Here is a 72089-nt window from a genome sequence, read left to right as displayed (position 1 = left end):
GACATTTGAACAACATTCTTGCAGTTTGTGTTGCGTATTGGTTTCCTCTGATGGCATTTGTGTGGCACTTAGGAAAACATGCAAAACTGGCAGGACAGCATGAATATAGAGAACAGGTTATATAGAGACTATAGAGACTGTCACGCAGCAGTCGAACTGGGGAATATTCATATGGTGGTAGTACTGCTGTGTAACTGCTAAGCTGAACTGCAGTCAAAATGGCATATGAACTGGTATCCAAAATGGCAACCCACCAGCATTTAAAGAAGTCTGATCTCATTGGCAAGTCCCAATTGTGCCCCTGATGAGCTGGACTCCCCCACCTCCTGCATCCTGTTCAGTGCAAGAAGGAAATATTGTAATGTGCAAAAGTCGCAAACATCATGTGCACTAGACGTGTACATTGCACAATCACACCAAATGCACTTTGTGTTACAGCTTTTCTTTTTTCTTTTGTTTTTTTCATGTGTCACAATGAGCCAGCGGTCTCCATGATGCTTTGATGAGCACTGCGGCCATTTGGCCAGGGGCTAACAGCTATGATGACATGGAAATTCAGATGAATCCTGTAACACATGAGGTGGACTGATGATGGATGTGTGATTACATGCATAATCTGGACATTCTACCACAACCACAGGTGCTGTGTGCATCAGTGTGTCTCTGTGACATGTTGATGTGCACTGCGGTCATGTGCATGGGGTCTAACAGCCATGATGACATGGAAATTCAGATGAATCCTCTGACACATGAGGTATACTGACGATGGATGTTTGATTACATGCCCAATCTGGATGTTATACCCCAGTCACAGGCACTGCCTCAGCGTCAGTGCATCTCAAAGCCGTGCGAGTTGCCGCGCGCCTCTGAGATGCACAGATCTCTCGCCCCCCCGACTGTTTTTATTTTTATGCATCCTTATTATTTGATTTCTCGAAAACAAAAAAGAAAAGTGAAAACAGGCCGGTCAGATGGGCGTGTCTGTGCATCTCAGAGCCGCACCTCACTGTACTCAGATGATTTCCAGAGAGGGGGAGAGAGGGAGAGAGCCGAGAGAGGTTTTTATTTTTTGTTCTGTGTAACACGTGCTTTAACAATGAGAATATATGTTTCCCATGTAAATAAAGCTCCAATGGAAACAATATTGAGAGAGAACAAGAGAATGAGTAACACACAGCAGAGCACAGTGATCGAATGCCACACCGACCCAAACGGCTGATTTCCAGCGAGAGAGAGAGAGAAAGAGAGAGAGAGAGAGCATTCAGCATATGTTGCATACTGCCAACATTGTAGGGTTTCCTGCTGACTTCATTATTTTATTTTATTATGTTGTCATGTTTTGTCTTTTGTGTTGTGCCGCGTGCGACCTGCATGAATCATTGGGGTCTGCTCCGAACCACATTCTGGCTAATTGAACGGCATTCGTACACGGCTGTACTACTGCAGTTTGAATTGCTTTAATTGTCTGTCCCATACAAATGCAGCTCGGCTTTTGTTTTTGCTAACTGATGTGATTCGTACAACATTCATGGTCTAGTGTGACGGGGCCCTCACACATTATAATCATAGACAGTTTTCTTCTCTCTACTCTGTCGTTTTTTTATACACATAGTGTGCAAAGATCTGCCTGAACTGACAATAGCACTCATTCTCAATAAGTTTTGAAGGTGGGCAGTGTGAAATTAATTGTTTTATCGATGGCTGGTTTTGCATCATAAAAGCAGAAATGACTGTATCGAGAGTTAAGCTACTTAATGCTGCAGCTCTGAAGCATTTCCTGCTGTGACCGAGGAGCTGCTTCACAGGAGGAAAACAGCTCTGCAGGTCATTGTGGAAGAATCACTGTCAACATGTGCAGCTCTTGAATATGAACAGCTCTTTACTGCTCAGTCTGATTATGGTCATTACCGACTTGGCCTAGTTGAAAATAAAATATCCATTCATCAGTCACATGAAAGCATCAGTGATCTGCACAGAAATGTTGATAGACAGTGGGCATAAACAAACAAACACCATGCCGATTGTACTGGTGAAATTCTAAACGGACTGGCTATACGCCCAACCGTTGGTTCAATAAAGTAAATACGCAAGCATATACGCCCAACCACAACCGACCAATGAGCATGCTTGTAAGTTCACTTCCAGTTTCAATGTGGGGGAAAAAGGGTGGATATTTCCTCGCCGGCTGTGGGAGGGTTCGCAGCCCGCGGAGGGGCAGTGATCTAATGCGGTTCTGTCTGGCTCATCACACCCAGGGAAACGTGTCAAACCAACACCATCTTACAGGCAACAAGCAGCATTTTGTTCAAAAACTGTTTCGTCGTCATTAACAGGCTTCTGTTCAAAATGCTTGTTCAAAATGAAGTTTGTCTGCTTTCATCCATTGCGGTGTTTTTTTCACAGTAATTAAAGATGGTGCCGTTAAATGTGTCAAACATATACCGCTTTTCACATCGCAACAGAGCCTTAAAAAAGTGTAAAAAAAATGGAGTTTAGATGCACTAAATGTGTCAAATACACGATCATGGTTGGGTGAATAAGGTAGGACATTATATTTATCTGCCCAACAGTTGGGTGAAAAGCCTTTGTCAATTCTAAAACATCATGTCATATTCCCCCCATAAAATGTGTTCATGTCCATGCAAGACCCTCATCTGGCTTTATCGAAACAAGATTAAACAAACTGCATATTGTTCACCAAATAAATATCTCAGCAGTACTGGAAAAACACACCCAGATTGAAAGCTTACCAGTACCAGCTAATAACTGGGCCATCTGTTAGCAAGTTCTTCATGGAAGTGAATTGAACAGGTCTGACTCTCGTAGTCAGACCTGTTCATCAGCAGCTTTTATATTCGGGCAATCGTGTAAGTTTGTGTGTTTATATACACAGTAGCATATAATAGATGATTATTAACCTCGCTTGCTCACTTAATAATCCTATGCATTTCCTGAAAGTGACCTATGACAGTTGTGATCACAAACTTTTAAAAATAATTCATTTATATGGTGCTTTATTGTTATATTTGCATTTGATTTTGAAATGTCCAAAAATGTATATTTTGTTCAAAAAATATTTATCTTTGGAAAACCAATCAATTCCAATATCTAAGGAAGGGAGCTGGTAACATCTCTGTAGACCCCTCACACCCTTGGCACACAGTGTTTAAACTCCTCCCCTCTGGTTGACGTTACAGAGCTCTGTATGTCAAAACAACCAGACACAGGAACAGTTTCTTTCCACAGGCCATCACACTGATGAACAACTCGACCTGCCAAAAAACCCACTAATTCATAGACCTCACAAATTATTCAGTGTTTAGTCTATAGTTATAACTGTTTGTACAGAGAGAGTACAGTTCAAACCAGTGTCGGTAACCCTAACCCTGCATGTGTCATTTCGGACCACAGCAGGATGTCTGAATCTCTACACCCAAAGCAATCAAAAGGAATAATGTGATTATTAACCATCAGATGACAAAGTTAATAGCATTTTAAAAAGGAATATTTTGCACCATCTGTCATGCTGAGTTATCATGTTACGGGGTAACATATGTGACCTTTACTTTGGAGACCAAGCATTTAACACAGTCAAAACTATTCCATTTATTAATCCTTTTATTTCAACCAATAATTTGCATCACTTTTTACCAAAATTGGAGCAACTTTAACTTTTGACCCCTGTACAAACTGAAACTGATCTTTGTCAACATTTTTGCCATTTTTACCACATAACTCCAGAACATTCAGTCATAGATAGTCCAAACTATACCTTTTTGGAATTATTATGATCAGACAAATTATGTGCTATAGTTTTCAATATGATAAACGTTGGCCCCTGTGTAATTGTTTATTGACCCCTGTAGCTCATTAGAGGTCAGCTCCAGGATGGCTCCATATCTGAAAATAAACATTACTTAATTTAGAATATGTGTGCCAAATTCCATGCTTTTATCACAAAATGAACAATTGTTTTGCTATGCCACCCCACTAAAAAGCCTCAGATATGTGTCGCTGAGATAGATGATGACTGAAGTGCAGTTTTAAGCAGGTGGTAATGAGGTGATAATCAGTGAATTGATGCTGATACTCAGAAATTATGCTGCTGACACTCTGAAATGATGCATGCGCAGTGAAGGCAGGGCAGACCGATTTTTAGGGGGAGACCGTTTGGTCGGCGACACCAGAGTCAAATTCCTTGTATTCCTGTACATACTTGGCAAATAAAAGCTGTTTTGATTCTGGTTCTAAATGTAACATCACCTACGACAATCAAACATTTTTGTACATTTGAGTAATATTCATCACTCAATTTGAACTTCTGTACATATACAGTTCATTGGCTTATGTTCATTCCTGTTTGGATTATTGCCCATATGTTTGCAACAGCTGAACAATGCAGATACTTTCTATGGGAACTCATACTTGCCAATAAATCCTGATTCCGATGATTCACAGCACAAACATATGCTGCATAAGTGTTTTCACTTTCTTGTGTCATCCATGTATTTTAAACATATTTACAATTATATTATGTACTTGCATTTGAACTTACTAAATAAAATCACGCATGCATGCATGCTTTTAATATATATATAGATGATTTACCCTGCTGTAATGGAGTGTGAGTCCAGAATGTAATTATCAATGTCTACTTTTAAGTGTTGTTAAATAATATCAGTAGTTTCTCCAAAAATATTAGTCCTATCAGCGTTCCATTTTGGCGGTGTTCATCCTTAGCCCCAAATACAATAGCACACCAAACGGCAAATATCAGCTCTAACCAGTTTGTCCATGATCGATGTTAAACACATGCATGCATACATGTACACAGGAGCCTCTTCTCTTTTAATATGTTGTGGTGAGCTGTGCAGAACAGCAAAAACTGAGTCAGAGCTTTTTGACTCAAGTCATTGTGTTCATTCAAAGACATGCAGGTGAGGTGTCTAAAATGCCTCTCTCTGCATATTTAACTCCAAATCCATCAGATCCACAGGATGACGTGAATGAAGCCCTCTCAGATCTGGAAAAAACTCTGTAAGCATTTCAGGAGAATTAAGATCAGGGGAAAGCGGGTAAGAAAAGTGCCTGTGCTTCTGACCCCAAATATGCACTGATCACTGGCTATATTGGTCAACAAATGCGAGGAGCGTGGGGTTCCTCAAGGAAATGCCTACTTATTTGTAAGACCATCAGCATTTGCAAATGCCTGTGGAGTAAAAAGTTCAGAATGTCTTACATTGACAAAATTAAGGAAGCAAACAGGATGAACACAGAGCTTGAACAACTTGCTGATTTTCTTGGCCATGATATGCAAGTTCATTGGCAGGTTTATAGACTTCCTGAAGGCAGCCTACAACTGACTAAAATTAGCAAAGTTTTGATGGCTATGGAGCACAGACGCCTGGCAGAATTCAAAAACAAGACCTTAGGTGAAATCAAATCAAATCAATTTTATTTATATAGCGCCAAATCACAACAAACAGTTGCCCCAAGGCGCTTTATATTGTAAGGCAAAGCCATACAATAATTACGGAAAAACCCCAACGGTCAAAACGACCCCCTGTGAGCAAGCACTTGGCAACAGTGGGAAGGAAAAACTCCCTTTTAACAGGAAGAAACCTCCAGCAGAACCAGGCTCAGGGAGGGGCAGTCTTCTGCTGGGACTGGTTGGGGCTGAGGGAGAGAACCGGGAAAAAGACATGCTGTGGAGGGGAGCAGAGATCAATCACTAATGATTAAATGCAGAGTGGTGCATACAGAGCAAAAAGAGAAAGAAACACTCAATGCATTATGGGAACCCCCCAGCAGTCTAAGTCTATAGCAGCATAACTAAGGGATGGTTCAGGGTCACCCGATCCAGCCCTAACTATAAGCTTTAGCAAAAAGGAAAGTTTTAAGCCTAATCTTAAAAGTAGAGAGGGTGTCTGTCTCCCTGATCTGAATTGGGAGCTGGTTCCACAGGAGAGGAGCCTGAAAGCTGAAGGCTCTGCCTCCCATTCTACTCTTACAAACCCTAGGAACTACAAGTAAGCCTGCAGTCTGAGAGCGAAGCGCTCTATTGGGGTGATATGGTACTATGAGGTCCCTAAGATAAGAAGGGACCTGATTATTCAAAACCTTATAAGTAAGAAGAAGAATTTTAAATTCTATTCTAGAATTAACAGGAAGCCAATGAAGAGAGGCCAATATGGGTGAGATATGCTCTCTCCTTCTAGTCCCCGTCAGTACTCTAGCTGCAGCATTTTGAATTAACTGAAGGCTTTTCAGGGAACTTTTAGGACAACCTGATAATAATGAATTACAATAGTCCAGCCTAGAGGAAATAAATGCATGAATTAGTTTTTCAGCATCACTCTGAGACAAGACCTTTCTAATTTTAGAGATATTGCGTAAATGCAAAAAAGCAGTCTTACATATTTGTTTAATATGTGCTTTGAATGACATATCCTGATCAAAAATGACTCCAAGATTTCTCACAGTATTACTAGAGGTCAGGGTAATGCCATCCAGAGTAAGGATCTGGTTAGACACCATGTTTCTAAGATTTGTGGGGCCAAGTACAATAACTTCAGTTTTATCTGAGTTTAAAAGCAGGAAATTAGAGGTCATCCATGTCCTTATGTCTGTAAGACAATCCTGCAGTTTAGCTAATTGGTGTGTGTCCTCTGGCTTCATGGATAGATAAAGCTGGGTATCATCTGCGTAACAATGAAAATTTAAGCAATGCCGTCTAATAATACTGCCTAAGGGAAGCATGTATAAAGTGAATAAAATTGGTCCTAGCACAGAACCTTGTGGAACTCCATAATTAACCTTAGTCTGTGAAGAAGATTCCCCATTTACATGAACAAATTGTAATCTATTAGATAAATATGATTCAAACCACCGCAGCGCAGTGCCTTTAATACCTATGGCATGCTCTAATCTCTGTAATAAAATTTTATGGTCAACAGTATCAAAAGCAGCACTGAGGTCTAACAGAACAAGCACAGAGATGAGTCCACTGTCTGAGGCCATAAGATCATTTGTAACCTTCACTAATGCTGTTTCTGTACTATGATGAATTCTAAAACCTGACTGAAACTTTTCAAATAGATCATTCCTCTGCAGATGATCAGTTAGCTGTTTAACAACTACCCTTTCCAGAATTTTTGAGAGAAAAGGAAGGTTGGAGATTGGCCTATAATTAGCTAAGATAGCTGGGTCAAGTGACGGCTTTTTAAGTAATGGTTTAATTACTGCCACCTTAAAGGCCTGTGGTACATAGCCAACTAATAAAGATAGATTGATCATATTTAAGATCGAAGCATTAAATAATGGTAGGGCTTCCTTGAGCAGCCTGGTAGGAATGGGGTCTAATAGACATGTTGATGGTTTGGATGAAGTAACTAATGAAAATAACTCAGACAGAACAATCTGAGAGAAAGAGTCTAACCAAATACCGGCATCACTGAAAGCAGCCAAAGATAACAATACGTCTTTGGGATGGTTATGAGTAATTTTTTCTCTAATAGTTAAAATTTTATTAGCAAAGAAAGTCATGAAGTTATTACTAGTTAAAGTTAAAGGAATACTCGGCTCAATAGAGCTCTGACTCTTTGTCAGCCTGGCTACAGTGCTGAAAAGAAACCTGGGGTTGTTCTTATTTTCTTCAATTAGTGATGAGTAGTAAGATGTCCTAGCTTTACGGAGGGCTTTTTTATAGAGCAACAGACTCTTTTTCCAGGCTAAGTGAAGATCTTCTAAATTAGTGAGACGCCATTTCCTCTCCAACTTACGGGTTATCTGCTTTAAGCTGCGAGCTTTTGAGTTATACCACGGAGTCAGGCACTTCTGATTTAAAGCTCTCTTTTTCAGAGGAGCTACAGCATCCAAAGTTGTCTTTAATGAGGATGTAAAACTATTGACGAGATACCCTATCTCACTTACAGAGTTTAGGTAGCTACTCTGCACTGTGTTGGTATATGGCATTAGGGAACATAAAGAAGGAAACATATCCTTAAACCTAGTTACAGCGCTTTCTGAAAGACTTCTAGTGTAATGAAACTTATTCCCCACTGCTGGGTAGTCCATCAGAGTAAATGTAAATGTTATTAAGAAATGATCAGACAGAAGGGAGTTTTCAGGGAATACTGTTAAGTCTTCAATTTCCATACCATAAGTCAGAACAAGATCTAAGATATGATTAAAATGGTGGGTGGACTCATTTACATCTTGAGCAAAGCCAATTGAGTCTAGTAATAGATTAAATGCAGTGTTGAGGCTGTCATTCTCAGCATCTGTGTGGATGTTAAAATCGCCTACTATAATTATCTTATCTGAGCTAAGCACTAAGTCAGACAAAAGTTCTGAAAATTCACAGAGAAACTCATAGTAACGACCAGGAGGACAATAGATAACAACAAATAAAACTGGTTTTTGGGACTTCCAATTTGGATGGACAAGACTAAGAGTCAAGCTTTCAAATGAATTAAAGCTCTGTCTGGGTTTTTGATTAATTAATAAGCTGGAATGGAAGATTGCTGCTAATCCTCCGCCTCGGCCCGTGCTACGAGCATTCTGGCACTTAGTGTGACTCGGGGGTGTTGACTCATTTAAACTAACATATTCATCCTGCTGTAACCAGGTTTCTGTTAGGCAGAATAAATCAATATGTTGATCAATTATTATATCATTTACTAACAGGGACTTAGAAGAGAGAGACCTAATGTTTAATAGACCACATTTAACTGTTTTAGTCTGTGGTGCAGTTGAAGGTGCTATATTATTTTTTCTTTTTGAATTTTTATGCTTAAATAGATTTTTGCTGGTTATTGGTGGTCTGGGAGCAGGCACCGTCTCTACGGGGATGGGGTAATGAGGGGATGGCAGGGGGAGAGAAGCTGCAGAGAGGTGTGTAAGACTACAACTCTGCTTCCTGGTCCCAACCCTGGATAGTCACGGTTTGGAGGATTTAAGAAAATTGGCCAGATTTCTAGAAATGAGAGCTGCTCCATCCAAAGTGGGATGGATGCCGTCTCTCCTAACAAGACCAGGTTTTCCCCAGAAGCTTTGCCAATTATCTATGAAGCCCACCTCATTTTTTGGACACCACTCAGACAGCCAGCAATTCAAGGAGAACATGCGGCTAAACATGTCACTCCCGGTCCGATTGGGGAGGGGCCCAGAGAAATCACCATTGATCCTGAGGGTACTAACTGTTATGTTGTCTTCTTTAGATAATGCCAATTATTTAATTAATAGATATTGTAAAATATCTGTTGGACATTTTAAATGTCATATTTCTAAGCATGACAATATGAAAATGAACGGAAGAATGTTTACACTCTGAGCATATATTTCCTGTCTTTCTCCTCGTCTCCACCCTCCCCTTCAACCTTTCACTTTTACATTATTACCTCAGAGAATGTCTACACGGAAAGCGACACTGAGGAGCTACAAGACTCAGTATCGCTGAGTGAGTAGTTTCACAATCTCAATTTATTACCTCTACCAGCAAAGTTGGAGGAGGTTATGTTATTGTCCCTGTTTGTTTGTTAGTCTTGTCAAAGTCATTCAACACAACTGCATCACATCGCATTCGCCCACAATTTTTCATATATTGTTATGAAATCTTTACTGACGATCCATATCCTGATAGGCAAGAAGTGATTAAGTTTTCTAGGTCAAAAGAGCAAAGTCAAGAAAAATCTTGGAATACTGAAAAAAAATCTCTATCTTTAAAATTGAAGGAATTTTCAAAAATTCATAACTCTATCAAAAACGATCAAATTTCTTTCATATTTGACAGCTTTATGTAGTATGATATCCTTTGTCAAGTGTCACAGTTTGATCCAAATCTGATCCAGATTACAGATTTTGTGGCCATTTAAAATAAAATTATAAACCCAATTTAATGTATATTTTTCATTACATCTTAATCAAACTGTGCCCCAATAGCCCATATTTGAAAGCGAGGTGGAGACTGGCACTTACTATTACCTGATAAGGTTTGATCTGGATTGTGGATTTTGTGGACATTTGAAGTTAATTTTGAAAAGCCCATTTTGCATTATATCTCAATCAAAAGTTCCTGTTGTGAAAGTGTAAGTACACGGACCCACAACAGGGGGCGCAAATGAACGGACAATGGAATAGGTCAAATAACACACTTTACTGTTGTGAATATGCACAACAAGTACAACAGATAACAATAATGGACAAAGTCAAATTCACACAGGTGTCGTGTGGGCAGGCTCGAAGATAGGAGACGCCTCTCCAAAGTAGAACCGGAACCACACGGTTTCCTCCGCCACCAGACCCCGGGAATACTGGAGCCGCCAAGTCCCGAATTCCCAGGTGGCCACTGCCTCCGCGTGTTGGACCTGGTACTGCTGGCGAGGAATAAAGAACAATTAAAGGAGGGCGCGTTCGCACCCAGGAATCCGAACGGCAGGTAAGCTGCCTCCACCTCTCGTTGGAAAGTTCTGCAATCACTCACAAAAATCACAAAAGTTACTGTCAAGCAGTCAGCTGAGATTATTACCTTCTCGGTAGAAACGATATCTCGGCAAAGAGGTGGAGACGTCGTCCTGCTGATATACTCCTGCTGATCAGATGATTGGTAACAGCTGTTGCAGGTGATGCGTGACAGCTGTCACCCTGGCTGCTCCTGTGAGGCGGCTGCGCCCTCTGGTGCCTGGAGCCCGCACTCCAGACAGGGCGCCCTCTGGTGGTGGGCCAGCAGTACCTCCTCTTCTGGCGGCCCACACAACAGGACCCCCCCCCTCAACGGGCGCCTCCTGGCGCCCGACCAGGTTTGTCCGGGTGGCGGCGGTAGAAATGGGCCAGGAGGGCCGGGTCCAGGATGAAGCTCCTCTTCACCCAGGAGCGTTCTTCAGGTCCGTACCCCTCCCAGTCCACCAAAATACTGGAAGCCCCGGCCCATCCTACGGACATCCAAGAGCCGACGCACAGTCCAAGCCGGCTCGCCATCGATGATCCGGGCAGGAGGTGGTGCCGGACCGGGAGTACAGAGGGGTGAGGTGTGATGGGGCTTAATCCGGGACACGTGGAAAACGGGATAGATCCGCAGTGAGGCCGGAAGCTGAAGCCTCACTGCGGCTGGACTGAGTACCTTGATGATCTTGAACGGACCGATGTACCGGTCCTGCAGTTTGGGGGAGTCCACTTGAAGGGGTATGTCCTTTGTAGACAACCACACTGCCTGCCCTGGCCGGTACGTAGGGGCCGGGGTCCGCCGACGGTCTGCATGGGCCTTCGTCCTCATCCGGGCCTTCAGCAAGGCAAAACGGGCGGCACGCCACACCCGACGGCACTTCCGTAGGTGGGCCTGGACCGAGGGCACACCGACCTCTCCCTCAACCACCGGAAACAAAGGAGGTTGGTACCCCAGACACACCTCGAAAGGGGAGAGGCCGGTGGCTGCCGACACCTGGCTGTTACGGGCGTACTCGATCCAGGCCAGATGGGTACTCCAGGCCGCCGGGTGCGCGGCTGTCACGCAACGCAGGGCCTGCTCCACCTCCTGATTGGTCCGTTCTGCTTGCCCGTTGGTCTGGGGATGATACCCGGATGAGAGACTCACCGTGGCCCCCAGTTCCCGGCAGAAGCTCCTCCAGACTTGCGAGGAGAACTGGGGACCACGATCCGAAACGATGTCCGATGGTATCCCATGCAGCCGGACGACGTGGTGGACCAGGAGGTCCGCTGTCTCCTGGGCCGTCGGGAGCTTCGGGAGGGCCACGAAGTGGGCCGCCTTGGAGAATCGGTCCACTATCGTGAGGATGGTGGTGTTGCCCTGGGACGGCGGGAGGCCCGTGACAAAATCCAGGCCGATGTGGGACCAGGGGCGATGGGGCACGGGCAGCGGCTGGAGCAGTCCCGAAGCCCTGCGATGGTCAGCCTTGCCCCTGGCGCAGGTGGTGCAGGCCTGGATATAATCCCGGACGTCGGCCTCTAGGGACGCCCACCAGAAGCGCTGCCGGACAACTGCCACGGTTCTTCGCACCCCTGGATGACAGGAGAGCTTAGAACCGTGACAGAAGTCCAGGACTGCAGCCCTAGCTTCTGGTGGGACGTAGAGTTTGTTCTTCGGCCCAGTCTCGGGGTCCGGGCTTCGTGCCAGGGCCTCCCGGACGGTTCTCTCTACGTCCCAGGTGAGGGTGGCCACGATAGTGGACTCCGGGATGATGGGTTCCGGTGGATCCGACAACTCCGTTTTGACTTCATCTTCATGTACCCGGGACAAGGCATCCAATTTCTGGTTCTTGGTCCCGGGACGGTAGGTGATCCGGAAGTCAAAACGGCCGAAGAACAGTGACCAGTGGGCTTGCCTGGGGTTCAGCCGCTTGGCGGTCCTGATATACTCCAGGTTCCGGTGGTCAGTGAAAACCGTGAATGGCACGGACGTTCCCTCCAACAGATGTCTCCACTCTTCAAGAGCCTCTTTCACCGCAAGGAGTTCTCGATTGCCGACGTCATAGTTCCATTCGGCTGGGGTCAACCTGCGGGAAAAATAGGCACACGGGTGAAGGACCTTATCGGTCCTCCCGCTCTGGGAAAGCACAGCTCCTATCCCTGAGTCCGAGGCGTCCACTTCAACCACTAACTGGCGACTAGGATCGGGCTGCACCAGAACGGGTTGAACGCGGCATCGCAACGATCCGACCAGGTGAAGGGGACTTTTGGTGAGGTCAGGGCTGTCAGGGGGCTAACTACCTGACTATACCCCTTAATGAACCTCCTGTAAAAATTTGCAAAGCCGAGGAACTGTTGCAGCTTCCTACGGCTAGTGGGTTGGGGCCAGTCTCTCACCGCCGCAACCTTGGCCGGATCAGGAGCGACGGAGTTGGGGGAGATGATGAACCCCAGGAAGGACAAAGAAGTGCGGTGAAACTCGCACTTCTCGCCCTTCACAAACAGCCGGTTCTCCAACAACCGCTGCAGGACCTGACGTACATGCCGGACATGAGTCCCAGGATCCGGACAAAAGATGAGGATATCGTCTAGATATACGAAGACGAATCGGTGCAGGAAATCCCGCAAGACATCATTAACCAATGCTTGGAACGTCGCGGGGACGTTTGTGAGGCCGAATGGCATGACCAGGTACTCAAAGTGACCTAACGGGGTGTTAAATGCCGTCTTCCATTCGTCTCCCTTCCGGATCCGAACCAGGTGATACGCATTTCTAAGATCCAGCTTAGTAAAGATTTTGGCTCCATGCAGGGGGTGAACACGGAATCTAATAATGGCAACGGGTATCGGTTGCGAACCGTAATCTCATTCAGCCCCCTGTAATCAATACATGGACGAAGTCCGCCATCTTTCTTGCCCACAAAAAAGAAACCTGCCCCCATCGGGGAGGTGGAGTTCCGGATCAGCCCGGCAGCTAATGAGTCCCGGATGTAGGTCTCCATTGATTCGCGCTCAGGTCGTGAGAGGTTGTACAGCCTGCTGGACGGGAACTCAGCGCCTGGAACCAAATCAATGGCACAATCGTACGGACGGTGCGGGGGAAGGGTGAGTGCCAGATCCTTGCTGAAGACGTCAGCAAGGTCGTGGTACTCAACCGGCACTGACGTCAAATTGGGAGGGACTTTGACCTCCTCCTTAGCCTGGGAACCGGGAGGAACCGAGGATCCTAAACACACCCGATGGCAGGTTTCGCTCCACTGAACCACCACCCCAGACGGCCAATCGATCCGGGGATTGTGCTTTAACATCCATGGGATGCCCAAAATCACGCGGGAGGTAGAAGGAGTTACAAAAAACTCAATCTCCACCCGGTGGTTTCCAGACACCACCAGATTTACTGGTGGTGTCTTGTGTGTGAGTAAAGGGAGGAGGGTGCCATCTAGTGCCCGCACCTGCAATGGCGTAGGAAGCGCCACCAGAGGGAGCCCTACCTCCTTTGCCCATCTGCTGTCTAGCAGATTCCCTTCTGATCCCGTGTCCACCAGTGCTCGGGCTTGAAGGGTTAAATCCCCGCTCAGGATTGTGACTGGGAGTCGTGTGGCAATTTGTGTGTGTCTCACTTGAATGTCTTGACCCCCCCTTAGCCCAGTCTCTAAGGGCGAGTGTTGACGTTTTGGCCGTTTGGGGCAGTCTCTCTGTGTGTGCTCTGTTGAGCTGCAGAGAAAACACTCTCCACGGATCAGCCTCCCCATTTTGGCCCTGTGCGTTTCCCTAACAACGTCAACAGGGGGAGCTGTTGCCCCACAAAGCGCTGCGGCTGTGGAGCGTGGGGAGGGCGGCCCCTTTTCGAACCCGGAAGGGAGAGGGGCGGCGCGTATCCGGTCACGTCCTTCGCCTCGCTCCCGACGGCGTTCCTCTAACCGATTGTCTAATCGTATAACGAGATCAATAAGCCCGTCTAAATCCCGCGGTTCGTCCTTGGCCACCAGGAGCTCCTTCAGGACCAACGACAGTCCGTTTACGAAGGCGGCGCTGAGGGCAGTGTTATTCCAGCCAGACCTCGCAGCCGCGATGCGGAAGTCGACTGCATAAACAGCTGCGGTCCGGCGCCCCTGTCTCATTGACAACAGCACGGCTGAAGCGGTCTCTCCTCTATTTGGATGATCGAACACTGTTCTGAACTCCCTCACAAACCCATCATATGTCAGAAGGAGCCGTGAATTTTGCTCCCAAAGCGCTGTAGCCCAAGCGCGTGCCTTGCCGCGAAGCAGATTAATTACATAAGCTATCTTACTAGCATCAGTCGCGTACATGACGGGACGTTGTGCGAAGACGAGCGAACACTGCATAAGAAAGTCCGCGCATGTCTCCACACAACCCCCGTACGGCTCTGGAGGGCTTATGTATGCTTCAGGGGAAGGTGGGAGGGGTCGTTGAACGACCTGTGGAACGTCACTGTTACGCACAGGGTCGACAGGAGGGAGAGCCGCAGCAGCGCCCTGAGGGCGTGCTTCCACCTGCGCGGCGAGAGCCTCCACCCTGCGGTTAAGGAGGACGTTCTGCTCGGTCAAATCCAACCGAGCCGTGAAAGCGGTGAGGATCCGCTGCAACTCACCGATCATTCCTCCTGCGGACGCCAGTGCGCCCTGTTCTTCCATTGGCCATTCAACAGCTGGTTGACGCCCCACGGGGTCCATGACGTTGGCCGAGATATCCTGTTGTGAAAGTGTAAGTACACGGACCCACAACAGGGGGCGCAAATGAACGGACAATGGAATAGGTCAAATAACACACTTTACTGTTGTGAATATGCACAACAAGTACAACAGATTACAATAATGGACAAAGTCAAATTCACACAGGTGTCGTGTGGGCAGGCTCGAAGATAGGAGACGCCTCTCCAAAGTAGAACCGGAACCACACGGTTTCCTCCGCCACCAGACCCCGGGAATACTGGAGCCGCCAAGTCCCGAATTCCCAGGTGGCCACTGCCTCCGCGTGTCGGACCTGGTACTGCTGGCGAGGAATAAAGAACAATTAAAGGAGGGCGCGTTCGCACCCAGGAATCCGAACGTCAGGTAAGCTGCCTCCACCTCTCGTTGGAAAGTTCTGCAATCACTCACAAAAATCACAAAAGTTACTGTCAAGCAGTCAGCTGAGATTATTACCTTCTCGGTAGAAACGATATCTCGGCAAAGAGGTGGAGACGTCGTCCTGCTGATATACTCCTGCCGATCAGATGATTGGTAACAGCTGTTGCAGGTGATGCGTGACAGCTGTCACCCTGGCTGCTCCTGTGAGGCGGCTGCGCCCTCTGGTGCCTGGACCCGCACTCCAGACAGGGCGCCCTCTGGTGGTGGGCCAGCAGTACCTCCTCTTCTGGCGGCCCACACAACAGTTCCTCAGTCACTTTAATTTGTGACAATGAAGTGCAAACTGGCACTCTCAAGGAATATGGAGGGAGAGTGAATTACAGAAATTTAAACAATGGTTCGATTCAAACAAATTATCGCTCCATTTTGATACAACTAAGTGTATCATATTTTGGAATAAGTCCAGGAACTTAAGCAGAAACTTATTTTTACATGATATTGAAATTGTAACTGATGCAACATGGTAAATGAACTGCATTTATATAGCACTTTACAATTATGCCTCACATTCACCCCGACGTCAGGGTGCTGCCAAGGCGCTCACTACACACCGGGAGCAATAGGGAATTAAAGACCTTGCCCAAGGGCCCTTAGTGATTTTCCACTCAGGCGAGGATTTGAACTCAGGATCTTCTGGTCTCAAGCCCAACACCTTAACCACTAGACCATCTCCTCCCCTTTAATTATGTTAAATATCCCACATTAATTATGTTAAATCTAAAATGTCAAACGCCATTGCAATTCTTCATAAAGCATAAGACTTCCTCTCCCAACATTCATTAACTATTTTATATCATTCATTATTTGTTCCACATATGACATACTGTGTTGAGGTTTGTGAAAATACATATAGAACTAATACTAATCCAATATTTCTGTTGCAAAAGAAAGCTATAAGAATGATCAGTAATAAACCATATCATGAACCAACAAATCCATTATTTGTCTGTTTACAAATTTTAAAATTCTGGGACTTGGTTGATTACATCACAATATAAATTATGTATAAGTTAAAAATAAACTTTTGCCTCAACATATCCAGGATCTGTTTAAAATGATGGAGTCCAGTTATAATTTGAGAGGAATATTGTTATTTCAGAAATTAAAGATCCGAACTACTGTAAAAAGTCATTGTGTTTCCATTAAAGGTGTTAATATTTGGAATAGTTGCCCTGATAATATTGAATTACTTGGTACCTTAGTTAGCTTTAAAAGGCTTTACAAAATTAATATAATTAATTATTATAGTTTGAAGAATTGGGTTTATCAATTTTATTATTGTGCTTGCTTCGTTCAAATTTTACTGCATTGATTAAGTTATATTGTTCGTGCACTTTTTTTTTGGTATTGTTGTTATGAGTGTTTATATATTTCATTTTTCATTTAGCCTTTATTTAACCAGATAAGAAAACCCACTGAGCCCAAGACCTCTTTTGCAGGGGGGATCTGGCCAAGAAGGCAACAGCACACAGCAACAAGACAAAGCAATAATAAAACAATAAAAACAACACAACAGCCATAAAATACAAACACAAATAGCCAACCAGTGGACACAATAATTATTTTAAATAACAATGCAAGCTCTAGCACAATAAAGCTCATGGTCTAAGACAGGATTTAAGACATACACATTGTCCAAAAGGTTTCCATTGTCGGTGTTCTAATATTAATCTGAAGGTTGTCATCAAAACCAGCCCACGCAGTTTCAATTCCATTTGGAGGGCATTCCAAGAAAAGGGGGAGGCAAAACTAAAAGCTTTCTTTTCCCTTTTCTGTTCAAACATGGGGAACAGAAAAACACAGTGTCATTCGAACGTAAGGCATGGCAGCTTACAGTTCTCTGCAGATAAGTCAGAAACAGCCCAACAAGTCCCTTATATACCAAAGTCATCCAGTGTGTGAGCTGCCTTGCTTCCAAAGAGGACGTGCCAGCCTTGGCATAGAGTTCGCAGTGATGGGTAAGGCAAGGCAGCTACTACCAGTGATAAATCTGAGAGCACAATGATGCACTGGAGACAAGGGCTACAAAGACGTGCTGGAAGTACATAAATACACAACATCACCATAGTCCAATATAGGCATGAAAGTAGCATTTATCAAATGCTTCCTATCAAATGCTATGCATACATTCTTTATTTTGAAGGGTATTCATAAGGTTTGCTTCTGCCTTCACCCTTTTGGCCACATGGGTTCACTTTTACGTTGTTCTTTTTATGAGTTTTTGTTATTGTCTTTGTTATTGTTCATCTGTGTGGCGAATAAATTAATTCATTCAAATCTGCTGTGATTAAACCATGAGTTACATAAATAAATTCATTCAATAGACTATGTTTGATCTGCATCTGACCAGTATTGCGGATTTAGCGGATATTTTATTATTTTTAACACTGAAAAGCCCTTTTGATCTTTTTTTTTTTTGTATTATATTTTAGCTTAAGAAAAAATAGCAATTTCAAACAGTACTTTGACTTTGAAAATTTTTCAGAAGGTAGAAATTTGAGAAATTGACACATGCAGGTTAGGTGGATTGGAAACTTTAAGTTCTCTGTAGGTGTGTGTGCCTATGTGTGTGTGTGCAAATGTGTTTGTTTGTCTGTATCTGGCCCTGTGACTGACTGGCATCCTGTCCAGGGTCTAACCTGCTATATGACTACTGGGATAGGCTCCAGCCCACCTTGACCCTTAATTGGAGTAAGCAGTTGAAGGTGGTGAGTTGGCGGAGGTTTGTGCTCTACGAGCGCAGTGCTCTAGTTGGATATATTTTTTAGTACTGTTCTGCTGTAATTACTGAAAGCGTTTTACAATAATATGCAACTTCATTTCATAGCCAGTTCAGTTCATCATCTTGTTGTGAATAACTTCTTATCATGTTGCCCATGCTCAAATGCCATTTTGCAGTATTGGCACCTGAAAAAACTTATGGTCAGAGTTGGAAGGATTGTTCTTGGTGTCAGAATTGTCAGTGATTGTCACCCACCAATTTCTTTTATAAGTCACTTTTGAAGCAAGACTGTGAGTATAATGATAAGTGAAACATACTGAAAGAATGACTATGTGTACACCACATTAACCCTTAAAATATGTTTGATGTGGTCTTGATACTGGCTCACTAGTTTGGCTTGTGCATGTATTTATCAATCACATTTATGGCAGTATGACAAAAACTTTATGCTTATGTGGCCTACAGAGGGACTGGCGACATCCAGTCAGACAGAAGAAAGTGAAACAGCAGTGTCAGATATAAGCTATGATGTGGGCTCGGAGGTGCCACAGCAGGACAAGCTGCCTCTACAACCCTGCTGGAGCCGATCAGCAATAAAGGCAAAATTTAAGGTCACCATTTGATCATGAATGGATTTTTGCAGCTCATCACCGTTGAAGAAAATTTGATAAATATTGATACACATTCCTGTCTTCTTACGTTTGCCAATAATGTTCATAACTTTGACCTAATAGCCTAATTGTAGTAATAATGAATGATGTCTAACAGGCTCACTAAACCTAATTTTTGGGGAAAATTAATCAAAATCAAGAATAATGCTCCTTAAGGACGTTCAGGATGAGAGTTACCCCAATAAGGAATTATGCAGTATCCACATGAAGGAAAGACCTTCTGTGGTCTTGAGTTTTGGGTGGGACTTTCATTCTGTGAACTCTGATGCTTTGCCAAGCATTGGGTAGGTGGAAGACTGCACAGCTTTTTCCTCTCACACTCAGTCTTCAGAGTCAAGCTGCATTTCCTGAACATAGGTGATGTCCTCGAACCATCCATCCATTCCATCTATTTTCTTCTGCTTTATCCGGTGTTGGGTCGCGGGGGCAGCAGCTCAAGCAAAGCCGCCCAGACCTCCCGATCCACACACACCTCCCCCAGCTCCTCCGGGGGAACCCCAAGGCGTTCCCAAGCCAGCCAAGAGATGTAGTCCCTCCAGCGTGTCCTGGGTCTTCCCCGGGGCCTCCTCCCAATGGGACATGCCCGGAACACCTCTCCAGCGAGGCGTCCAGGGGGCATCCGGAAAAGATGCCCGAGCCACCTCAACTGACTCCTTTCAATGTGGAGGAGCAGCGGCTCGACTCCGAGCTCCTCCCGAGTGACTGAGCTCCCCACCCGCACCGTAAACAGTGCTGGTGGAGAGCTGCTTCCGCCTCCTGAGGCGTCAGACGGTTTGCCAGAATCTCTTCGAGACCGACTGATAGTCCTCCTCCATGGCCTCCCCGAACTCCTCCCAGACCCGTGTTTTTGCCTCTGTGAGCGCACAAGCTGCGGCACGCTTGGCCTGCCGGTACCTGTCAGCTGCCTCTGGGGTCCCACCTACCAACAAAGATAAGTAGGACTCCTTCTTCAGCTTGACGGCATCCCTTACTTCCGGTGTCCACCACCGGGTTTGGGGATTGCCGCCGCGACAGGCACCAGAGACCTTGCGACCACAGCTACAAGCGGCCGCATCGACAGTGGAGGTGGAGAACATCGTCCACTCAGACTCCATGTCTCCAACCTCCCCCGGGATCTGGGAGAAGCACTCCCGGAGGTGGGAGTTGAAGACCTTGCTGACAGAGGGTTCCGCCAGTCATTCCCAGCAGATCCTCACGATACGTTTGGGCCTGCCAGGTCTGACCAGCTTCCTCCCCTCCCAGCAGATCCAACTCACCACCAGGTGGTGATCGGTTGACAGCTCTGCCCCTCTCTTCATTCGAGTGTCCGAGACACGTGGCCGAAGGTCAGATGATACGACTACAAAGTCGATCATCGACCTCCGCCTCAGGGTGTCCTGGTGCCACTTGCACTTATGGACACCCTTGTGCTCGAACATGGTGTTCGTGATGGACAAATGCAGGGCATCATTGGTACTTTTGAGTTGCAAAATTGAATTGGGTTTTCTGGAGTCTTTTGGAAAACATCTGGGTTTTTCTAACTTGTGTTGGACTGTTGATGGACTGTTAGTGTTGATTGGTTATGATTACTCTTTGTGACAGTTGTTCATCACAAGCACTTTAAATATTAAAAATTAAGAATTAAGAGGGTGTTTTTATTGTCATGCGCAGTAAAAGCAGACAGTTATACCACAAAACAGCATTCTTACTCTGTTTATTCTCCCTTGAAAATTTGCATGTAGAAAGTTCACATCAGATCATATATATATATATATATATATATATATATATATATATATATATATATATATATATATATATATATATATATATATATATATATATATATATATACTGTGTGTGAAAGAAGTACCCACAAGGTAAGTCAAATGAGACAGTGTGCTAATGGATCCCTTCATTCTGTTTTTCCTGACTGTGTGTGAAGACCCCACATCCAAGATCCAAGTTCCTGAAAAGTCCCCAGAATGGAGGTCCTTCTCAGGTCTGGACCTCGACTTTGTCTAAATGGATTTTTGAAATGAGATTTGTGTTCACTGTCATTACATGATGCTATCTGATTTTTTTCAGAGCTCTTCAACAAGTAGAAAAGGTGGTCCCTAGAAAGCATGGTCCTGTCTTGCGTCCTCAGAATGAAACAAGGCAAGGCTCTCTCTGTGTGTGTGTGTGTGTGTGTGTGGGGGGGGGGGGGGGGGGGGGGGGGTTCAATTATATTATGTACTTACATTGAACTTTCTAAATTAAATCACATATACATGCTTTTAATATATACAGTTGTATGCAAAACTTTGGGCACCCCCAGATAATTTTCATGATTTGGATCAGAAATTTCAGTTAAATATAATATAATATTTGAGAAGTGAAATGAAGTTTTGTAGTACTTACAGAAAGTGTACAATAATAGCAGGTGTATAAATTTGGGCAATCCTTGTCATTTTATTGATCTGAATACATTTAGCAGTATTTATTGGAACACAAAATTGGTTTGGTGAGCTCATTGACCCTTGACCTCCTTACACAGATGAATCCAATCATGAGAAAGGGTATTTAAGGTGGTCATTTGCAAATGTTTCTCCTCTTTGCATATCTTCTAGTTAGTGGCAACATGGGTGCCTCTAAACAACTCTCAAATGACCTGAAAACAAAGACTGTTTAACATCACGGCTAAGGGGAAGGATACGAAAAACTATCTCAGAGATTTCAACTGTCAGTTTCCACTGTGAGGAACATAGTGAGGAAATGGAAGACCACAGGCATAGTACTAGTAAAGGCCCAAAGTGGGAGGCCAAGAAAAATCTCAGATCAGCTGAAGCGAAGGATGGTGAAAACAGTCACAGTCAACCCACAGACCTGCTCCAAAGACCTACTACATGATCTTGCTGCAGACAGTGTCTCTGTGCATCGTACTATATAACTATACAGCGCACTTTGCACAAAGAGATGCTGTATGATGCTGTAATGCAGAGGAAGCCTTTTCTACGTACATGCCACAAACAGTCACTTGAGGTATGTTAAAGCACATATGGACAAGCCAGCTTCATTTTGGAATAAGGTGCTAACACGGGGAAGTATGCATGGCTGAAAAAGAACACAGCATTCCAAGAAAAACACTTGCTACCTACAGTAAAATTTGGAGGTGGTTCCATCATGCTGTGTGGCTGTGTGGCCAGTGCAGGTACTGCCCTCACATGGATTCCAATCAATATAAGCAGATTCTTGAGAACAATGTTCATGAATCAGTGACAAAGTTGAAGTTGAGCTGGGGCTGGATCTTTCAACAAGACAACGACTCTAAACAATTCTCCAAATCTACTAAGGCATTCATCCAGAGGAACAAGTACAATGTTCTGGAATGGCCATCTCAGTCCCCAGACCTGAATATTGTTGAAAATCAGTGGTGTGATTTTAAGCGGGCTGTCCATGCTCAGAAACCAACAAACCTGAGATGTTTTGTAAAGAAAAATGGTCCAAAATACCTTCAACCAGAATCCAGACTCTCACTGGAAGCCATACGAAGTGTTCCAAGGCTGTTATTTCTGCAAAAGGAGGATCTACTAAATATTGTTGTATTTTTTTTCTGTTGAGGTGCCCAAATTTATGCACCTGCCTAATTTTGTTTAAAGAATTTGCACACTTTTTGTAAATCATATAATTTCATATCACTTCTGAAATATCACTGTGTTTGTCTGCTACTGTATATGATATATTTAACTGAGACTGCTGATCCAAACAACCAATGATTTATAAAGGAAAATCAGGGAAATCATCAGGGGTGCCCAAACTTTTATACGAGGTCTGTTAGAAAAGTATCTGACCTTTTTATTTTTTGCAAAAACCATATGGATTTGAATCACGTGTGATTGCATCAGCCAAGCTTGAACCTTCGTGTGCATGCGTGAGTTTTTGCGTCATTCGCCTGTGAGCAGGCTTTGTGTGAGCAGTGGTCCACCCCTCTCGTTTTTCCAGAAACTGTGAGAGAATTCGCGGTGGAGCCGCATGGCGCAAAACGCCATGATGAAGCCTCACAGGACATGTCCTGGCATGTCCAGCTCATGCACAATTTCTCAGATAGTCACACGACTGAAAAGCCACCGAAAGCCATCTCAAAGCCGTCCTGTGAGACCAACACGGAGGTGCTTTTGTCCCACGCCATTCGCGGTTCCGTGGCGCATCCCTCCACTTCTCTTTCCATGAAAAAAACTCCTGTAACAGTGGAATGTGCCGAAAAAGTCTTGATGTCCACGTCTTCTGCCATTTTTGTGCAAGTCAGACGACGTCCCGGATCAACAAAGCCTTCACGTTGGAAATGATCTGGTTGTTTCAGCGGGGTGTCAGCCTGTGGATCGGCGCTCGGAGTGCGCCGTGCTCTTAGACGCTGTGGACGGTCTTTAAACCAGCTGGAGCACTCCTTAATCTGTGTAATCCCCATAAAATCGTCCCTGAAAGCCATCTGAATTTTCCGAATGGTGTCCACCTGGAGGTCTCTCACAGTTTCTGGAAAAATTTGATGCAGCAAAGCTTCAAATCGTTCAGACATTTATTCGCAATAAAAATCCGATGAGAGGGGTGGACCACTGCTCACACAAAGCCTGCTCACAGGCGAATGACACAACCGACAGGCGTGAAAAAACTCACGCATGCGCACAAAGGTTCAAGCTTGGCTGATGCAATCACACGTGATTCAAATCCATATGGTTTTTGTAAAAAATAAAAAGGTCGGAACTTTTCTAACAGACCTCGTATACAACTAGACGATTTTCTGTCCCCTGCTGAAATGGCATGTGAGCCCAGAATGTAAATATTAATGTTCATTGTTCAATATTGTTCAGCTACTATATGTAGGTTCTCTGAAAATGTTAATCATATCAACGTTCAGTTTTGGTGCCGTTCATACTTGACCCAAAATATATAAACATACCAAACAGCAAATGGCATCTTTCCATAGTTTGTGCATTAATAAAAATTGCACACAGAGGCACACACACCGTTGTTGTTGTTGTTATTGTTTTTTTTTGTGTGCAATCTGCTGTAAGCAAGTCCTTTTAATGTGCAAAACAGCAACTGTGGTGGAAGACATTAAAAGCACTACACTTTTGAGTTATGGTACCAGCCATGGGACTTAAGTCACTCATGGTAACAGCAACATCAGACCAACATAACATAAACCAGTTGAAGTACAAAAACACACAATAAATCAGTAACACTAACAACGCTGTTAAAATAACATGAACGACAATAACAAAACCCCAAACTCCCATGGTGCGTTGCAGCACAACAATTGCTAATTTATCCAAAAATATTTGTCCTATCAACTTTCTGTTTTTGCAGCATGCACCCTTGACCTATAAGACATAAGCATACCAAACGGCAGGCAAATGTCAGCTCTCCCCGGTTTTGTGTGAACAAAGCCATACACACACACACACACACACACCACTTGGCTATTATAATATTGAGATGAGTGTACTCTCTCAGGCCACTTGGAGGTAACATGAAAATAATCTATAGTTCATTCATCTGATAGTTTTGTACACACTTACCTTCATTCAACCACCCAGTATGCAAAGGCTTTCATGAAGACAGAAGTGACAAATACAATCACCTTTATTAGTACTACAGTAATCATATGACACAGTTACAGATTAAAGGCAGTTAGAGTAACAACATTAAAGACAGTTCATGAATGAAAGTAAAAACAATGTCTTAGTTGATGAAAAGACAAATGATAGTAAAATAGTATTTCCAATAAAAGTAGCTAAAAAAAAAAAAATGAAAGCATGATTTACCCACATTAATGTAACAATAAGTCATGTGCAGAAAAAAATGAATTCTCAAAAAGTATTCTTAAGCATTATTGCACCTTTTCCCAGCAGGGCTTCACAATAAATAAATCCTAAAAAAGAACAATAGTTCAGCAACAATGCCAAGACCTGATAATCTCATACACACTTTCATCAAAATCCATCCTTAATTTGCTGTGGTGATGCACATCTCACATGTGTGGCAGCACACTGGGTCATCACACACGTTGAGCATCCGTGTCCATCCAGCTGTACTCCAAGTATGTTGATTCCAAGCAGCACCTAGGGGGAGAAATCAGTACAGTTACACGTGACTAATTTAAATACACTGTTAAGCTTTATTTACTATGCCCACGAAAATGTTAGCTGTCTAAAAGGTATCAGAACTAAATTTATTAGAAGCTAATTGGTCCGCTGATGGTTTTCAAAGTTATCTGAAAAGGTATTCCACTAATGAAAACATTAGCTTCGATAATTAGCGGCTCGCAGATTAGCGTAACAGTGCCCCCCACTGAATAAATTCCATAGCACTGATAATCCAACTACATTTGTGTTAATAATAAATAAATAATTATAATTAATTATTAATTTATTTATTAATTAATGAATAAAATCTAGCAATGCAAGTACTATATACACCAAACACCAAAAGGGATTTTTCACCAAACTGTACAACAGCAGACAATCACTGACAGCTGTCAGCCTTTTTGTGTTCAGTCTGGATGAACAGCTCCTGTGCTCACACGCACATGGAGTGGCTCATTCTGCCATTATCAGAGGTGTCAAGTAACGAAGTACAAATACTTCGTTACTGTACTTAAGTACACTTTTTAGGTATCTATACTTTACTTCATTACTTATTTTTCTGCCTACTTCTGACTTCTACTCATTACATTTTCACACAAGTATCTGTACTTTCTATTCCTTACATTTTTAAAACAAACAGCCTCGTTACTCTTGGCTTCAGCGCCGGTGGATGTGCGCTGCTGAGGCGTCAGCGCACATCCACCGGCGCGGCTCCACCTGAAGCCCGAGGCGCCAGCGCAGTTCCACCGGCGCAGACTTCACCGAGGCCCGAGGTGCCAGCGCAGATTTATCTGACCATGGGTCCGAAGAAGGCACTGACGGCGGAGGAGGAAGATGATATCAAGAAGTCCCTGGACTTTTTGTCTGAGGAAATCTCTGTTGTTAAAATGCAGCAGAAATCCATTATGGAGCTGGTGGAAGAAGTGAAGGCTCTCCGGATCCAGAATGCTGAGAAAGACCGGCGTCTGGTGTACCTGGAGAACCGTGTTGCGGAGTTGGAACAGTACACAAGGATGAACGACGTTATTATTACAGGAATTCATATTAAACCTCGATCCTACGCACGGGCGGTGTCAGAAGACAGCGGAGGGGAGGCCAGTGAGCAGGAGGCCAGCTCAGTGGAACAACAGGTGGCTGACTTCCTGCAATCTAAAGGTATTCAAATGGACCGTAATAACATTGAAGCGTGCCACCCCCTGCCCAGGAGAGAGGATGGAGACAAGCGAGCAGTTATAATGAGGTTTGTCAACAGAAAACATAAAATGGCATTGTTAAAACAGGGACGGAAACTCAAAGGAACAAACGTATTCATCAATGAACATCTGACCAAAAGAAACGCAGACATCGCCAGGAAAGCTCGTTTCTTAAAAAAGCAGGGAAAAATTCAACAGACATGGACATCCAACTGCAAAACATTTATCAAACTGAACGGAACACCAGAACAAGCGAAGGTTATGGTAATCAGGAACATCAAGGAACTGGACAAATACGATCAATAAGGTATGAGGACACAAACACATCACAACACCATGACACAGACCAGAGGAACCTATTCATCTACTACATCATCTACATCTGGAGACAAGAAGGATATAACTCACAGGATTGCTGATCATGGAAAACTAGAATTGAGAACATTTAAATACACAGACCACAATGTACTGGACTTGGAGCACGATATAGACCCGGACAATAATTTCTTCTCAAATATCAATGACAGTTGTTGCTATTATACAGATGAACAGTTTAATCGGATCATTAAAACAGATAACAAATTATCAATAATCCATTTCAACAGCAGAAATCTGTATGCAAACTTTAACAACATTAAAGAATATTGAAGTCAATTTAAAAAAATATTTAATATAATTGCTATATCAGAAACATGGATCAATGATGATAAAGGAATGGATTTTGAACCAATCGAAGCAGTGGTTCGCAGATTGAAGCAATGCTTCAACCTATTGTTTCATTTATTCTTTCTTTCTTTCGCTTAATTTTCCCCCGCTAAAACCCTAAAGAGCATACTTCTGTGAGTATTATTTACCTTTTCTATGTTAAACCGACCTGTTATGGTCTTCTGAAACAGTTGATAGATGTATTTTATAACTTAAAAACGGGAGCGATGCTAACGCATTAGCATGTCTATGGCATTTTCAATGTTAAAAGTTAGCATGAAGCAGTTCCAGCTGTCTTCACGTTCGGGTGCATTTGTTTTCAAATTGTAATATTTCTTAAATTTATTGAACATAAATAAATACATACAGAAATAAATACATACAGAAATAAATAAGTGTTTCCTGTGAAAACCTAGTGACTCTTCCACCTCCACTTCATCCCTGTTTTATTTAAGTTTAATGACAGTTTGTTTCGGTCAAACCATATTTTCAATGTGTTAATTTCTTTAGTTATTTCCTCCAGAACTATCTGCCAAACTAGAAAACTGCTGCATCCTAGTAAGAGCAGAATACTACTGGAATGAATCTGAATAAGTTGTTTTTTTTTTTTTTCTCACTAAATGGATGCTGCACTCACTGCAGTTTATCTTCTGGAATAGTCCCAGATTGCATTTCAGAGCTTCTAGAATTGAAACATTTTCATGCAGGTGGTGTTGGGGGGTAATTTTGGGTTTTGGGTCTTGAGCCACATGTAGAATGAATCAGTTTTTAAATTAAGCTTTCAATTCATATAGTGGCATCTACCTTTTTTTTTTTTTTTTTTTTTTTAAGGTTACTTTATACTTTAAGTAGGTTTTGGAGCACATACTTTTTCACTTTTACTTGAGTAAAGAGGTCAAGTTGATACTTCAACTTTTACCAAAGTGTTTTTAAACTGCAGTATCTATACTTCTACTTAAGTAACAAATGTGTGTACTTTTGACACCACTGGCCATTATGAATACACGTGTGGAGCTGAGTGACCATTTCAACTGGCCACACACTTGCATACTGGTTGGATCACTTGTTTGCACGTACAGTGAGGCAAATTACTATTTGATTCACTGTCAATTTTGCAAGTTTTCCCACGGTACACCTCAACTGTGAGAGACAGAATCTAAAAAAAAAAATGTGGCCCTACGACAGACTGGCCTCCTATCCAGGGTGTAGCCTGCCTCAAGCGCTATGACTGCTGGGATAGCCTCCCAGCAACCCTTGAGGTACTCCTTTTGTGACCTCAAGGAAGGAGGAACTACCTCCAGCCATCTGAAGACAGTGTGTCCTACCCACCACGTAGTCTGCAAACCAAGTGACAGCTTGTTTGGAAATACCTTTTCTTAGAAGAATTTAGCAAGAGACTGATCCACAGTGTCAAAGGCCTTTGATAGGTCAATGAACAAAGCAACACAAAACTTTCTTAAGTCCAATGCTTCAGATACATCATTAAGACATTTTAAGGCTGTAGTATCTGTTTCAATTAGCCTGGACAGAGAAAGTGGATGAGCCACAAGATTTATTACAAAAATGATGGACAAAAGCCAATATTAGGAATGCTCCAAGGTGGTTTTAGGAGAGGAGACACGTCCCGCACTGCGGTGGAATCATGGAGCCATAATCTGCTAGTCCAGATCCCAGAGCGTGGTGAGGTGCAGATTGATCCATGATCGGGGCCAGGTGGTCGTCCATGGAGCTGACGGAGTCTGGAAGAAGATGAAAGACAGGTAAGTGACTAGCAGGCGGCATGTCAGCACAGATGTGAGCGACTGAGCGCTAACAGCAATCAAATTAGCTAATGAGAGCTGCAGGAGGGTTTTGACACCCAAACCGACAGGCAGACAAAACCTGCGTAGGAACGCATAAAAACTCTATTCCGACTGATAGAGAGGCCAGGTTACCAGTTTGAGGAATCTGAGTTTCTGGCACAGGTGGATGTGTTGAACTGAGTTAAATACTATGCACAGTGAGGAGTGGCAAGTGTGACACTACCCAATCAGCTCCGTGTCCAACCACCTGGGGAGAGAGAGAGAGAAAAAAAGCAGAAACCAGGCAGGACCCAAGGCGACACACAACAGTAGCAGTGCTGTGATGCTTCTTGAAGCCTAACTGAAGGGAATTTAGAATGTTGTTTAACTCCAAGTATTCCTTCGATTGATCACAAACAAGCATTTCAAATACTTTTGCCAAAATACATAATTTTGAAATAGGCCTATAGCTGTTCACAATTGAGGGTTCACCTTTTAATAGTGGTAGAACAAATGCAGATTTACAAGGTTTAAGAAATGTGTTTGCATTAAGACTCGGATTAAAAATACATGTTAAGGGCTCAGCAATGAAACCAGCTGCCAGTTAAAAAAAATGTATCCAACCAATCAGGAATAGGTAATTTTTCCTCAATGCACTGTGAACCTCAGAGACACATATAGGTTTAAAATTACAGGAACAATCAACAAAGGGAAAATTTACAACAGCTGGTTCATCATTTAAAGCTATTCTTTTAAGATCAGTGTTAAAAGAATCAAACAAATGTCCCACTGAAATAAAATGTTCATTAAAATCATTTACCATGGCTTGCTAATCAGACAGATTTATAGAATCCTTGACCAAGAAATTGGGCAAATCATTGGAAGATGAACACCAGAAGCAGATTTCGTAACATTCCAAAATTTCTTGGGCCCATTTAAGTTTTTGGTGCGGAACGGAGCATGTTTATTCATTAGCTTCAAGAATTCTTCATGAAAAAAATTCCAGGCCAACTCAACATCAGCAAGGGTGGAGATTTGCTTCCACTCAACTGCAAAACACAATAAATCATGAACACTAACAACACTCTTATACTAACATGAACCACAATAACATTTAAAACCCCAAAACCCTGAACTCCCATGGTGCATTGCAACAGCAGCAGCATCCATTGTTCACTGTTGTTAGCTAATATCAATAGTTTCTCCAAAAATATTAGACCTATCAACTTTCCATTTTTCAGCATTCTTCCTTGACCCAAAATACATAAGCATAACAAACTGCAAATGTCAGCTGTTCCCAGTTTTTCTGTGATTGAAGCCAGACACACACATGCATACGTGCACACAGAGGCCACTTGGCTATTATACTACAGATGTACAATATACATTAAATGGGGTTTTCAATGTTACATTTAAATGGCCACAAAATGTGTAATCTAAATCAGATCCAGATCAAACTGTCAGTCAGTAAAGGATGCCATCCTAACATAAGGCTCTCAAATTTGAAAGGAATTTGATCTTTTTTGAAACTTGTGAATTTTTGAAAATTTGTTCAATGTTACAAGAAGTGATTTTTTTCCTCACTTTGACCTTTGAGCTGTTAGATAATATGTTCTTAATTCCATATTTTATTATTTTAGGTTAGTTATCAAGTATTTGCTTTTGTTATCTGTTTAGAAGTGCCTAGAACCTGGTTCAAAGTCTAAACAGAAGAGTTAAGTTTCACTTCCATCATGCATGCGCAAGTTTCAGATATAGGGAGGGCTTCCCTCTGTCTGTGGGGAGCCAGTAAGGTTAGGTTTGTGAGACTAAAACCCACCCACTGTACCACCTACATTGTCTTGTCTAACAACCCACTTGTCGGCCATGTTCGGAGTCTTTCAGAAGATGGAGTCCCTGTGTGGGGTGCATCTCTGGGGGCTCAACATGACATTCAATAAATTCAAACTGAACTGGGGCAGTACTGCAATAAGAACCAGGAGGATTAACAGAGCTATGTCCTTCGAAATTGAATCAGTTCTTGTGTATCAGGATGTGAATCTTCAATAAAATTTTCATAACTATATATGAAAAATTGTGGGCTCCAGGCTGTTCACAAACAAAGAGTATTTGACCCTGAATGACATGTGACAACCGTTACCTAGCAGATGGGATTTCATTTTGTGGAGCAGGTAGGAGTCACAGCCCAGTCAGGTGACTCACAGACAGAGAGACATATGGACAGACAGTCAGAGAGGGTGATTCATATTCATCCCTCTTCCCCAAACATTTGTTTCTGAGGGTTTAAATAGCTGCTGGGGGAAACACAGAAAGGAAAGCTATGATGTGATGTGGTACTGAGGACCAGGGTTGGGAACACTGCCTGAGTGAACACATGATGCTTCAATCATAAACTCTGAACAGTTTGCCAGAAACCTTATGAATGTTTCTAAAAAGCTTCTCTCCCTTTTAAAATGAAACACAGTTTAGAGTCTTGCAGCCATTACTATCCTCATTAGGCAAAACTTGTACATGATTTCTAAGTGCTTAACCCAAAGAACAAGATGCAAAACCAAAACCCGTAACACATGAGCCAAACAACAGTGACATATCTAAATACATTTGTTTGATGCAACAAAGGTGCCGGCAAATTAGCTCTCGCTGACAATTTGAGGAAAGAGACTCTCAGAGCCAGGGGCGTAGGTTTGCATATGGACCATAGGGACAAGTCACAACCAATATTTTGGGATGGCAAAATAGTCCCTACCAATATTTAGAATTTTTTTATATAACAAAATCATTCACTATTTTTTGCGAACTCGATACTATAATTTTAGTCGTCACGTTTTGTGTTTTCGACGTGCCAGAGTGACAGGGTTACCCATATTGCAATTTCATTGGCTCACGTTCTTCTCACATGGACGTAAACAAAGCGCATCTCGTGGCAGGCAGCGCTTAATTTGTAAAGTGGGAGGTCCCAGAGCGCAGAGGATGGGTGGCTCCGGTGCAGTGTTGCCAGATGTACAATAATTATCGTATTTGTACGATAGTTTTGCCCTCTGTACGATGTACGATCTATAATGGGAAAAAATCCAATATGTACGATAATTTCAGTTGGTTGCCCAAACACGCATCTCTCTCTGACACCCAAGAATAATTTTGCAGGCGTTGCACTCAGGCGGCATCAAAGACACACCACACACAGGGCTGCTGATGGCTTTGGGCGGCCGGGACAAAGTAATTTGAAAGCCCGCCCCCTCCCCATACAAAGTAATGAGTTCCCATCCAATCTCTGCAGGACAGGACAGGAAGATTCCCCAACCAACATCTTTTTTTTTTTTTTTTTGAAACTTTATTTCAACAAATGCAATAACAAACGAACAAAACACAAGAGGAAAGAGATATACAAGAAAAATAAAAAAAGTTCAAGTTCCTTATGGAGGTGTCAACATTTTTCTGTGTTCAACAAAATCTGCACAAGTGGCATCGGATGACGACAGCGACCTCGAGGTTGAATTCGACTCTTTCTAGTCTTGTAATTAACACGTTTGTGGTGGTATTGTCCCTACCAAAGCTGAGACCAAACCTACGCCCTTGCTCAGAGCTAAGTCCATGAGTCACATGCAGACCTTTTCTCCCAGCAGGTTCACTGATTATTTCCTCCCTACTTCTTGAGCTGGTGGAGTGTTAATGTAGCCTGCAGACTGTTGACTTTCTGTGGCTCACTGAATAAAGTGTACTCTACTGTTTCAATCAAACTACGCTGTTCTTCTGATGATTTGGAGAGAGGACGCTGGCACTGACTGTTCGCCACTTCTCTGCAAAGTCCGTCCAAACTTACTGGTTTTGTTCACTGTAGCTCTCAGCCCAGCTACAGTGAAGTTTAATAACACTCTTTTGTTATATTGTGAGTGTTATTGATGCTGTTTTCGGACTTCCATTACTTACCTGGACTGATCCGGTGCAGCTCGAACGGTCTCACTCTGTGAACCGGGGACTCAACTGGATCCTTTGACCCATCGTCAGGTGTTCTGCAGTGAGACTGTGTTTTGGAGATTCTCCAGTTTTATGATCTCCCGAAGCTGTCTCTGCAAGGGGGCTAGAAAGCTTGAGGGCCCTTGGTCTGGGCATGTGGAGCTAACGCTGCAGCTATCCGCTGCTCCAGTGGCGCTGCAATGTCCTCTTCTCATCATCCAACACAAACACCATGTCACCTCGACTTCTTACTGGATGTTCACACGTTGTCTGTTATCTCTGCTGACGCTGTGGATTATCGCCCTGGCCTGTTTAGCCCTCACCGGTCGCTGCCCTCCGGGTACAGTGCTAACAACAACTAGCACTGGTGCTAACGTTGCCGCGCACAGCATGTCGGCTGACAGCTCAACGCTGTGCCTACATGAAGGCAAATCATCGCCACCATCGCCTCTGGATTTGCCACACAGACCTCGGTATATCGACTGGGGATCGGGCCGCCGGTTTATTTCTCTGAAACACAGCGGCGAGAGCTCCATCACGTCCCTCTGGTCTGCTGCATGTCCGGTCGTACAACATCTGCGTCATCAATCGCGACGTCATCAGAGCACTGTCAGACTGCCTACTGATAGTGCAGAGGAACGCGGGAGAGCCGGAAAACCAATAAATAAACTGGACTCACAAAAATTCATCACACTTGAACAATTAAATGTTCAGTCACTTTCAAATAAAGCAGGACTCATCCATGACCATATTGTAGAAAAGGGGTTGGACATTTTGTGCCTCAGTGAGACCTGGCACCAAATGAGGTTTTCTCTTCACTTAATGAGACCTGCCCCCCTGGGTATTTATACCTAGAAAAGATTGATTCATGGGGTTAGGTAGTTGAGCTTAAAATCAAGAGCTTTTTCAACATAAAAGAATAAGCTTGTTACACTGACTTATTTTAAAAAGTTGTTAACTTATTTTAAGAAGCTGGTCCAGCTGAAAATATGGGGTTAGCTCATTGAGCTTAAAATCAAGAGCTTTTTCAACATAAAAGAACAAGCTTGTTACATAGACTTACTTTAACAAATTGATAACTTATTTTAAGAAGCTGGTCCAGCTGAAAATATGGAAAACTATGAACTTCAATATGTATACATTGCCAACAAATTTTGTCTGGCCTTTGGCTCCACTTCCTTCATTGTCTAAGCTGAATCAGGGACTGGCATTTTGCTACATACTGAGTCTTCCAGTCAGTTAGTGGCTCTTTGCCCCAAACACAGCCGGTGAACATAGGCAGCTAGCAGATGATAAATAATTGAAAAATATAAAATATGTAAGTCAAAAGAAACAAAGGTTATCCTAAATGTTTTAGGGCTGAGTTTATGTAACATTTTCAAATCATGTTTAAATAGAGATGTATGTTTCTCTTTCATAAGTCAAAGAAGTTAGGTTATTGTCTGTGACGTTGTTTTTGAAGACGTTCGAGTTTGCAGCAAGTGAGATAATGTACGACCGACCCATTAAACATTCTGTTTCAAAACAAAACACCGTTCATGTTCTTAGTATTATGAGCTTTTATTTTGAAAAACTGAGGCTGTTCTGTCGTACAGGTAGCTTGAGCAAACATTGTTACAGTCATCTCTGAATTATCCAAACCAAATATTTCTCTGCAGCATTTTCTGGATGAAGTTTACACATATTGGAAAGCTACAGGGTCACATTCTCGCTAAAACTTGATAAAGTGATATATTCAACAGCTTTCAGAGGATGTTCTACTCCTGCTTCTGTTTTTGACCTGCTATCAAGTACAGAGAGGAGCCAGACTGCGGCTGTTATTAAAAAAATCAGAAGAAGGAAAAAGAAAAATGTCTAGAGTGTCACTGGGTAAGTAACTGTTTTTTCTTTATTTTGTTCATAACCGCTACTAATTGTATTAACAAATAGTGCAAGAATTTGTTTTAAAGAAAATAATTCGTCACACAATTTTGAACTTTCCTTTTGCCCGCGCTCTCTGTTGAAGAGCCGTCCCTCGACCGTTTATTTCTTATTAGGTGACTGTCAGACTTGGACATTTTCTGCTGCAAGGTTCATGTTTTTTGCTGTGGCTGCCGAACGAATTAAATTAGTATTATACGTTAGTTGTATCACTGCCATCGCAAAGGTAAGAGAGATATTAAGTGTTTTATTTTGTCCAAGTTTAAAGTTTGGTGAAGGTTTTGCTAGCTACAGGTGCATGGTGATAGATCGATTGTCTGTCGTAACTAAACTTGTTACAAATTATTTTAGGAGAGAAATTTCTGTTTCAACTTTATACGTGTTGGTCTGTGTCTATGTGCAATACGTTAAGGCACTGACATTATTTGTAGAAATGCCATAGAAAAGGTTTCCTTTTAGTGAGGCTGCAGTAGGCCTGTGTATCTTTGTTTTGCTCTTGAGACACGTTGAATTTTCTGAAGTTAGGAATCATCAAAATGTATGTGTAGTCACCACAACTTCTGTTTAACACATCCCCTTGTTCTTTTAATTCACTTTTTAAAGAAAGAAATTTCAACATATTGAGACAATGACAGTCCAAACGTATTTAAAATATTTTATGTCCTAAGACAAAGGATAATTTTTGTGCAGTTGGTTGCAAGCAAATTTTTGGTTTTCCCACCTTCAATTTAGAAACACATCATAGGCAACAAGTTTTTCTAAAAGTGATACTGCATAGGCTTTATGCATTATAGCTGTGGATCTCTAAACATTTCAAGCAGTTTAAACAGAGCTTTGCTAAGTTTTAAACATGAATTGGTCCTGTAAAATTGCACCGCTGCGACGCACGAAGCCTCCACTCCTCTTTCCATGAGAAAAACTCCTGTAACAGTGGAATGTGCCGTTCATTTCCAAACTGGACGCTGTGTTTTATCCGGGACATCGTCTGACTAGCACAGGAATTGTGAAAAGACGTGGACATCAGCACTTTTCGGCACATTGAGACAGACGTCCGGAGGAATTCTGCGAGTCGCGGCGGTGCCGCATGGCGCAAAGCAACGCCATGATGAAGCCTCACAGGACATGTTCTGGCATGTCCAGGCACATCCACAATTTCTCGGATAATCACTCGATGGAAAAACCACCGACAGTTGTCTGAACGCCATCTCAAAACGTCCTGTGAGACCAAAACGGAGGTGGTTTTGTCTCGCTCCAGTAGCGAATCCATCGTGACGCGCAAAGCCTCCGCTCAGCTTTCCATGACAAAATCTCTTGTTAAAAGTGAAATGTGCCGGAAAATGGTTGATGTCCAGCTCTTGTGATAACCAGAGAAATGGCACATGATGATCACAGATCCAGACAGCCATCCGTTTAGAAATGAAATGGTCGTTCAGCCTGTCGATGGCGGCTTCGGAGCGCGGCGCCCCACAGCCGCTGGGGGCCATCCTTAAAGCGACAGTAACACTCCTTATTCTCTACCAAGCCCATAACATTTTCACCGAAAGCCAGATAAATTTTTCTAATGGTTTACAGCTGCCAGTCTCTAACAGTTTCTGAAAAAATTCTGATGGAAAAAAAGCACAAATCATTCCACCATTTCCTGGCAATGAAACAACGATGAGGGGGCTGGACCACTCCTCACTCAAAGCCTGCTCACAGGTGAATGACGCAACCGACAGGCGTGAAAAAACTCACGCATGCGCACGAAGGTTCAAGCTTGTCTGACGCAATCACACGTGATTCAAATCCATATGGTTTTTGAAAAAAATAATAAGGTCGGATACTTTTCTAATAGACCTTGTATATCATAAATTAAGTCCTTTGCTGATGGCTGTCTGTTCCTTGTATGACCGGAGTCTGGTTCGCATTGCCGGCAGTAAGTTGGACCTGTTCCCAGTGCACGTTGGCCTCCGCCAGGGCTGCCCTTTGTCACCAGTTCTGTTTATTATTTTTATGGACAGTATTTCTAGGCACAGCCAGGGGGCGGAGGGAGTCCAGTTTGGCAGCTTCAGGATCTCATCTCTGCTGTTTGTGGATAATGTGGTTCTGTTGGCTTCGTTGAACCAGGACCTTCAGCATGCACTGGGGCAGTTTGCAGCTGAGTGTGGGGCGACCAGGATGAAAATCAGCACCTCCAAAGCTGAGGCCATGGTTCTTGACTGGAAAAAGGTGGTTTGCCCTCTTCAGGTTGGTGGAGTGTCCTTGCCTCAAGTGGAGCAGTTGAAGTATCTTGGGGTCTTGTTCACGAGTGAGGGTCGGATGGAATGTGAGATTGATAGACGGATCGGTGCAGCATCTGCAGTGATGCGGTCACTGTATCGGACCGTTGTGGTGAAGATTTACCAGTCAATCTACGTTCCACATCTCACCTATGGTCATGAGATTTGTTGCATGACCGAAAGAACGATATCACAGATACAAGTGGCCGAGATGAGTTACTTTCGCAGGGTGACTGAGCTCCTCACCCTATCTCAAAGGGAGCGCCCAGCCACCCTGCGAAAGAAACTCATCTTGCCCGGTAAATCGAGAGCTTCGCCTTCCTGCTCAGTTCCCTCTTCACCACAACGGTCCGATACAGTGACCGCATCACTGCAGACGCTGCACCGATCGGTCTGTCAATTGTCTCGGGCATCTTTTCCTGACGCTTTCCTTGGGAGGCGTTCCATGCACCTCCCTTCGGGGGGAGTCCCCGGGGAAGACCCAGGATGTGCTGGAGAGACTATGTCTCTCAGCTGGCCTGTGAATGCCTTGGTGTTCCCCCGGAAGGGCTGGAGGAAGTGTGTGCGGATCAGAAAGTCTGGGCTACTCTGCTCAGACTGCTGCCCCCACGACCTGGCCCCGGATAAGCAGAAGAAAATGGATGGATGGATTATAAATTAATACATAATAGTTGTCTTTCAAAATGTCTTCATAATTATTCATTCAACACTTCAATCAATCAATCAATCAATTTTATTTATATAGCGCCAAATCACAACAAACGGTTGCCCCAAGGCGCTTTATATTGTAAGGCAAGGCCATACAATAATTACGTAAAAACCCCAACGGTCAAAACGACCCCCTGTGAGCAAGAACTTGGCGACAGTGGGAAGGAAAAACTCCCTTTTAACAGGAAGAAACCTCCAGCAGAACCAGGCTCAGGGAGGGGCAGTCTTCTGCTGGGACTGGTTGGGGCTGAGGGAGAGAACCGGGAAAAAGACATGCTGTGGAGGGGAGCAGAGATCAATCACTAATGATTAAATGCAGAGTGGTGCATACAGAGCAAAAAGAGAAAGAAACACTCAGTGCATCATGGGAACCCCCCAGCAGTCTAAGTCTATAGCAGCATAACTAAGGGATGGTTCAGGGTCACCTGATCCAGCCCTAACTATAAGCTTTAGCAAAAAGGAAAGTTTTAAGCCTAATCTTAAAAGTAGAGAGGGTGTCTGTCTCCCTGATCCGAATTGGGAGATGGTTCCACAGGAGAGGAGCCTGAAGGCTGAAGGCTCTGCCTCCCATTCTACTCTTACAAACCCTAGGAACTACAAGTAAGCCTGCAATCTGAGAGCGAAGCGCTCTATTGGGGTGATATGGTACTATGAGGTCCCTAAGATAAGATGGGACCTGATTATTCAAAACCTTATAAGTAAGAAGAAGAATTTTAAATTCTATTCTAGAATTAACAGGAAGCCAACGAAGAGAGGCCAATATGGGTGAGATATGCTCTCTCCTTCTAGTCCCCGTCAGTACTCTAGCTGCAGCATTTTGAATTAACTGAAGGCTTTTCAGGGAACTTTTAGGACAACCTGATAATAATGAATTACAATAGTCCAGCCTAGAGGAAATAAATGCATGAATTAGTTTTTCAGCATCACTCTGAGACAAGACCTTTCTAATTTTAGAGATATTGCGTAAATGCAAAAAAGCAGTCCTACATATTTGTTTAATATGCGCTTTGAATGACATATCCTGATCAAAAATGACTCCAAGATTTCTCACAGTATTACTAGAGGTCAGGGTAATGCCATCCAGAGTAAGGATCTGGTTAGACACCATGTTTCTAAGATTTGTGGGGCCAAGTACAATAACTTCAGTTTTATCTGAGTTTAAAAGCAGGAAATTAGAGGTCATCCATGTCTTTATGTCTGTAAGACAATCCTGCAGTTTAGCTAATTGGTGTGTGTCCTCTGGCTTCATGGATAGATAAAGCTGGGTATCATCTGCGTAACAATGAAAATTTAAGCAATGCCGTCTAATAATACTGCCTAAGGGAAGCATGTATAAAGTGAATAAAATTGGTCCTAGCACAGAACCTTGTGGAACTCCATAATTAACCTTAGTCTGTGAAGAAGATTCCCCATTTACATGAACAAATTGTAATCTATTAGATAAATATGATTCAAACCACCTTAGCGCAGTGCCTTTAATACCTATGGCATGCTCTAATCTCTGTAATAAAATTTTATGTTCAACAGTATCAAAAGCAACACTGAGGTCTAACAGAACAAGCACAGAGATGAGTCCACTGTCTGAGGCCATAAGAAGATTATTTGTAACCTTCACTAATGCTGTTTCTGTACTATGATGAATTCTAAAACCTGACTGAAACTCTTCAAATAGACCATTCCTCTGCAGATGATCAGTTAGCTGTTTTACAACTACCCTTTCAAGAATTTTTGAGAGAAAAGGAAGGTTGGAGATTGGCCTATAATTAGCTAAGATAGCTGGGTCATGTGATGGCTTTTTAAGTAATGGTTTAATTACTGCCACCTTAAAAGCCTGTGGTACATAGCCAACTAATAAAGATAGATTGATCATATTTAAGATCGAAGCATTAAATAATGGTAGGGCTTCCTTGAGCAGCATGGTAGGAATGGAGTCTAATAGACATGTTGATGGTTTGGATGAAGTAACTAATGAAAATAACTCAGACAGAACAATCTGAGAGAAAGAGTCTAACCAAATACCGGCATCACTGAAAGCAGCCAAAGATAACGATACGTCTTTGGGATGGTTATGAGTAATTTTTTCTCTAATAGTTAAAATTTTATTAGCAAAGAAAGTCATGAAGTCATTACTAGTTAAAGTTAAAGGAATACTCAGCTCAATAGAGCTCTGACTCTTTGTCAGCCTGGCTACAGTGCTGAAAATAAACCTGGGGTTGTTCTTATTTTCTTCAATTAGTGATGAGTAGTAAGATGTCCTAGCTTTATGGAGGGCTTTTTTTTTTTATAGAGCAACAGACTCTTTTTCCAGGCTAAGTGAAGATCTTCTAAATTAGTGAGACGCCATTTCCTCTCCAACTTACGGGTTATCTGTTATCCAACACAAAAAGTAAATACAATGATGAATAAATATAGTTTTTGGTTTGCACATTCTTTCTTTTTAAAGATAGATTTATTTTTTTAATTTTCTTGTATTACAGGAACCGTCTGTAGAAAGGAGAGAAGCTGCAATCCGTAGCTTAATTGTGTACCTGAGAGAACAGGAACAGGATCTCTTCAAAGAACAGTGGTAGGTAAATCCAACACTTGAACTGATAACTTCAGGATTTAGCCTGGGCTGTATTTAGGGATGGCAAACAGTGCAACTGAATGATAGGAAAGAAAATCAGGATGATCAGTGATATATTCATTAAGTTTCGTTATTGCCAGAAAGTGAAAGTAAGTTTGAACAAGCCTTTGTGAGCAGTGTTTGTGTCAAAAAGTATGCCATTAAAATGGTTTGTTTTGCTTCTCAGTGGCCATCCCCAAAGCCCAGGTTTAATCCTGAAGTTGAGACACACTGTACATTCTTGTTTTTACATATGACCAAATAAAAATAAAAATAAAAACTAACATTGATTCTGACCTACTTATGCCAGGATGGTGATGAAGTCGTGAAGATTGTTGTGAGCAGAGGGTCATCTGAACCAGCCAATGCAACAGTGGTGATTGAGGGAGAAGAAGTCTTGGATGGCCTGACTGTCCCAAGAGCATGTGCCTTGCTCATGGGACTTATGTATGCACTCAACCCGTGCTACCCAAAAGAACTAAAAAGCACTTCTGAGGCATTTCAAAAGATATTCCTTGAGCTGGATGCTTTGAGAGCTAGTCCCAAGGTAATGTCTCTTAAAAGTAAACTGCTGTACTAAAAATTAGGTTGCATTCTATTTCTGTAAATGTTGGACTGTTATATTTATGTTCGTTCTTGGTACAACATACAGCACCTGTATTGTTGCCAGTGGGTTATTGATTAACACACACAGCTAAAACAAATGCAGTTACATGCAACAGTAATTTCATTTAATGATAATTTTGAAAAAAAAATATTTTTTGTACTTTTGAGGAGTTATCAATATTTAGACCTCCACTGAAATACATAAAGTGGGCAAAAAAGTCAATCAACAATTGTGCAAGTTCTCCCACTTAAAAAGATGAGAGAGGCCTGTAATTTGCATCATAGGTTCTCCTCAACAAGAGACAAAACGAGAAAAAAATCCAGAAAATCACATTGTCTGATTGAACAGGAAGTTATGGACCAAATACACAGGTTTTCACTCAAAATTTCACAATATATGGCCCCATTCATTCTTTCCTTGACACAGATCACTTGGGGACACCAAGTGAATGACGCAGTGCCAGACATGTCCCCCAGTACATGTCCAGGCCCGTCTGAAGTTTGCTAGAGAACATTTGGATGATCCATAAGAGGACTGGGAGAATGTCTCACCCATATTGGCCTCTCTTCATTGGCTTCCTGTTAATTCTAGAATAGAATTTAAAATTCTTCTTCTTACTTATAAGGTTTTGAATAATCAGGTCCCATCTTATCTTAGGGACCTCGTAGTACCATATCACCCCAATAGAGCACTTCGCTCTCAGACTGCAGGCTTACTTGTAGTTCCTAGGTTTTGTAAGAGTAGAATGGGAGGCAGAGCCTTCAGCTTTCAGGCTCCTCTCCTGTGGAACCAGCTCCCAATTCAGATCAGGGAGACAGACACCCTCTCTACTTTTAAGATTAGGCTTAAAACTTTCCTTTTTGCTAAAGCTTATAGTTAGGGCTGGATCAGGTGACCCTGAACCATCCCTTAGTTATGCTGCTATAGACGTAGACTGCTGGGGGGTTCCCATGATGCACTGTTTCTTTCTCTTTTTGCTCTGTATGCACCTCTCTGCATTTAATCATTAGTGATCGATCTCTGCTCCCCTCCACAGCATGTCTTTTTCCTGGTTCTCTCCCTCAGCCCCAACCAGTCCCAGCAGAAGACTGCCCCTCCCTGAGCCTGGTTCTGCTGGAGGTTTCTTCCTGTTAAAAGGGAGTTTTTCCTTCCCACTGTAGCCAAGTACTTGCTCACAGGGGGTCGTTTTGACCGTTGGGGTTTTACATAATTATTGTATGGCCTTGCCTTACAATATAAAGCACCTTGGGGCAACTGTTTGTTGTGATTTGGCGCTATATAAAAAAATTGATTGATTGATTGATTGATGTTATATGGTCAGATGAAACCAAAATAGAACTTTTCGGTAAAAACAGTTTGTTGTGTTTGGAGGAGAAAGAATGCTGGGTTGCATCCAAAGAACACCTTACCTACTGTGAAGCATGGGGGTGGAAACATCATGCTTTGGGGATGTTTTTCTGCAAAGGGACCAGGACGACTGATCTACACTCAACAAAAATATAAACGCAACACTTTTGGTTTTGCTCCCATTTTGTATGAGATGAACTCAAAGATCTAAAACTTTTTCCACATACACAATATCACCATTTCCCTCAAATATTGTTCACAAACCAGTCTAAATCTGTGATAGTGAGCACTTCTCCTTTGCTGAGATAATCCATCCCACCTCACAGGTGTGCCATATCAAGATGCTGATTAGACACCATGATTAGTGCACAGGTGTGCCTTAGACTGCCCACAATAAAAGGCCACTCTGAAAGGTGCAGTTTTATCACACAGCACAATGCCACAGATGTCGCAAGATTTGAGGGAGCATGCAATTGGCGTGCTGACAGCAGGAATGTCAACCAGAGCTGTTGCTCGTGTATTGAATGTTCATTTCTCTACCATAAGCCGTCTCCAAAGGTGTTTCAGAGAATTTGGCAGTACATCCAACCAGCCTCACAACCGCAGACCATGTGTAACCACACCAATCCAGGACCTCCACATCCAGCACGTTCACCTCCAAGATCATCTGAGACCAGCCACTCGGACAGCTGCTGAAACAATCGGTTTGCATAACCAAAGAATTTCTGCACAAATTGTCAGAAACCGTCTCAGGGAAGCTCATTTGCATGCTCGGCGTCCTCATCGGGGTCTCGAACTGACTCCAGTTCGTAGTCGCAACTTTGCACAGCCATTGAAGAGGAGTGGACCAACATTCCACAGGCCACAATTGACAACCTGATCAACTCTATGCGAAGGAGATGTGTTGCACTGCATGAGGCAAATGGTGGTCACACCAGATACTGACTGGTATCCCCCCCCCAATAAAACAAAACTGCACCTTTCAGAGTGGCCTTTTATTGTGGACAGTCTAAGGCACAACTGTGCACTAATCATGGTGTCTAATCAGCATCTTGATATGGCACACCTGTGAGGTGGGATGGATTATCTCAGCAAAGGAGAAGTGCTCACTATCACAGATTTAGACTGGTTTGTGAACAATATTTGAGGGAAATGGTGATATTGTGTATGTGGAAAAAGTTTTAGATCTTTGAGTTCATCTCATACAAAATGGGAGCAAAACCAAAAGTGTTGCATTTATATTTTTGTTGAGTATATATAAAGGAAAGAATGAATTGGGCCATGTATCATGAAGTTTTGAGTCCATAACTTTCTTTTATGCACCAAATGCTTATTTCCACCATAATTTACAAATAAATTCTTTAAAAATCAGACAGTGATTTTCTGTATATTTTATTTTCCCCCTCATTGTGTATCTCATAGTTGAGGAGAACCTATGATTTAAAATTACAGGCCTTTCTCATCTTTTTAAGTGGGACAACTTGCACAGTTGGTGACTGAATAAATACTCTTTTGCCTCACTGTAGAACAGACTAAACAGTATGTAACTACAGTGCATTATAGTTTTACAAGCACAAACTACAATCTAGGAAGCATCAAAGCCGAATCAACACGTCTCTGAAGCCATTTCAGCAAAAACTTACTACCAAAAGGATAAAAAAAAACTGCATCAATTTTAGCTGTGTTCTTTTTTGGAATTTATGTGTTCAATATTCTTCACTGAGAACAAGTATTGCCATGATGTATTTTTTCCAAACACCAGCAACATTCTTTTATGCATTCCTTTTTGCATGACTGTTATTTTTACTTGTTCTTTAATATGCAGAGAGTGAGTCATTGAATTTAGTTCAGGAGAGCAGTCTTCCAAATCTCAATAATTTGAGTGTGTGTGTGTGTGTGTGTGTTTCATAGCAAACAAGTTTGCTGTGCATTTATAGATCTTCCATGTTTATTTGATGGCAAACAGTTGGACAAGTTGGCTTTTTTTTTTTTTTTTTTTTTTGATAATAAACAAGTTTGACCATTAAACTGACTGAATTGTATTAATGTTTATAAAATCAATGGTATTGCTGTGAAATTGACGGGAAAATTAATTGATATTTGTGATGATAAATGCTAAACAAATGAGCTAGAATAGCTTAAATTAAGTAAATTGACAACTTAATTTACAATTAACCATTTTATTAAAATGAAGTTGGTTCACCTTAATTTAACATTAACCATTTCATTAAATTTGAGTTGGTTCACCTTAATTTAACATTAACCATTTTATTAAATTTGAGTTGGTTCACCTTAATTTAACATTAACCATTTATTAAATTTAAGTTGGTTCACCTTAATTTAACATTAACCATTTTATTAAATTTAAGTTGGTTCACCTTAATTTAACATTAACCATTTTATTAAATTTAAGTTGGCTGTCCTTAAATAACTGTTTTTCTAACATTAAAACTCTTGTTGGATTTAGTGAAAGATTTTAGTTGGAATTTTGTAAAACAATCACCGCAAATTGTTAACTTAATTGAATTAAGCTGAACCATTATATTCTTTTTTAGAGTGCATGGCCGTGGTGGGGGCCTTGCTGTTTTATACCGCAGCAACATTGAGCTGTCCCCTCCATTCTTCTGCTCTTTCAAAAGCCTTGTCTTCAACTGCAAACACCTATTCTCTGCCACAATTGCCCTCATTTATCGGCCCCCTAAACCACATCCATCCTTCATTTCTGACATTCATGATTTTCTAATTTCACTCTGCACATCTTATTCAAATATTCTCATGATTGGTGATGCCAACATACACATGGACTCAGATACATGCTCACAAGCCTCTAATTTCAAACAAGTTCTGGACTGTCTCAACCTACAACAACTCATTTAAGGCCCTACACACAGCAAAGGTCACACACTGGACTTGGTAATTACAGACTCCATTCATATCACAGATCTGCAGGTTTTTGACATTGGTGCCTCTGACCACCAGGCAATCAGTATCAGAATCCCCACATTTTCCCAATTCACTAAATCAAAAAGACAACATTTAGGAACATCAAAAACATTGAATCCTCCTCCTTCAAACACAACCTTCAACTACTCTCTGCCCCCCAGGATTCATCAGTTGCCGACCTTGTGGACTACTACAACAATAGCCTCAGCTCCATCCTGGACTTTCATGCTCCACTTAAAACTCGAACTGTCATTTTCACCCGTTCAGCTCCCTGGTTTACTGACCAGCTTAGGGCAATGAAAAGGTCTGGCCACATCCTGGAGCGGGCCTACAAAACATCTGGCCTGATGGTGCATAAGCTGGCCTATCGGGAATATCAAAAAGCATATGGAAAAGCTCTCTCTTCAGCTAGGTCCGGTTACTACTCCACGATAATCAACATTAACACAGATAATTCCCAAAAACTATTCTCCACCATTAAACACCTCCTTAAGCCTCAGATCCCCTCATACCACACTCCAACAGTAGTCAATTGCAATAACTTCCTTGAATTTTTCATCTCCAAAGTTGCTAATATTCGTTCTACTTTTTCATTTACATACAGCTCCACCTTTGACACTCCAAGTACTCCTGGCCCACAACATCTTCCCCATTTGTCCCTCACAATGCAGCAGTCGAAAAGGTTATCCGTATCTCCAAACCATCTACTTGCTCCCTAGATCCCCTTCCCTCGCCTCTGCTCAAAAACTTTTCCACATCCATCAGTCCAATCATTACTGAAATAATCAATCTTTCCTTTGAAACTGGAACAGTACCAACTTCCCTAATAGTCCGTAGGCCAAATCAAAATAAGGCCCTAATTAAGGAGTTGGTTGCACCCCTCCTGTAACTTTAGTTTGATGGTTTCAGCATGTTCCTGGGTCATATGGGATAACATTTTCACTTGTTGTCGTTCGCACAACCCGGTAGGAAATTTTGACAACAGCATTTTGTAAGCGAGGGGTCAGTCAAAAAAAGACGATTTCATGTCTTTATATCAGTTTTGTAGTTCCAGGTTTTTCAGAATGGTTGGCTAGCCACCATAAAGGATGTAATGACTTAATTAAGCCATTAAACTCATATATTTTTCCATTTATCTATTGAAAAATGTAATTTTTCTGCCGTTTTGTACCCAAAAGTCTAGAATAATAATTAATTCCTAAAATAACTATTTTTCATTATTTATTTTCACTGTTATGTTTTTGTACTATTTCAGATTTCAGGCATCTTTAGTTTAAGCAAAAATTTATATCCATATGGTTTATTATTCATTCCATAATAACTCTGTTTTTGCGCGATTCTTGTTTTGAGAATACAGTAAGTCATAACAGGAGTATAGAGAAATTGTCATACGATGTGTAGACCAGTATTGGAACCATAGTTAAGGTTTGAGCTTTCATATTTTATATGTTTCTTTAGACTACAGTGAAACCGATACTGTATGGCTCTGTAATTAAGATCTTGTACTGTAGTTAAGTTATATGACCGAACAATTATTTCTCCATAAATAATACATGCATATGTTCATTGTGTATTTACATGTATGTAAATGCACAAGGGAGAGGACACGGACAGCGTCAGGTACAAACTCTTCTGCAGCAAAAATGCTCAAACCTCCCATCTGCCACCCACCAAAATATGCTCTAAGGTACCATGTTGCATGAGCCAATTATCAAGCATGTATTTGGCGTCGGTCTCTGGATGCGGCTGCTCAAACAACCAGTCCAAACAGCCATGGTTGGGATGTGGTTGACGGCCACATCTCGATCCACTGGATGGATCAGGGACCTGCACCACAGGCCCTTTTGCAACTCATCTGTTGCAACTGCAGAAAAGACCACTGTGCAGGGGGCAGGTGTTCATGCCAAAAAAATGTCTTGCCATGCACAGATGCTTGTGGCTGCACCGACTGCATCAATACTCAGCACACTTATGTGACTGACACTGACTCTGTTGATGAAGATTGAACACTCTCAACAGAGAGTTAATGCTGTACTACAGGACATTCACTAATAGACATATGTGTAGTAAGATGGCCACCCACAATTCATGTATATTTGTGGAGACAGAGCTATATGGCATTAAATATATAATGTGACACATTTGGGATATTATGCATACTAGTAGCACATGTACAAAGATCAGAGACAGTTATGGAAATAGTTATATGTTCATTATTCTTTAATAAGAGTTTTATACATATTTGTATGTGTTTGATAAGATTACATGAATAAAGCTGTTTAATATACGAGGGCTGTCCGTAAAGTATAGGTCCTTTTATTTTTTTCAAAAACTATATGGATTTCATTCATATGTTTTTATGTCAGACATGCTTGAACCCTCGTGCGCATGCGTGAGTTTTTCCACGCCTGTCGGTGATGTCATTTGCCTGTGAGCACTCCTTGTGGGAGGAGTCGTCCAGCCCCTCGTCGGAATTCCTTTGTCTGAGAAGTTGCTGAGAGACTGGCGCTTTGTTTGATCAAAATTTTTTCTAAACCTGTGAGACACATCAAAGTGGACACAGTTCGAAAAATTAAGCTGGTTTTCGGTGAAAATTTTAACGGCTGATGAGAGATTTTGAGGTGAGACTGTCGCTTTAAGGACATCCCACGGAGCGAGACGTCGCGCAGCGCTCTCAGGCGCCATCGTCAGCCTGTTTCAAGCTGAAAACCTCCACATTTCAGGCTCTATTGATCCAGGACGTCGTGAGAGAACAGAGAAGTTTCAGAAGAAGTCGGTTTCAGCATTTTATCCGGATATTCCACTGTTAAAGGAGATTTTTTTTAATGAAAGACGTGCGGACGGATTGCAGCGTCGGCTCGCAGCCGCCGCGACACTCCGCCACAGGAAAAACACCTCGGTTGGAAGCCTTAAAGACAAGTTGGAACATGTCCAGCTGTTAAACAATTTCTCATATACTCACTTCACTGAAAGCCATCAAAAGCCGCCTGGATTTTACAAATGGTTATCAACACAGAGGTGTTTTTCCTGTGCCGCCGCACCGCGTCGGCTGCATCCCGACGCGCGGACCCGTCCGCACGTCTTTCATTAAAAAATCTCCTTTAACAGTGGAATATCCTGATAAAATGCTGAAACCGACTTCTTCTGAAACTTCTCTGTTCTCTCACGACGTCCTGGATCAATAGAGCCTGAAATGTGGAGGTTTTCAGCTTGAAACAGGCTGACGACAGCGCCTGGGACCACTGCGTGACGTCTCGCACCGTGGGAAGTCCTTAAAGTGACAGTATCATCTCAAAATCTCTCATCAGCCGTTAAAATTTTCACTGAAAACCAGCTTAATTTTTCGAACCGTGTCCACTTCGATGTGTCTCGCAGGTTTAGAAAAAATTTTGATCAAACAAAGCGCCAGTCTCTCAGCAACTTCTCAGACAAAGGAATTCCGACGAGGGGCTGGACGACTCCTCCCACAAGGAGTGCTCACAGGCGAATGACGTCACCGACAGGCGTGGAAAAACTCACACATGCGCACGAGGGTTCAAGCATGTCTGGCGTAAAAACATATGAATGAAATCCATATAGTTTTTGAAAAAAATAAAAAGGACCTATACTTTATTGACATCCCTCGTATATACATTAGACTTGTATCTTAGATTTATTTATCAGCATGTCATAATATTATTTTTTGGATAAAATTAAAGCACCATCTTATCAGATAATCAACTGACTTAAAGCAAAAACAGTATTGAATAAATATTAGTACATGAATTACTATTTATTTTACAGTTTTGGGGCTGAAAATCAGGCATAATTTGGCAAAAAATTAACTATTAAGCAGACAAATGGAAAAATATTAATTTTTACTGGCTCAGTTAGGTTAGTATCACACTTTTTTGTGGCTGTCCAACCATTCTGAAGATCCTGGAACTACAAAACATGTTTTTTAGCTGGCTTGATATAAAGACATGAAATCGGCTTTTTTGACTGACCCCCGATTACAAAATACTGTTGTCAAAATTACCTGCCGGGTTGTGCGAACGACAACAAGTGAAAATGTTATCCCATATGACCCAGGAACATGCTGAAACCATCAAACTAAAGTTACAAGGAGGGTCCAGCAAAAGTGTACAATTTATGATTCATCCCACGGACTATAAAAACAGCTCTTATCAAACCCCTTCTTAAAAAACCCACCCTTAACCCTGTACCCCTTTCAAATTACCGTCCAATCAGTAATCTTCCATTCATCTCCAAAATCCTTGAAAGAGTAGTTTCCATTCAACTTCACAATCATCTCAAATTTAATAATCTATATGAGAAATTTCAATCCGGTTTTCGCCCCTCCCACAGCACAGAGACAGCTCTCATTAGAGTGACCAACAACCTCCTGATGGCCTCTGACTCTCCCTCCTCATCCTTCTCGACCTCACTGCCGCGTTTGACACCATAGACCATCACATCCTCCTGCACCGTCTCCAGCACCACATTGGTCTCTCCCACATTGCCTTTCACTGGTTTCACTCCTACCTCACTGACCGGACCGAGCATGTGGTCCTGGGGGATGCTAAATCTCGCCCCCACACTGTCACCTCTGGGGTCCCCCAGGGCTCCGTGCTCGGTCCCACCCTCTTCACCATTTACATGCTTCCCCTCGGGTGTGTCATTGGCAGGCATGGACTCCACTTCCATTGCTTTGCTGACGACACACAGCTCTACATCAAGGTCACTCCCTCCGCTCCTCCCTCTGCCACCATTTCCCGCCTCAACTCCTGCCTGGAGGAGATGGGGGCATGGATGAAACAGAACTTCCTGCAGCTGAATGGCTCAAAAACAGAAGCCATTCAAACCGGTACTCCTCACCAACTCCACTCCTCTCTCATTACTTCAATTTCTCTCTTTGGCCACAGCATTCCCCTCTCTCCCTCTGTTACCAATCTCGGGGTCAGGTTTGACCCCCACCTTTCTTTTGACAGTCATGTCAATAACATCTGCAAAACCTCCTTTTTCCACCTCTGTAATATTTCCAAACTCCATTCTTCACTTTCCCTTTCGGCTGCGGAGAAGCTCATCCATGCCTTTGTCTCCTCCAGGTTGGACTACTGTAACGCACTCCTCATCGGGATCCCTTGCAGGAGCATTCAAAAGCTGCAGTATGTCCAGAACAGCGCTGCCAGGGTCCTGGTGAGGGTGCGGAAACACGAGAACATCACCCCCATCCTTCACACCCACCACTGGCTCCCCATTCACTTCCGTATAGAGTACAAGATCCTTCTGAACACCCACCACTGTCTCCATGGTGATGCCCCCACCTACCTCACTGACCTCCTCACTCCACATACCTCAGGCAGAACCCGGTCAGGCCAACAGCACCGTCTGCTCCCGCCCAGGACACGGCTCAAGACCATGGGGGACCGGGCCTTCGAGGCTGCTGCTCCCCGCCTGCGGAACGCCCTCCCAGACCACCTCAGGGCCCCACAGACAGTGGATGCTTTTAAGAAAGGATTAAAAACCTTCCTTTTTAGAAAAGCTTACTTCTAGTTTTTAACTAATGTACCTATGATGTATTGTAATCTTATCTTATCTCTTTTATTGCTGTTTTATGTGCACTTTGACATTTGCATTCAAATATAAAGTGCGGTACAAATAAAATTTATTATTATTATTATTATTATTATTATTATTATTATTAATAATAATACTCAGTGCAGAAAGATGTCTTACAGGGAACTGGACTTTCATCCTTACGTGTTAAAAGTCTTTACCATTCTTGCTTGATGTTGATCTTCAGTTGTTCAACAGTCCGAGGTCTCATATTTTGTGCTTCATAATGCGCCACACATTTTCAATGGGCAACAGGTCTGGACTGCAGGCAGGTCAGTCTAGTACCCGCACTCTTTTACTACGAAGCCACGCTGCTGTAACACGTGCAGAATGTGGCTTGGCATTGTCTTGCAGAAATAAGCAGGGACATCACTGAAAAAGACGTTGCTTGGATGGCAGCACGTGTTGCTCCAAAACCTAGTTGTACCTTTCAGCATTGATGGTGCCATCACAGATGTGCAAGCTGCCCATGCCATGGGCACTAACACACCCCCATACCATCACAGATGCTGGCTTTGAACTTTGCGCTGGTAACTATCTGGGTGGTCTTTCTCCTCTTGTATCCAGAGGACACCGCGTCCATGATTTCCAAAAACAATTTGAAATGTGGACTCATCAGACCACAGCACATTCTTCCACTTTGCGTCTGTCCATTTCAAATGAGCTCAGGCCCAGAGAAGGCAGCGGTGTTTGTGGATGTTGTTGATGAGAGACTGGTGAAAGAAAGAAGGTCCCTGAGAAAACAGTGGAAGAAGGCCACAGGGGTGGAAAGGAAAGGACTTGAGGCACTCCAGGGCGACATTAAACAGCGTCTTGCAACACTGCGAAGAGCAGAATCCTTGAGAAAGCAACATAAGAAGAAGGAACGAACAAGAACAGCCTTCTACAGAGACCCCTACAGGTTCATTAAACACCTCTTTGTCAAGGAGAAAACGGGGACCCTCAAAGCACCCATAAGGGAGCTAGAGGAGCACTTGAGGAAGACCTACTCTGACAAACAGAGGTATGTGCCAGCCAGCATCCCACACGACATGCCACCAATCCACCCACCGGAGCACCAGATGGAAACAAGGCCTCCTACATGGAACGAAGTTGAAAGCACAGTAAAGCGGGCAAGAACCACCTCAGCCCCTGGACCCAACGGCGTTCCATATAGGAGATGATTTCCTGGTTTTCCTGGTTCTCTCCCTCAGCCCCAACCAGTCCCAGCAGAAGACTGCCCCTCCCTGAGCCTGGTTCTGCTGGAGGTTTCTTCCTGTTAAAAGGGAGTTTTTCCTTCCCACTGTCGCCAAGTGCTTGCTCACAGGGGGTCATTTTGACATTTGGGGTCTTTCTGTAATTATTGTATGGCTTATGAAGTGCCTTGGGGCAACTGTTTGTTGTGATTTGGTGCTATATAAATGAAATTGATTTGATTTGATTTGATATAGGTTCTATAAGAACTCGCCAGGAGTCCTGAAGTACCTCTGGAGGCTAATAAAAGTGGCATGGAAAAAATAAATCATACCAAAGGCATGGCGACGGGCAGGAGGGATCCTGATTCCCAAAGAGAAGAATTTCTCAACCATCGATCAGTTCCAACAGATCAGTCTTCTGAATGTCGAAGGAAAGATATTCTTCAGAGTTGTGGCCCAGAGGCTCTCGGATTTCTTGCAGAGGAACAACTTTGTTGACACCTCAGTGCAGAAGGCAGGAATAAGTGGTTTCCCAGGATGTCTGGAACATGCAAATGTCATCTGGCACCAGGTGCAGATGGCTAAGAAAGAGAAGAAAGATTTGCATGTGGTGTTCTTGGATCTTGCCAATGCATTTGGGTGAGTGCCTCATGAGATCCTGTGGTCAGCTTTCAAGTCCCAGAAGGCATCACAAGGTTGGTCAAACCGTATTTCCAAGACTTCCAGTTCTGCATTGTTACACAGGCTAGTACAACAGCCTGGCAGCAACTTGAGATTGGCATAATGGCGGGCTGCACCATATCTCCACTGGCGTTTACCATGGCAATGGAGCTCATTATTCGAGCGTCCCGGTGGGTGGTTGGAGGAGAACGGTTGAAGAGCGGATTCCGTCTTCCTCCAATCAGAGCATACATGGATGACATGACAGCAATAAGAACAACAGGAGCATGCACCAAGCGCCTGCTGGATAAATTACAGGGAAACATCGAATGGGCACGAATGGAGGTTAAACCCAGTAAATCCTGCAGCATCTCCATTGTCAAAGGCCAGCTAACCAATGAGAAGTTCCACATCAACAACGAGCCAATACCACAGTTCTGGAGAAGCTGATTAAAAGCCTCGGCCGCTGGTATAGTGCAGATCTTAAGGACACGAAGCAGGTGGAGCAACTCAGGCAGGACACCATCAGCGGCCTTAAGACGATCAACAACACAGATCTGCCTGGAAAGATGAAGCTGTGGTGCTTTCAGTTCGGGCTGCTGCCCCGTCTCATGTGGCCATTGTCCATCTATGAGGTCACGCTATCCCATGCCAAGAGGCTGGAGAGGCTGGTGAGTGCGCAAGTGAGGAAGTGGCTTGGACTGCCTAAATGCCTTACCAGCATAGGCTTGTATGGCAATGGAGCCCTCTCCCTTCCGATTTCAAGCTTGGTGGAGGAGTACAAATGTGCCAAAGCAAGGCTAGAGATGACTCTTAACGAATCCCGTGATCCTGTCATCAGAGGAGCTGCTCCAACCCTAGCAACGGGGAGGAAATGGAAACCATCTGTGGCAGTTGTGGTGGCAAAGACTGCCCTCAGACACCGGGACATAGTGGGGCATGTCCAGCATGGCAGAGGTGGCTTGGGTCTGGAAGCAACAGCATCCACATGGCAAAAGGCTACCCCAGCAGAACGGCGGCACATGGTGGTGGAAGAAGTGAGAAACCAGGAAGAAGCAGCCAGGTGTGTCACAGCTGTCTCCCAAGCTCAACAAGGCCACTGCATGAAGTGGGAGGGCATGGAGAGGAAGAAAATCACATGGAGTGACCTAAGCAGCATGGAGTCCAACCGGCTAAGCTTCATCATTAGAGCCACATATGCTGTCCTGCCATCTCCAACCAACCTACATGTCTGGTATGGAGAAGACCCAGCCTGTGTCCAGTGTGCAGCCCTGGCAACCCTCAAACACATCCTGGTGGGGTGCAAGGCAAGCCTGACACAGGGAAGATACACCTGGCGCCACAACCAGGGGCTGAAGTGCTTGGCTGCTGAACTTGAGAACAGGAGGGTAACCATCAACCCCATGCCCGTAAACCCCCAGCCTACCTTCCAACGCAAGATTTTCGTTTGGGAAGGAGAAAAAAGAGGGACCAAGTTATCCCCGGATCAGGGCCTGTTGAACATAGCCCGCGATTGGGAAATGCAAGTGGACCTCATCCAGAGGCTCACCTTCCCACTCGAAATTGTAGCGACCAACCTGCGTCCTGACCTGATCCTCTGGTCCAAATCCTGCCGACGTGTCTTCATCGTTGAGCTGACCGTTCCATGGGAGGATGCCATCGATGAGGCATTTGAAAGGAAGCGACTGCGATATTTCAACCTAGCAGCTGAAGCAGAGGGGCGGGGCTGGAGTGTGAAGGTGTGGCCTGTGGAGTTCGGCTTTAGAGGCTTTGTAGCCAGATCCACCACAAAGTTCCTGAAAGAAGTAGGGATCAGAGGGCAGGCCCAAAGGAAGCTAATCAAGAACTTGCCACTGTAGCAGAGTGGAGCAGTCACTGGTTGTGGTTGAAACGCAAAGAGGCAACTTGGGCTTCCAAATGACCGCCAGGTGCTCCCCCCCCCCATATGCTGCACGCCCGGGTCTGATCAGCCTGGGATGGGCCAACCTCGGCAGAGGGTGTCTTGTTGTAAGTGGCTGAAACACCCAATGACGTTCGGGGCAAACAACTGAAGATGTGGCGTGGTGGTGGCACCTTGTGATCATTGATCCCATCCCATCTAAGAGGGCACCTCCAACAACTGATTTGCTGATTCTTTGGGATTTTAACAGCTAGTCCTATTAAGAAGTATGGCTTTCACTTTGTATGGTAGAATTTTAATTTGCACTTGTAGATGTAGCGGCAAACTTTGTTAACTGACAGTGGTTTCCTGAAGTGTTCTTAAACTGTTGGACTATTTTTTCATGCAGTTGTTCACAAAGTGGTGATCCTCACCCTATCTTTGCTTGTGAACAGCTGAGACTTTTGGGGATGCTCCCTTTGTACCCAATCAAACTGTATGTTATTCATTTCACCATGTCTCCCAGTGTTATTGCTTTTCTCCTTGTGATTCCTAGTTGTTGACCAGTGTTTGTGCCTGGTTGACCTTGTTTGTCCTGCATGCCTCCTTTGAATGTAGACTGCCTGGACAGATTGCCCAAACCATGAGTTGGACAGTTTCCTGCATATGAAGCATATTGTCCATTCTACCAAAAGAGTCACTGTTTAGTGTCTCACACAATCAGCTAATTAACTACATCATTCACATAATATGTCAATCAGATGTCACTGCTAATCTTCACCAGAAACCAATTATAAGCAGGCATGTTTTTTTAAATACTTCACTATCTCACTCACCTCTTGATGTTTTTCAGTTATCCGCCTGACACTCCTGCTGCTGCCCCACCGCAACTAGCTGGTCCCTATCTGATGTTGGGGATGGGCTCCATCTCCTGCCTTCTCTATTAATAGGATTCAAGATCATCTCAGCTCATCCCACCGTCGTGATGAGGTCTGAGTCCAGATCTAATTTACAACTTTGTACCCACCTCTGTAACAAATCATTTTCTTTAACCCATTGAGTCTTCTGTTAGAGCTGGAAACTGCATTTTGCCGAGCTCTTTCTGTATTGTGGCCATGGTGATAGAAACTATTCCAAGAAACAGGCCAAATGTCAGAGTTCACAGGGTCAGTTTAACCTCAACAGAAATCTTTATCTTTAATGGTTGACTGTCTTCAGTTGACCTTGGACTGTTTGTGGACTGTGATTAAAGAACTTTGTGCTCCCCAAACTATCTGTCCTCTGTGTTGGGGTCTTCAGTACATCCTGGATGTGAATTTGGTGAGGACTGGGGAGGTGATGATCTAGTGGTTAAGTGTTGGGCTTGAGACCAGAGGATCTTCGGTTCAAATCCCAGCCTGACCGGATATTCACTAAGGGCCCTTGGGCAAGGTCCGTATTCCCCTAGTTGTGTGTCGTGAGTATCTTGTATGGCAGCACCCTGACATCAGGGTGAATGTAAGGCATTATTGTAAAGTGCTTTGAGTGTCTGATGCGGATGAAAAAGCGCTATATAAATGCAGTCCATTTATTACATTTGTGAACCTTTACACTTGGCACTGCAATGTTTCAGCTGAGTATATGATTTGTGACGACCATTTTTCACAAAGGTTAAAGGTAAAACCTGAACATTAGAATGCTGAATTAATGAGTCCATACCCTTGAATTACCAGCAGGCTGTAACAGCGTGTTGAAATTTGTATCAGATTGTGTTAACATGGAACTCTGAGCGAGGCAGTTGAACCCTTCACATTTTTACTCTTAGTTTAAAGCAGCTATTCAGTGCTAAGTGAATGCAGGAGGTAAGGTCACACACAGTGCTGCGTGTGCTTCACTAATGGATCCTTTGAATCGTACAGTGCTGAGATATTCTGTGTATGATACACACACATTTAAAACCCACGACACCAGAGAAACAAACATCAAATCCACATTTTTCCACCTCAGTAATCCTGCAGACAAGAAAGCTCTTTTACTTGCTTTCTTGTAGGCTAAATTACCTGCGTATCTACAGTGTGCAGACAGGCTCTTATCTTACAGCGGATGTGTTGACAGGAAGCAGGATGCTCTGTGAGCTGGATCCGATGGGATGGCATATCTGGAAGGCAGTGGTTCGCTCTGTATCATTGACAATTCCCTGTGCAATATTCACCTCACTTGCTCCAGTTCAACTTCTGTTCTGTCGTATTTTACTATCAGCATTGTTTTTCCTGCTTGTGAGCATCAGTTATAGCTTTGTGCTTCTTAGTGCTGAACATGATGTTTTAAAAATGGGCACCATGCCGCTGTTGAATCCTGTGTATTCTCTCTCATGACTTCACATTGTTTTAAAGTCAACCTTTATATTATGAAAGTCGAGTGAAGGTTGACTCTGCTGATGACATTGTTAATAAGCAATTAATTAATCAAACCAGAGAGAAGGGAAATGTTTACAATCTGCATCCACAACAAAATGAATCAGATGGAAACAAGCAGAAACAACAAAAAGAACCAACAACAATGTTACAAGTCCCACTGAAGTGTAAATGGAAAAGAAAGTCTTTTCCAATTCATCTGTCAGAAATTCATAATGTTCATTGTCCAGTCATCCACAAATCAGGTCCAAGCCCACTTGTTTTCTGTGTGGTTGCAGCAAAGAAATCACACTGAATAACAAATGCTCCTAATCATGTTGTCTGCTGCAGCTCCCTGCTCTCAAAAAGTCATATATCAGAGCTTCTCCCACAAACATGAACAAATGGATCCAGATAATAATGTTTGCCGTGTCTGGTTAGCATTCTGTGCGACACCTGAATTTTTAACTGTTGCCAGTGTCCATTTTAGCTGTTAGCATGCTAGCCATGTGGGATCGTTAGACGTGACACTGTACGGAGTTAAAGGAAGTAAACATTTGGGAATGCTGTGCTAGCTCGGAACGCAGCCTGAGATTCTATCTGGCATTACTGCTCTCAGAACTCCGGGTGCAAGTGTTATGATCAGGTGAGTCAAAAGATGGAAAGGTTACACAGCAACAAGGTTACACAGCAGCAAGGTTACACATCAACAAGGTTACACATCAACAAGGTTACACAGCAACAAGGTTACACATCAACAAGGTTACACAGCAGCAAGGTTACACAGCAACAAGGTTACACAGCAACAAGGTTACACAGCAACAAGGTTACACAGCAGCAAGGTTACACAGCAGCAAGGTTACACAGCAACAAGGTTACACATCAACAAGGTTACACAGCAGCAAGGTTACACAGCAACAAGGTTACACAGCAACAAGGTTACACAGCAGCAAGGTTACACAGCAGCAAGGTTACACAGCAACAAGGTTACACATCAACAAGGTTGCACATCAACAAGGTTACACAGCAGCAAGGTTACACAGCAGCAAGGTTACACAGCAACAAGGTTACACAGCAACAAGGTTACACAGCAGCAAGGTTACACAGCAGCAAGGTTACACAGCAACAAGGTTACACAGCAACAAGGTTACACAGCAACAAGGTTACACAGCAGCAAGGTTACACAGCAGCAAGGTTACACAGCAACAAGGTTACACATCAACAAGGTTGCACATCAACAAGGTTACACATCAACAAGGTTACACAGCAACAAGGTTACACATCAACAAGGTTACACAGCAGCAAGGTTACACAGCAACAAGGTTACACAGCAACAAGGTTACACAGCAGCAAGGTTACACAGCAGCAAGGTTACACAGCAACAAGGTTACACAGCAACAAGGTTACACAGCAGCAAGGTTACACAGCAACAAGGTTACACATCAACAAGGTTGCACATCAACAAGGTTACACAGCAGCAAGGTTACACAGCAGCAAGGTTACACATCAACAAGGTTACACATCAACAAGGTTACACAGCAGCAAGGTTACACAGCAGCAAGGTTACACATCAACAAGGTTACACATCAACAAGGTTACACAGCAGCAAGGTTACACAGCAACAAGGTTACACAGCAACAAGGTTACACAGCAGCAAGGTTACACAGCAGCAAGGTTACACAGCAACAAGGTTACACAGCAACAAGGTTACACAGCAGCAAGGTTACACAGCAACAAGGTTACACATCAACAAGGTTGCACATCAACAAGGTTACACAGCAGCAAGGTTACACAGCAACAAGGTTACACAGCAGCAAGGTTACACAGCAACAAGGTTACACATCAACAAGGTTACACATCAACAAGGTTACACAGCAGCAAGGTTACACAGCAGCAAGGTTACACAGCAACAAGGTTACACATCAACAAGGTTACACAGCAACAAGGTTACACAGCAGCAAGGTTACACAGCAGCAAGGTTACACAGCAACAAGGTTACACAGCAACAAGGTTACACATCAACAAGGTTACACAGCAGCAAGGTTACACAGCAACAAGGTTACACATCAACAAGGTTACACAGCAACAAGGTTACACAGCAACAAGGTTACACAGCAGCAAGGTTACACAGCAGCAAGGTTACACAGCAACAAGGTTACACAGCAACAAGGTTACACATCAACAAGGTTACACAGCAACAAGGTTACACAGCAGCAAGGTTACACAGCAACAAAGTTACACATCAACAAGGTTACACAGCAGCAAGGTTACACAGCAACAAGGTTACACATCAACAAGGTTACACAGCAACAAGGTTACACAGCAGCAAGGTTACACAGCAGCAAGGTTACACATCAACAAGGTTACACATCAACAAGGTTACACAGCAGCAAGGTTACACAGCAACAAGGTTACACATCAACAAGGTTACACATCAACAAGGTTACACAGCAACAAGGTTACACAGCAACAAGGTTACACAGCAGCAAGGTTACACATCAACAAGGTTACACAGCAACAAGGTTACACAGCAGCAAGGTTACACATCAACAAGGTTACACAGCAGCAAGGTTACACAGCAGCAAGGTTACACAGCAACAAGGTTACACATCAACAAGGTTACACATCAACAAGGTTACACAGCAGCAAGGTTACACAGCAGCAAGGTTACACAGCAACAAGGTTACACAGCAGCAAGGTTACACAGCAACAAGGTTACACAGCAACAAGGTTACACATCAACAAGGTTACACAGCAGCAAGGTTACACAGCAGCAAGGTTACACAGCAACAAGGTTACACAGCAACAAGGTTACACATCAACAAGGTTACACAGCAACAAGGTTACACAGCAGCAAGGTTACACAGCAACAAGGTTACACATCAACAAGGTTACACAGCAGCAAGGTTACACAGCAACAAGGTTACACATCAACAAGGTTACACAGCAACAAGGTTACACAGCAGCAAGGTTACACAGCAACAAGGTTACACATCAACAAGGTTACACAGCAGCAAGGTTACACAGCAACAAGGTTACACAGCAGCAAGGTTACACAGCAGCAAGGTTACACAGCAACAAGGTTACACATCAACAAGGTTACACAGCAGCAAGGTTACACAGCAACAAGGTTACACAGCAACAAGGTTACACAGAGGCAAGGTTACACAGCAGCAAGGTTACACATCAACAAGGTTACACATCAACAAGGTTACACAGCAGCAAGGTTACACATCAACAAGGTTACACATCAACAAGGTTACACAGCAGCAAGGTTACACAGCAACAAGGTTACACATCAACAAGGTTACACATCAACAAGGTTACACAGCAACAAGGTTACACAGCAACAAGGTTACACAGCAGCAAGGTTACACATCAACAAGGTTACACAGCAACAAGGTTACACAGCAGCAAGGTTACACATCAACAAGGTTACACAGCAGCAAGGTTACACAGCAGCAAGGTTACACAGCAACAAGGTTACACATCAACAAGGTTACACATCAACAAGGTTACACAGCAGCAAGGTTACACAGCAGCAAGGTTACACAGCAACAAGGTTACACAGCAGCAAGGTTACACAGCAACAAGGTTACACAGCAACAAGGTTACACATCAACAAGGTTACACATCAACAAGGTTACACAGCAGCAAGGTTACACAGCAGCAAGGTTACACAGCAACAAGGTTACACAGCAACAAGGTTACACATCAACAAGGTTACACATCAACAAGGTTACACAGCACAGGTACACAGCAGCAAGGTTACACAGCAACAAGGTTACACATCAACAAGGTTACACAGCAGCAAGGTTACACAGCAACAAGGTTACACATCAACAAGGTTACACAGCAACAAGGTTACACATCAGCAAGGTTACACAGCAGCAAGGTTACACAGCAACAAGGTTACACAGCAGCAAGGTTACACAGCAGCAAGGTTACACAGCAACAAGGTTACACATCAACAAGGTTACACAGCAGCAAGGTTACACAGCAACAAGGTTACACAGCAACAAGGTTACACAGAGGCAAGGTTACACAGCAGCAAGGTTACACATCAACAAGGTTACACATCAACAAGGTTACACAGCAGCAAGGTTACACAGCAGCAAGGTTACACAGCAACAAGGTTACACAGCAGCAAGGTTACACATCAACAAGGTTACACATCAACAAGGTTACACAGCAGCAAGGTTACACAGCAACAAGGTTACACAGCAGCAAGGTTACGCAGCAGCAAGGTTACACATCAACAAGGTTACACATCAACAAGGTTACACAGCAGCAAGGTTACACAGCAGCAAGGTTACACAGCAACAAGGTTACACATCAACAAGGTTACACAGCAACAAGGTTACGCAGCAACAAGGTTACACAGCAGCAAGGTTACGCAGCAACAAGGTTACGCAGCAACAAGGTTACGCAGCAACAAGGTTACGCAGCAGCAAGGTTACGCAACAGCAAGGTTACACAGCAACAAGGTTACGCAGCAACAAGGTTACGCAGCAACAAGGTTACGCAGCAGCAAGGTTACGCAACAGCAAGGTTACGCAGCAGCAAGGTTACACAGCAGCAAGGTTACACAGCAACAAGGTTACACAGCAACAAGGTTACGCATCAACAAGGTTACACAGCAGCAAGGTTACACAGCAACAAGGTTACACATCAACAAGGTTACACAGCAACAAGGTTACGCAGCAGCAAGGTTACGCATCAATAAGGTTACACATCAACAAGGTTACACAGCAGCAAGGTTACACAGCAACAAGGTTACACATCAACAAGGTTACACAGCAACAAGGTTACACAGCAGCAAGGTTACACAGCAACAAGGTTACGCAGCAGCAAGGTTACGCAGCAACAAGGTTACGCATCAACAAGGTTACACAGCAACAAGGTTACGCAGCAACAAGGTTACACAGCAGCAAGGTTACGCAGCAGCAAGGTTACACATCAACAAGGTTACACATCAACAAGGTTACACAGCAGCAAGGTTACACAGCAACAAGGTTACACATCAACAAGGTTACACAGCAGCAAGGTTACACAGCAACAAGGTTACACAGCAGCAAGGTTACGCAGCAGCAAGGTTACGCAGCAACAAGGTTACGCATCAACAAGGTTACACAGCAACAAGGTTACACAGCAACAAGGTTACACAGCAGCAAGGTTACACAGCATCAAGGTTACACAGCAGCAAGGTTACACAGCAACAAGGTTACACAGCAACAAGGTTACACAGCAACAAGGTTACACAGCAGCAAGGTTACACAGCAGCAAGGTTACACATCAACAAGGTTACACAGCAACAAGGTTACACAGCAGCAAAGTTACACAGCAGCAGGGTTACACAGCAGCAAGGTTACACAGCAACAAGGTTACACAGCAGCAAGGTTACGCAGCAGCAAGGTTACACATCAACAAGGTTACACAGCAGCAAGGTTACACATCAACAAGGTTACACAGCAGCAAGGTTACACATCAACAAGGTTACACCGCTACAAGGTTACACAGCAGCAAAGTTACACAGCAACAAGGTTACACAGCAGCAAGGTTACGCAGCAGCAAGGTTACACATCAACAAGGTTACACATCAACAAGGTTACACAGCAGCAAGGTTACACAGCAGCAAAGTTACGCAGCAGCAAGGTTACGCAGCAACAAGGTTACGCATCAACAAGGTTACACAGCAACAAGGTTACACAGCAACAAGGTTACACAGCAACAAGGTTACACAGCAGCAAGGTTACACAGCAGCAAGGTTACACAGCAACAAGGTTACACAGCAACAAGGTTACACAGCAACAAGGTTACACAGCAGCAAGGTGCTAATGCTGGACTGCAGTAAACCAGAAAATAGAGCATTGCAATAGTCCAATCTAGAAGAGATAAATGCATGTATCAGAGTCTCAGCATCAGCCATAGACAGGATGGGATGAACCTTCGCGATATTTCACAGATGAAAGAAAGCAGTCCTCATAATGTCAAAGGACAATGTAGGATCAAAAGTTACCCTAAGGTTCCTCACTTTATCTGTATGACGTATAACACACAAACCTAAGCAAAACATTAACTGGTCAAATTGATGCTGATGTCTTACTAGACCAAGAACCATCATTTCAGTATTATCAGAGTTTAAAGTAGGAAGTTACGAGACATCCAGCTTCTCACTGCTGCAAGGCAGTCTTCTAAGGATTTTATGTGAGTGAGATTGCCAGCAGTTATTGGCATGTGCAATTGAGTATCATCAGCATAACAATGAAAGTCAATCCCAAAATGCCGTAGTATAAGCCCAAGGGGTGCTATATAAAGGGAGAAAAGCAGGGGGCCTAAAACGGATCCCTGTTGAACCCCAAATTTCATATCACTATGGTTTGAAGTAGTGTTATTATACAAAGCACAATAACAACAATTGGACAGGTATGACGTCAACCACACAAGGGCACTTCTAGTGATCCCAAAATGATTCTCCAGCCTATCAAGTAAAATATGATGATCCACAGTATCAAACACAGCACTAAGATCTAACAACACCAAAACCATAGAGTCAGAGTCCATTGCTAGCAGAAGGTCATTCACTACTTTAGTGAGTGCTGTCTCTGTGGAATGATATGTTATAAAAGCAGACTGCAGTGGCTCAAAAAGATTATTCTCAGTAGGGTGATCAACAAGTTGCTGTGAAACCACTTTTTTCAGAATTTTTGAAGAAAATGTTAGATTTGATATCGGCCTATAATTTTTCAATACACTCGAGTCAAGATTAGATTTCTTAAGCAAATGTTTAATCACTGCAGATTTGAAACATTTAGGAATAGATTCAGAAGTTAGCGAGAGATTAACAATTTCCAGCACAGTTGGTCCAAGAATGGTCCATAAGTCCTTAAACAGTTTGGTTGGTATGGGGTCAGATAAACAGGTTGTGGTTTTTGTAGACATCACAAGTTTCGACAGTGTGCCTAATGAGATACTATCAAACTCTGTAAATCTAGCTAACACCTCAGTGACTAACAGGTGGCTGTCCATAAATGAGAATTGCAACTACAGTTGCACTCAAACGTTTAATACCCTAGCAGAGCCATTTTTAAGAGCGTATGAATGACATCACAAAAACTTTTTTTTCACTCATGGTTAGTGGTTGGATGAAGCCATTTATTGTCACACAACTGTGTTTCCTCTTTTTAAATCAAAATGACAAGAGAACTACCAAAATGAACCTGATCCAAAGTTTACATACCCCTGTTCTTAATACTGTGTATTGCCCTCTTTAACATCACTGACAGCTTGGAGTCTTTTGTGATAGTTGTGGATGAGGCTCTATGATGGTGAAGCTGCCACTGAATATGTCTTGGACTTTAATGACAAAGAAAAACTAACAGTATGGCACTCTATGGTAAATCTGCATGGAGTAGACAGTTCTCAAAAAGTGAGTGACTGTGCAAGAAGGAGAAGAGTGAGGAAAGCCACCAAGACACCCAGACAACCCAGGAGAAGTTATAGGCTTACGTGGCTGTGATTGGAGAAATTGTGCACAGTGCAAGCTTTGCATTTTGTATCACCAGTTATCCATCTTCATGATGAAGTGGTATAGAGGAGGATTTTCTTAAAAAGAAGACTTGAAAGTTTAGCTACAAATTGCCAGAAGGTACATCTGAGATGCAAGCCTGGATTTCATCTGTTTTGGTGAAAGAAAATACTTCTCTGCTCTACTCCACTATGAAGCTAAGAGTAGTGATACAAAATGCAAAGCTTGCACTGTGCACAATTTCTCCAATCACAGCCACATAAGCCCATAACTTCTCCTGGGTTGTCTGGGTGTCTTGGTGGCTTTCCTCACTCTTCTCCTTCTTGCACAGTCACTCAGTTTTTGAAAACTGTCTACTCCATGCAGATTTACCATAAAGTGCCATACTGTTAGTTTTTCTTTGTCATTAAAGTCCAAGACATATTCAGTAGCAGCTTTACCATCAGAGAGTCTCGTCCACAACTACCACAAAAGACTCCAAGCCGTCACTGATGTTAAAGGGGCAATACACAGTATTAAGAACAGGGGTATGTAAACTTTAGATCAGGTTCATTTGGGTAGTTCTCTTGTCATTTTGATTTAAAAAGAGGAAACACAGTTGTGTGACAATAAATGGCTTCATCCAACCACTAACCATGAGTGAAAAAAACGTTTTTGTGTTGTCATTCATACGCTCTTAAAAATGGCCAAAAAAAGCAAAAATTCTGCCAGTTTATGTAAAGTTTTGAGCACAAATGTATGTCCAAAAAAACAAAACAAAACCCAATAATAACTTTGAGTTATTATTATATTTATTGATCAAATCAGAATAATTAACCCACTTTGTAGCCAATAGTGCATGCTTACAACCATGGGGAGAACATCCAAACCCACACAGAAAGGCCCCAGGAGGGATGCAATTCCACAACCTTGCTGTTAGGCACAAGTGCTAACCACTAACACTGCTCTTCCACAGAATACCATTCAATTACAATCCCCCATCATACACTGCTCTTCCACAGAATACCATTCAATTACAATCCCCCATCATCCACAAGACGTGCCAAAACAGGATGAAACTGTTGTGTGGGCCGCTGAAGAGGAGGTACTGCTGGCCCACCACCACAAGATGGCGCCCTGCTTGAAGTGCGGGCTTCAAGCACGAGAGGGCATCGGAGCGACCGGGAGTGACAGCTGTCACTCATCATCCGTACCAGCAGTCACTCATCCACTACACATCACCACCACCATAAAGGCCGGACTGCAACTCCACCTCCCCGCCGAGAAATCAGCTACCATTCAGGTAACTTCTCTGCTGAATCTGAAGACCTTGTGTAGTAGTCTGATCTCATTTGCAGCCGTTTTCCTGTAATGGTGTCCTTATCTGCGGTATTGGCGTTTGGTGTGGACTGCGACGGCTTTGCCTCACACCCCAAACCAGATAAGTGGTTTCACAGGAGCTGTACGAGTGTGTGATTGGAGGTGGAGGTGCTCCCTCCTAACTAAACACTGACTGTGGGATTACTGAGTGTGCGAACTCACACTCATCAGTACTGTCTCTGTTCTCTGCCAGCAGTACCGGGTCTGACTGCTGAAGACAGTGGCCACCTGGGGCGCAGGGCTTGGTGGCTCCGGTGTTCTTCAGATCCGTTGGTGGTGGAAGCTGTGTGGGAGCTCTTCTCCCGCCAGACGTCTTCTATCGTCGAGCCTGCCCACACGTCACCTTGTGTATAATTGACATTCCACCATATTGTTATTGTCTGTACTTCATTGTGCGATTCACAACATTAAATTGTTACTTTTTGGCTTATCCATTGTCCGTTCATTAACGCCCCCTGTTGTGGGTCCGTGTCACGACACTTTCACAACATGAAACGGCTTACTCCAGCTTGCCTCCTATCAGGGTTGCTTAGAATGTGCAGACCTGCCAACTGGCTGACTTTTAAAGTGTAGACCTGGGAACCCACTTGAAAATAAAAGTAAACCTGCATTCTCAGCCAGAACCACAAGAAATGCTGCTTTTGCTTCAAATTTTTATCCCAATGGAGCCCAGTCAAAGAGGTCAAGATGTACTCAATGGAGTACCCTGTTTAAAGATGTGTGAACAAGATTGAAGCTGTGTGTCCTATGAACACCCGGAAGTGTCCGAGTATTTGTGTCCCGATTGTCGGGAAGTGTTCCGACTTGGCGAATCGGGATTTTTGAACAGCTCGAAAATTTCACATCAATTTGAATGAAAGCACCACATTTTCGTCATGGCAGCACAAATACATTCTAATCCATTCTGTGACGGCTACACGAAATTAAAAGTGAAGCGGGGGAGGGGGTTGGGGCTGGTTATGGTTGGGGGTGGGAGCAGGGTTAAAATGAGTTAAAAAAGACAACAATTTTACTCATTTCGTGACAGGAGCATGAACAAAAAATGTGAGACTGGGCTGGCAGAAGCTACAGTTGTATGCAAAGTTTTGGCACCCATGATCATTTTCATGATTTTCCTTTATTGGGAATTAGGCAGGTGCATAAATTTGGGCACCCTTGCCATTTTATTGATTTGAATACATTTAGCTCTAAGTATTGGAACACAAAATTTGTTTGGTAAGCTCACTGACCCTTGACCTCCTTACACAGGTGAATGCAGTCATGAGAAAGGGTAATTAAGGTGGCCATTTAGAAATGTCTCTCCTTTTTGCATCTCTTCTAATGAGTGCCAATATGAAAATTCAGTAAGGTATATCTTATATATTATATTCCAATTCTAAGGCGGAACTATGCCAGTATACAAAGGTATATCTAAATATCTAAAAAGGAAGAGTAAAATAGACGAGTAGAAAAGAGTAGAGTAGAGCTACTTAGGTGCCTGGTCTTGAGAACCAGGGATGGTAGGTTATAAAGCTTTTTTTTATCCCATCAGAACTCAAGAAAGAGGCAGCTCAAGAAAGAGGCATATATAATATAATAAATAATAAGACATAAGAAGAGTAAGACATCACAGGAGAAGGTTGTAGTATAAGTAACTAGTATGTAGACTAGTAGTAAAATCAAATATAGTTAGTAGGCTAAGTTGTAGAAGCAGAAGCTGTGAGTGTGTGAGTGTACTGGTATCTATCTAAAGTAACTCTGTTAGCATACTATAGGAAAATAAAAGGTATAATCAGTATGCTATCAAATGGAAACCTAAGAACTTAGGTTTCCATATGTTTCCATATGTTGATGTCTTTAGGGAGCCTCTAAACAACTCTCAAATGACCTGAAAATAGACTGATCAACATCATGGTTTAGGGGAAGGATACAAAAAGCTATCTCAGAGATTTCAACTGTCAGTTTCCACTGTGAGGAACATAGTGAGGAAATGGAAGACCACAGGCACAGTACTAGTTAAGGCCCAAAGTGGCAGGCCAAGAAAAATCTCAGATAAGATGAAGCGAAGGATGGTGAGAACAGTCATAGTCAACTCACAGACCTGCTCCAAAGACCTACACGATAATGTTGCAGATAGTGTCTCTGTGCATCTTTCAACTATAGAGTGCACTTTGTACAAGGAGATGCTGTAATGCAGAGGAAACCTTTTCTGCATACACACCACAAACAGAGTCACTTGAAGTATGCTAAAGCACATTTGGACAAGCCAGCTTCATTTTGGAATAAGGTGGTGTGGACTAATGAAACTAAAATTGAGTTATTTGGACATAACAAGGGACGATGTGCATGGCTGAAAAAGAACACAGCATTCCAAGAAAAACTCTTGCTACCAACAGTAAAATTTGGAGGTAGTTCCATCATGCTGTGAGGCTGTGTGACCAGTGCAGGTGCTGGGAATCTTTGAGGGTCACATGGATTCCAGTCAATATCAGGAGATTCTTGAGAACAATGTTCATGAATCAGTGACAAAGTTGAAGTTGTGTCGTGGCTGGATCATTCAACAAGACAATGACCCTAAACACTGCTCAAAATCTACTAAGGCATTCATGCAGAGGAGCAAGTACAACATTCTGGAATGGGCGTCTCAGTCCCCAGACCTGAATATTATTGAAAATATGTGGTGTGATTTTAAGTGGGCTGTCCATGCTCAGAAACCAACAAACCTGAGATGTTTTGTAAAGACGAATGGTCCAAAATACCTTAAACCAGAATCCAGACTCTCATTGGAAGCTATAGGAAGCATTTAGAGGCTGTTATTTCTGCAAAAGGAGGATCTACTAAATATATATGTACTTTTTCTGTTGTGTTCTGGTGCCCAAATTTATGCACCTGTGTAATTTTGTTTAAAGAATTCTTGCACACTTTCTGTAAATCCTATAAACTTAATTTCTCTTTTCAAATATCACTGTGTTTGTCTGCTATATGATATATTTAACTGAAATTGCTGATCCAAACAACCAGCTTTATAAAGGAAAATCATGGAAATCATCAGGGGTGCCCAAACTGTTACATACCACTGTATGAAGCTTTTTACTATTATTGTGCTAAGTGCAGAGAACTCAAATAAACTGCTTTTTTGGTCAGTGAACATATGACAATATGTGAGTAAAACATTCTATGTAATTAAACATTTGTAATGAATAGACAATAGACAATAGAATAGGATTTAAAATTCTTCTTCTTACTTATAAGGTTTTGAATAATCAGGTCCCATCTTATCTTAAAGACCTCATAGTACCATATCACCCCAATAGAGCGCTTCGCTCTCAGACTGCAGGCTTACTTGTAGTTCCTAGGGTTTGTAAGAGTAGAATGGGAGGCAGAGCCTTCAGCTTTCAGGCTCCTCTCCTGTGGAACCAGCTCCCAATTCAGATCAGGGAGACAGACACCCTCTCTACTTTTAAGATTAGGCTTAAAACTTTCCTTTTTGCTAAAGCTTATAGTTAGGGCTGGATCAGGTGACCCTGAACCATCCCTTAGTTATGCTGCTATAAACTTAGACTGCTGGGGATTTCCCATGATGCACTGAGTGTTTCTTTCTCTTTTTGCTCTGTATGCACCACTCTGCATTTAATCATTAGTGATTGATCTCTGCTTCCCTCCACAGCATGTCTTTTTCCTGGTTCTCTCCCTCAGCCCCAACCAGTCCCAGCAGAAGACTGCCCCTCCCTGAGCCTGGTTCTGCTGGAGGTTTCTTCCTGTTAAAAGGGAGTTTTTCCTTCCCACTGTTGCCAAGTGCTTGCTCACAGGGCGTCGTTTTGACCGTTGGGGTTTTTCCGTAATTATTGTATGGCCTTACCTTACAATATAAAGCGCCTTGGGGCAACTGTTTGTTGTGATTTGGCGCTATATAAATAAAATTGATTTGATTTGATTTAATGCAAACACATTCCATTATGTAATGCAATTGTAATTAAACACAATTAAACAATTAATTAAACATTTGAAAACTCAACACATCGATCAGAAGCAAACAAGTGACAATATTGTACGTAACACAAAATGTGAGTAAACTTTTTCTTTTAGTCACTGAACAATCATAGGAGAGGAAGATGTTCAATTTAATTAAATGTTTGGAATTTCAGCATAGTTATTAATAATGCAAACAGATTTGCAATCAGAGGCTAAAGAGTTAAAAAAAGGGGGACCAGAGACTGTGTTCCAACTACAGGGGCATAACACTACTCAGCCTCCCTGGTAAAGTCTACTCCAGGGTGCTGGACAGTTGAACTTCTGACTGAAGAGGAACAATGCAGGTTCCATTTTGGCCGTGGAACAACCAACCACCTTATCACTCTGAATGAATGAATGAGTGAGTGAATGAATGAATGAATGAATGGATGAATGAATGAATGAATGAATCACAGGATCCTGGAGGGTGCCTGGGAGTATGCTCATGTGTTCATGTGTTTTGTGGACTTGGAGAAGGTACATGATCGGGTACCCCGGGAGATACTGTGGGAGGTGCTGTGGGAGTGTGGAGTGAGGGGGTCCATTCTCAGGGCCATCCAATCTCTGTACTCACAAAGTGAGAGCTGTGTTTGAGTGCTCGGCAGTATGTCAGACGTGTTTCCAGTGGGGGTTGGCCTCTATGAGGGCACCTTGTCACCAATCCTGTTTGTGATATTCATGGACAGGATATTGAGGCGTAGTCAAGGGGAGAGGCGTTTCCAGTTTGGTGGGCTCAGGGTCTGATCACTGCTTTTTGCAGATGAAGTGGTCCTGTTAGCTTCATCAGCGTGTGACCTCCAACACTCACTGGATTGGTTCGCAGCCACGTGTGAAGCGACTGGGATGAGGATCAGCACCTCTAAATCTGACGCCATGGTTCTCAGCACGAAACCAGGTAGGGAATATGGTTGTGCCCCAAGTGAAGGAGTTCAAGTGCCTTGGGGTCCTTTTCACGAGACAATGGAGTGTGAGATTGGCCAGAGAATTGGTGCAGCAGGGGCGGTATTGAATTCACTCTACCTTACTGTTGTGATAAAAAGGGAGCTGAGCCAAAAGGCAAAGCTCTCGATCTGGTCAATCTTCGTTCCTGCTCTCACCTATGACCATGAGGGTTGAGTCATGACTGAAAGAACTAGAACACGGGTACAAGCAGCTGAAATGGATTTCGTTAGGAAGCTGGGCTTCCTTAGGGAGCTTTACAACACACGTCCATCGGGAAGGAGACCCCGGGGAAGACCCAGGACTAGTTGGAGAGATTATATTTCCACACTGGCCTGGAAGAGGTGGTCATTGTGGCCCGGGAAAGGGAAGTCTGGGGTCCCCTGCTGGAGCTGTTGTCCCTGTGATCTGATCCCGGATAAGCGGTTGAAGATGAGTGAGTGATGAGGCTAAAAAGTTAATTAATGGTACTGTATGAGGCAAAAGCATGTGTAAACTGCTTCTTTTAGCCACTGAACAATCATAGGCAAGGTAAACGTGCAATGTAATTATATGTTTGAAAACCTGAGACATAAAAATCTTAGATTGAAAGCCTTATGTCTCATGCAGTGCAAACAAGATGGGCCAAGACCTTTGTTCTGCCTATTTTTGAGACCAAATATCAACTGAGTCACACTCACAGCCCCTTGAAACAGAACCTCACACCCTGTAAGAGCAGGTTATGATTCCTGTTCATCTTCTTGTCATGAACACGTCATTACATTCTAAAAGACAAAGGATCGTGATAGTCATCGTTCAGTATCACACTGTTAAGTCTGTACAAGTTTCATTTTTATCAGTGTACAAAATGAGGCAGAGGTGGCCCCATGTTTGGATGCATTGTAAATGCTTACGCCACTTTTTCTTTTTTCTTTTAATCTCATGATGAATGCTGCCGAGCTACTACGGGTTAACAATTCGGATGTTTTCATTGTCCGGTGTTGTTTCATAGCTGAATAAAATGACAATCATTTGTTTTTAGAACAGTTTATGCTTTGCTAAGGCAGCATTTTCGATGTTGTTCTTCACTTACACCTGGTGTTTTCCCTTTTTTTCAACACATCTGGCAACTATAACAAATATAATTCCTCCAAAGAATCTGTCAATGTACCAGAGGCCAGGAAGCATGCAGACGTGTTGCCTGTGTGGTGGCGTGGGGGCAAGTGACATGACATCTGGATGACAGGGTGCCACCACTTAACAAGCTTGGCGTGTCTGGAGAACTGCTGTGATTCACAGCGACCTCCTATTTTCAATAATTGAGAATTCTTCTCCTTCCACATCTCCCTTCCCCCTTTGTTTGTCATGACTCATCCAAGTAACCCGGTGGGATTTCAACAGATAATTTGACAGCGAGCAGCCAACTGAACTCGTTAGAACTGCTGTAGACATGGCTGCACATCTTTAAGAATTAGTATTTTCATACTTGGCAGACAAGTGTAAATCTGCATCAGCAT

At 43.1% G+C, this 72089-nt stretch overlaps 2 long non-coding RNA genes across 10 annotated transcripts; one reads left to right on the top strand and one right to left on the bottom strand.

Moving 5' to 3' along the window:
* Window positions 1-24684: 24684 nt before the first annotated feature.
* On the top strand, window positions 24685-41255 carry LOC117507661. 7 transcript variants are annotated; one of them, XR_004559822.1, is made up of 5 exons: window positions 27283-27296; window positions 32407-32414; window positions 34861-34869; window positions 35068-35072; window positions 41156-41255. It is a non-coding gene; the product is annotated as an uncharacterized LOC117507661 (long non-coding RNA). The 7 variants fall into 7 exon arrangements; XR_004559823.1 differs by lacking the exons at window positions 27283-27296; window positions 32407-32414; window positions 34861-34869; window positions 35068-35072 and adding exons at window positions 26332-26342; window positions 40335-40341; XR_004559821.1 differs by lacking the exons at window positions 27283-27296; window positions 32407-32414; window positions 34861-34869; window positions 35068-35072 and adding exons at window positions 28368-28379; window positions 34552-34557.
* Window positions 41256-42142: 887 nt separating this feature from the next.
* Window positions 42143-71565, bottom strand: LOC117507660. Of its 3 annotated transcripts, none has more exons than XR_004559815.1 (3): window positions 71548-71565; window positions 63895-63904; window positions 42143-42285 (listed from the first exon to the last, which is right to left on the bottom strand). It is a non-coding gene; the product is annotated as an uncharacterized LOC117507660 (long non-coding RNA). The 3 variants fall into 3 exon arrangements; XR_004559814.1 differs by lacking the exons at window positions 63895-63904; window positions 71548-71565 and adding exons at window positions 47063-47070; window positions 62711-62723; XR_004559816.1 differs by lacking the exons at window positions 63895-63904; window positions 71548-71565 and adding an exon at window positions 42896-42908.
* Between the last annotated feature and the right edge of the window lie 524 nt (window positions 71566-72089).

The sequence above is a fragment of the Thalassophryne amazonica genome, chromosome 3 (genome assembly GCF_902500255.1).
Source record: "Thalassophryne amazonica chromosome 3, fThaAma1.1, whole genome shotgun sequence".
In the NCBI taxonomy this organism is placed as follows: Eukaryota; Metazoa; Chordata; class Actinopteri; order Batrachoidiformes; family Batrachoididae; genus Thalassophryne; species Thalassophryne amazonica.
The sequence above is the reverse complement of the archived record's forward strand: the minus strand, read 5'-3'. Positions and strand labels throughout refer to the sequence as shown.